Source organism: Anomalospiza imberbis, chromosome 7, assembly GCF_031753505.1.
Source record: "Anomalospiza imberbis isolate Cuckoo-Finch-1a 21T00152 chromosome 7, ASM3175350v1, whole genome shotgun sequence".
In the NCBI taxonomy this organism is placed as follows: Eukaryota; Metazoa; Chordata; class Aves; order Passeriformes; family Viduidae; genus Anomalospiza; species Anomalospiza imberbis.
This window is the reverse complement of record NC_089687.1, coordinates 27,950,405-28,022,493: the sequence shown is the minus strand read 5'-3', so window position 1 is coordinate 28,022,493 and position 72,089 is coordinate 27,950,405. Positions and strand designations below refer to the sequence as shown.

Sequence of the window (72,089 nt, the reverse complement as noted above, 5' to 3'; positions counted from 1 at the left end):
TTTCTAAATAAACAGAAATAAACTACTCTGGCTGTTGTGCAAAATCACATAACACACACACTTCCTAGCAGACAAGTCAAGTGATGTCTTCTTTGTTGTGCATATACAGGTACACATATACCTCTCTCCACACCCATTTCATTATTTTATTGGCAAGTACCTGGAGATGGGTGTGTGGGGAGTACATGTGTGTTTTGTTTGCTTGCGTGATCACTGCAGAGAAATCCACATTAAACAGGGAATTGGAAACTGTGTTTCTCTAGCTGAAATCCAGTTTAATTTTAGAGCAAATACTGCTACCAGAAGCGCTGCCAGAGTCTGCATTGCACAACTCCAGACAGCATCTTTCACAAAACAATTATATTTTTTCTAGATGTAGTGAAAGCCTTGAAAAAAGTTTACTTGATGTCTAACCAAGCAATGCTGCATCTTCAGATTTGAAGGAGAGCTCAGAAAGTTAGTTTTTTATTATTCTTCATTTAAGTATTATTTTTTAATTGCAGCGTATTAAACATAAAATCTGGTACAATCTTTAAAAATAAATAGGACCTAACTATAAATGGGCCCTGTTGTGTTTTTATCTTTGACAAGCAAGTAATTGCTTCTCAAATTTATCAGTTTGTTTATGCAAAAACCATTTACCAAGCCTAGCTCAAAAGCATCAATTTCATCATTATCATCTTATTAATTTAGCCAAGCTATAACACAGCTGATTATTCCTGAGTAATATCCTCTGCAGCACATCATGTGTGGCAAAACCATCTGTACAGTACCTATTTAATAAATAAACCCTCGGCTAAATGTCTCTGTTTATTGAGAACTAATGTTTATAGAAAATATAATGGAACTCAATAAATAACTCAGCTTCATCAACCTGCATATGAATCAGTATGAAGAACGCTGACATCATCACCTTTCAAGTACCAGAGAAAGCAAAATTACCCAAAAGAGCTATAGAGTCAATATTAAGGCATTAAAACTGCAATGAAGGCATATTAATGCTTAAAACTTCATTGTTGGCAGTAGAATTGCCACCACGGACATATTTTATAACTCTAAGAATACTTAGGCTTTATGACTGTTTCTTTGTTGAGTGCCTTGCACTTAATGTAGTTTTCCACTTTAAATAAAAAAAAAAACCCTCAAGATCTTAAAAAAAAAAAAAAGGGAAAAAGAAAATTGCTGATTCCAAGCATTCATTTTTAAAATAATGCAAACTGCTGATTCCAATTGTTTGGATGGAGGAAAAGGCAAACTTATTTAACTCTATGCTTCCTGAGCTCCTGGCAGCAGACATGGGGTGTGCCAAGGTGAAAATTGCTCAGCAGCACGGCACAAAGATTACAGAGCAGTCCATGCACAGTCTAAGACATTATTAATAGAATTCCTGGGTTTAAGGGAAAGAAAAATGAATAGAGTTGCGGCAGACATTGGGATACTTATTGATTGCTGGTTGTTCCTACAACAGCAGCTCTCACACGTTTATTTGATTTGGTGCTTTACAACTGCTTCTCTGCCACAAATCAGGCATTTAAAACATATCTCTACACCATCAGCAAATAGTAACAGATTAATTTCTTACAGCTCCTTTCCTGGGGCCCTCTGAGAGCTATTTTTCTTTGTTTATATTTTGCTGTCTTTATTTCTGAGGAATATCACTCCGTGCATGCAATTTAAGCGAGGGCACTGCAAGGCTGCAGGCATGGGTGGACATCCAGTCAGCATCACCTTCTGCAGTCCCTCCAGGTGCCTCCAACAGGTCGCAATTCCACAGGACACAACTGTCTCCTTGATGAATGCAAAGTCCCACGACACCGTGTCAGTAACATGGCGGCTCCAGCTCTTGTGAGAGAGAGATCAAGGACATAGTGCACATTCTTCCGACTTCTCGCAGCATTTCCCTGCTGGCAGGCAGGGCCACCCTTCCCGGGATCCCTTCTGGTAGGAGAGAGTGGATCAGAGGGACCAAGCGTAAAGCACAGAAAACATATTTCATAATCCCCTCATTAGCGCACACGTGATGGGAAACGCTCAAGGGTGTGAATATTTTTAACACTGTATGTGTTTACATTAAAAATGTGATTTACACAAATCATCCTTTGCTACGCTGTATAAATGTGCTACATGGATTAGAACTGGTCCATCATGGCTTCCAGGGAGAGACAGAAAAGAGACACCGAGGTCTGAAAAACCTCCTGCTTTGCTTCCCATGTCCAAAATGGCGTGGGGGAAAAAAAAGAAAAGTGAATGTGCTTCTGAGTTATGAAAAAACTCACATTTTCAATTCTTGGAACATTTTGATCAGATAACTAGAGAAACAAAGCAATAAGAAAAAAATCCCTAATGACAACACATGAAAAAAAATTGAGAGATTTTTCTCCAAAAGAAGATAAACTGGGGGAACCCCCAGCCGTCTCTCTCAGCTTGCAGACTTGCTGTGGCACCCTGAGGTCCAGCTGTCCCCCAGCATGGGGGCTTGGACTTGGGATGAATTCGCCCCTCACACCCTGCAGGCATCAGGAATCAGTGGCACATCTCGCTGTAGCTGCCTTTGTTAACTGTCATTTGGAGAGGGTTTTTGGGGAGCAGTTGTTGGCCCCTCAGCCTGGGGGACTGTTGCTGGGCAGCAGAGACAAATCCCCACACACTGGCCACCTACAGCCCCTAGGTCCACTTTTCTGAAGGACTTCTAAGCTGGCAAAGTGCAGGAGCATCACTGGTCAGATCATCACCAGTCAGAGCATCACCGGTTGGATCACACTGATCTCTGCTAGTGACAAGGCTGACGGAAACAAGCTGGGCACAATCCCACATTAAATCATCACGTCCGAGCATCTCAGGCACTCTGCAAGTGCCTTGAGTTTTTCCCATTCTCCTCAACTTATGTTGCACATATGCAGCTCTTGTTTGCCTTCCTGAATAAAATAGCAGATCCACAGCGCTTCGCCGCCTAATGAAACTGAACATATTTAGAACATATGTGAGCCCGCTCGTCGCGAAAAGAACCATTTGTGGTTAACGAAGAAAGTATTCATGGTTTTGCTGCTAATTGCAGGGCGGTCTGCGTTTTCTTTCTGAGGAAAGAAAAAGGTAGTGCTGCAGTTGGAAGCACACAATAGAAGCATGGCGCCTTTTTATTGCTGAGTTTTGATACCTTTGGATAAGCGAATTGATCCATGGGGCAAGGACAAGGATGGGGGAAAAATATCATTGATAATCCTTATGTGGTTGTACATCAGCTGAAAACCCATATGTTTCTTTTAATTATTACTCACACTGCACATAAAAAAATGGGATATTTTCCTTGCTCAAAGTCGATGGAGGTTTGTCATCTATTATAATCTAGCAGGATCTGCCAGAGCTGGAGACTGGCAGTTCCCAGTGACTCCCAGATAGCAGCACTCCTACCACAGCCTCATGACCAGGGCTCTGCCATGGCTCAGGGGCCAAGAGAGTTCTCCTCTCCCAGCTTCCAAGATGCTATTTCTTGGCCTTTAAGGTTTGCTGGGAACTCAAACTGGTCTTGAGAAATGTCATGAATGCAATATATTAGACAATTTACTGAAAGTATAATGCATTATTATTAATCATCATGTTTCAACCTACTGCTCTGTGGCAGGCACCAAATGTCCACTAATTTTGGAGTATTGTATCAACACAAATTTTTGTAGCCATTATAATTTTTAAAAATTTTAATTAATTGAAGTGTTTTATCTTATCCTACCCTCAAAATTACCCCTGAAACCTCCCTTTGCTTCTAAATAGAATGTTCTTTTTTCTTTCAAAAAGAGAATTAAAATGGTGATTAATAGCTCCTTCAGAAGTATAAACTGCTACATCTTCATATTATGGAATGTGAAGAAAATATTTTGTTGCTATCTTTACCAGATTCAGAAATTCATCATAATCTGTAGCTTGAGAATACATTAGTAAGTGAACAAACTGATACAGAATGATCACAGAACTGGCAAATCCCAAATGAACCCTAAATTAGAAGCGCATAAACCATCAATGCACTTGAAGGGACCAATAAGAGTTTGAGCATGGAGAAATCAGGATCAAAATATGAGATAAATGCTGCAGGGCAGAATATACAATTTCAAAGGCTTATTCATGTGTTATACAGAGAGCTGAGCTGATGTTACACAGTCAGTGCTTATGTATCTGCCTGAGTGGGAGGCTGACAATTTAATTCAGAAAAAGAATTTAGGTTTTCAATGAGTTTGCACGCGTACAGAGAGTTGAAGCATGGAGGAGAAGGTCTTAGTTCCTAATGAACAAGTGTTTCAGAGGGCTAAAGTTTTAACACATGGTTTTGGCTGCTGGCAAGACAGGAGTTACTGTAGAGGGTCATGTGGCACACTGGGACCAAGACCAGCACGATAGCAGCCTTGGGATGCAGGTGATAGCATTTCAGCTGGTTGTGTGAGGCTTCTGCCAGAGCCATTGGATTTATGGTAATGAACGCTTTCCTGAAGGGTGCCTTAACTGACAAAATCCTGGTGGCTGCAGGTGAATAAGCTGCACAGTTCATGGACAGTGAAAGGAGAGGGAGCAACTGAGATACAAAATGCAGACAAGATACTAATTTTTACCTCTAATATTTTATGAAGAGTAAGTTTCCCTTTATAGCTGCCTGGCTGCTCTTAAAGAGTACCCAAAAGGGAAATATTCCTGATTATGTCCTTCTGCCCCACTGCTCTTACAGTCGCACATTGGTCTGCAGACCAAAACCAAACTAATGTGAATGTCTTAAAATAAAGTGCACTCTTCTGGGTGTTCATAAATAGTGATTTATGGTGCATTATCACTGAGACTATGATCACATCATGTAGCAACACCATGGCAAAGTACAGCTAGTGTAGAAAAAAGTTTAGGGCTTGGGCTGGAGTAAAAGCACCAGCAGGACACTGCTGGTGGGAAGACCAGCTGAGGGGAAAACTGGGCTCTCCTTCGGTTTTCAGAGGCACATGGAAAATCAATATGCTTGTGCTTGGTACAATAACCTTACTGCAGCTGAGAAAGAAGGTAAGGAGATCATTGGAGCAAGATAATTGTAACGAAGCAAGACTAACACAGCAGCCTTTGGGCAGCTGAAGGTCCCTGACCATCAGTGTGTCCTGCCAGGCTCTCATCCCCAGCTGTTCCTCACCCTGATCACTGACCAAGGCAGTAGGGAGCGCCGTGCCACCATCACAGCATGCATACCAAAATAGCCTCAGCAAGGCTGTTAAGAAACTAAATTACATCCTTGATGTCTGCTGACTTCCAGAGGGCTGGTTTTGTTTACAGGGTGGGTAAGAGCCAATGGACTCAGCTCAGCAAGAATAGAAACCCTTCCATTATTGTGAGGCCGGACAACAGATGGCAGGAAGGTCACGGGCTGGGTTTGTAACCACAGGGCAGCCAAATGCTGACCTGGTCTTTGGGGACATACAGGCTTGGCCAGCAATTCCCTAATCATCCTGTCACAAGGGGCATTTTGGGTGCACTGCTCTCCACCACCTCACTGATGACACAGTGGCTTGGGGCACCCAGGGTGCAGGTGGCCCACAAGGTTGTCGGCATCCACCCACGCTCCAGCAGGCAAGAGACACTCGCAGGGAGCCTGAGAGGTCAGGAACCGGTTCCTCTGGGCTATTTCAGGTTGGTGATTGCAGGTTGTGGCTTTTACTCCCCTCTGCCGTGTGACTCAAATGTGGTCTGATGGTGAGAGCAGCCAAGGGTGAGGAAGGGCTGTGAGGTTGCTCTGGGGTCAGGCTCATTTGCAGTGGTAAGAGCCACCAATGACGTCACTAGGAAGGTGAATGGTTATCTGCCATCTTGACATCAAACAGAATGGTGCTGCTCAGTGCTGCTTCTGCTGGGGCTGCCTGGACCAACACACCCCATTCACTGCTTTTTCCCTTTCCATAGCCACCTTGCACCTGAGGCTCCTGGTTCACCCAAAGCTTGATTAATTCAGCTGGGTCTTTCAGCCCTTATGTATCTCCTGACCAAGGTGCTTCTAGCTAAAAACAGCAGTAATGATGAGTTCCTGAGGGCAAGACTATCACAATTCCTTCTAGCCAGCCCCCTGACTTGGGCCATTCAGCTGTTCCAGTACCACATTCCACTCTGTCCACCCCAGCATATTTCATGGGGACATTACCACATTTGGGTCAAGGTAAATGGCTAAAATACAGAAAGAGTCTGGTGCCAAGAAGAATGCTTAAAACACCAAGCAAGTAACTATCCTCTCATTCCACACATCCCTTTGACGTGTATGAAGTCACTGTCTCTGCCAGCATGGATGTGGGGATTACTGCCTCTGTGTGATGCTGTCCATCAGCTCTCAGTCCCTGATTCCCCTCCTGCCTGCAGCACCACCATCACCAGGAAAAACAGGGACAATTATTTTGGGGCCACTCCAAAATTATCTTTAATTCTCAGTGCAATGTACCCTTGCTTTTCTCCCTCTCTTTGTTTTCTTTTTATTTATTCTGATAAAGAATTGTGGTTTATTTTCCTTTGCAAGGTCTATTGCAGCTTCAAAAGGAGAAGCTTCTCTTGCCTTTTGCATGATGCTTCATAAAAGACAATAGCTCTTGAACGTGGAGTGAGCCAGAGAGCATTATTTCTGAGGTAACTCAGTAATAATGTACACACCACCCTCCACAAATAAGAAAATAATGTCATTGCCAGGTTAACAGTTGCTTGAGAGATTCAGAAGCCCTGTTCCTGAAAGCAGCTGTTCTCTATTTGATGGAGGAGCACATAGGTCACTGTGGCAAACCAAACTGAATTGCCAGGCTGCAGCTTTGCTGAGGAGCTCCAACAGTGCAGAGGGCTGCCCTCCTGCCTGGCTCCTGCTGGAGCAGAGGGATCTGCCATCAGCTCCCTCTTCCTGGCAGGTATCTGTGACAGGGGTGCACTGCAGCCCAGCCCTGTGGGGTGCCTTACAGCCCAGTGCTGCTGAGCTACAGTAAGGGTGTTACATTCTGACCCACAATTACCCATTTAGATTCTGCCCCATTGGCAAAACCGATTTCCATGGAAAACAATAGGCTCCTCTACTTGCCAAAAGTAGAAATCACTCCTATTGAAAGGCACTTGACAGGAGTGTAAATAGAGATACCTTGAAACAGAAACATTGGAGGAAGGTTAATTTCTGAAATCTGTAACTCAGATGTCAGATCAGATTTGTGAATAGTGAAGAACATAAACAGGTAGATGTGAAGAACATGATTAATGAAAATCAATTAACTATGTAAGAGGGGTTTTTACTATCTGAAAGACAAAACCATGTGAGCAGACCGCTGCCAGGTGCTCTTGCAAGGGCAGCCAGGTAGGAATCAAGGGTGGCTGGGACCAGGTCCCTTTTCCCCTTCCCTTGGGACAGAGGAACTGTAGCAGGTACCACACCAGGGATGCACCAGGCTCATGCCCTGCCCTTGGATTCTGGGAGGGCTGCTGGCTCCCAGAGCATGTGGCTGACACCTGCCTGGGGGTTCTCCCTCCAGCCCCTCTTCTCTAGCACCAGCTACTCACCAACACAGCGAGCCCTTCTCTCCAGCCTCAGCCCCAGTTCACACCAGAGCAGCACAGCTGCAGCCAGAGAGAAAGGAAGTGTCCCTCAATGCAGGAAGGTGGTTAAAAACATAATGTAAGCCTCCAGCCCTGCACAGCCATCTCTTCTCTGCGGCCCCGGGTGCTCTGGAGCGCTGCGGGGCGGCCTCGGGGCTGCTCCCCGTGGCGGGTCCCTGCCGCAGCTCGGGGGCCCTGCGTGGCCAGCGCAGCACGGGCCGCGGGCTGACCCGGCTGGGATGCGGCGCAGCGGGCCACACCACACCCGGATGGGGCAAGAGCTGTGCTGTGCTGCAATTGGCTTTCCCTCATCCTGCAGCTAGAATTAGATTTCTCGGTGTTAATATGTTGAATTAAACACCTACTTCTGGGAGGGGAGGAAAACAGAGGGCTGTATTTTTTTTTTCCTCTGCAAGTAAGCAATTTACTGCATGCTGTAATTTGTCTGCATGCTGTCCCTTTTTTTGGGACACATGTAATTTTGCTTTGATGAATGACACACATTAGTGATAGCCCTCCTTGCCGGCCGGGCAAGTAGGCACTGACAGCCCGCGGGACGCTTACAAAGAAACTTTGTCAGCAACCGCAGGAGCCACGGCCTTTCCAAGGAAAACAAGCCGGGAGAACGGGGGTACTGAGGGACCGTGCTGATGGCAGGTCAACAGTGATGCCCTGCAGATAAGGAAACCCAAAGGGGATCAGCATCCCAGCAAGTCATGATTTTGATGGGATTTACCCCACAGCCCCTATTTTTAAGTCAAAGACGAGGAATGGCAGCAGGGAGATGCTGGGGGAGTGGAGTCTCAGCAGAGGCAGGCTTCTGAAGGGGAGGAGGCGTCAGGGGGCAGAGTGATGCCAGCCAGAGGGGGCCAACCCCCTGGCAGGTGTCACTTTCCCCTGACGTCTGCCCCATAAGGGCTGCCATACGGGCAGCAGATAAAGCACTTGCCATACCCTCCTAATAGGGGCCGGTGTACGCGTGGCAGGAGCCAGAAGCGGCGGTTTGCTCCACAGCCTGCCAGTGAATTCATGACTCCCGTCCAAGCACTGCAGAAGCGACTGGCAGTGGGGGAAAGACCTTATGGCATGCAACAATATTTGGAAAACATTTTTTTTTTAAACCTCAGGGAAGAGAAGACTAAACATCTGAGTTTTCTGTTAATAGGCTCTCTTAAACAATGAGCTTCAGGTCTTCTGACGCAGGTGTGCTGCATGGGATGGCCTTTCCTCACTGAAACTGAGACCAGGGGCTTAGACACTGGAGCAGGAGTCAAAGGCACATAGACCTCAGTGCTGTTGGTAGAGCGGTGCTGCCTCTCTAGTTGTTTAAAATGCTGAGAGGAAAGTGTGTATATACTCTTAAGGGAACTAAAGTATAAATGATGCAGAGGTGCTGCCTGAGCATGGGTTCAGTGCACACCAGGAACTGAGGAGGGATTCCTGCACTCATGGGATGCTTTGCTCCCAAGCTCCCTGCAACCAGAGCGCAATTTTGACCCCCTGACTGAAGGAAATAGGCTCTCCTTAAGTACAACAAGAGACACAAGTATGATCAATTCCTTGCCAAGTGGAGATGATTATCTCTCCATCACTTGTTTTAAGGATGGCTGGCTGTTCTTTCCTGTGCAAGGATGTCCCCTCCCTCCCATGCAGGCTGCTGCCTCCTGAGAGCCTCTCACATCATGGTTATCAGTGCTGCAGTGCACTTAACCTCTCCCAAACCAAGCCAGCCTGGATCAAGATGGGCTCTTCAGCAAGGGCCACTTGTCCCCCAGTTCATGCCACTGCTACCAAGCCACCAGGTAGCATGGGTTAGTGCATTGTGAACTCACCACAGCCTTATTTGGTAAAATGAAATATACTGAATCAAAGATCGCACAGTTCCTTGCTCTGTCACTTAATTTTGCAAAAAATGAGTCTTACAAAGATAGAGGAGAAGAAACATTTTGAAGTCAGAATACAAAGTTGGTTAACAGCTTGTGAGAAAGTTTTGACATCTTGAAAGCAGGACCTGACCCAGTTTGCTGAGAGGTTCCTGCTGCAGGGAGAATCTGCAGGATGGGAGAGTCCTGCTACCAGTACCTTTGTGAAAATCCATCCTCTCACCATGGTCTCCTTCTCTTTGATGTTGGGATAATAATTTTCCAAGCTGATAACTAGGCCTGTGCAATGCCCTGTATGGCATGTGGGCTGCTCCTACAGCCAGAAATGGCCAGCTCAGATCCTGCAAGACCACAGCTGGGCAGGAGGGTGGGCAGCTGCTGCCTCACCAGCAGCCAGGGTGTGAGCAGGACACATATCCCACCCCAAAAACATGCTCTGCCATGTGCAGAACTGTGATAATCTGTGCTGGGTAACGCAGCTGCTAGCGCAGCTGCAGTTAGGCTGCAGATAGAGCATTTTGGGTGCAGAGCAGAGGGGGACTGCAAGAAGCAGGGAGAGCTAGAGACAAAACTCCACTGGACCAGCTGGATGCAGCCACCTGTGTATCACCACACTGGGGATAAGAGGGCACTGCCAGCACTGTGGGATAACAGGGCCCAGGGTCTCCAGAATGATGGGTGGTTTGGGATGATTGAGTCTGCAGAGTTTCTAAAGGCCTCAGGGATCAGACATGTTGTCCCAGAGTGGGGGGCAGTGCAGACATTGCAGGGCTACAGTGCCAGGGCCCACGGGAACAGGAAACCTGGGCAGCGCATAAACAAATCCCATTCAGCTTGAGGGTAAATGCAAGCTGAAAAACATCTGGGGAAAATGAATCCAAAACACATATGTTTTTTCTTTGCCCAAGTGATCGAGAAGACATGTTCATTCCAAATAACGGTGTCCGTGTAGGGATTTGTGCCCTCGCCTGGCTGCTGCAGCCTGGGGATAGGGACCAGCCACCACTGCGGAGGTCACAGGAGAGCCCACGTGGCCTAAAATGACAGAAGTGTTGCTGGGGACACCACAGCAGCAGCTGTGGGGATCAGAGGAGCCCTTGCAGCTGTGAGCTCTTTGGGGCAGAATAGAAATACTGCTGTGATTTCTTAGCAGTGTCCTTGTGGAATCAAGAAACAAGGGGAAGGGGCTCCTCATGCAGGGCCCAGGCAAAAGCATCAGAAGAAGAGAGGGCTGATAATCCAAAGTGTTTACAATCCTAGCGACGACATATAAAACTGTTAGTATTCAACAAATCTGGTTGATATCATTCCTTCCCCCTCAGGCAAGAAGGAAACCAGCTCTTTAAGACAGGACGCCTCTATGCAGCCAAACATAACACCCGTTCCTGTGCAAAGCTTTGCAGGAAAAGATTAAAACATCCTGTTGTTTCCCAAGCCTGCTCCAAACCCCCTCCCTGAACACCCACACTGTGCCCCACCAGTACTGGGCAGTGTGCTCGGAGCTCCTGGTGGGGATCTGGGGATGAGTGGAAGGGAATGCAAGAGACCCCTCAGTCTTCCCATAACCTCAGCTCAGTGAGGGTGGGGTCTGAGTGATCTGTGGGATGCACAGAGCAGCCTGGCACTCCATGAGCTGTCTGGCCTCACAGCACAGAAGCGAAGGTCCATATTTGGTATCAGATACACAGAGTTTCTTCTCTAGTGGGAAGAGTAGATGACAGTAGTGTCAGCCAAAAGCTGTGCTTAGATGTTCCCCAGGTGGCATGGCAGTAGCATGAACATGTCAGTTACCCCAGCACTTTCCCAGGCTCATTATTTCCCAGCCAAGCTCAGCCCATGATTTTGTCCTTCTCTCTTGTTCACACATGGGTGCCTCATCACAGCACTTCTTAGATCCTTCTGCATAAAAATTCTAATTTAAAAATATTTCGAGCTCCACTCCGGAAAATCTGAAAATTTTGCACCATTAAAAATGTGCTGGAACTCAAGAAGTTTATGTTTTTCCCAGCCACTGTGCATAAGACCTGCAGTATGAGATGAGCTGAGGGCAAGAAATTTAATTGGCTGAAATAAAATCAAAGCTGTAGGATAAAATCTGACTAGAAATGTGACCATATCTGGTAAGCTACAAGTGCTTATTTGCTTCAATTTCTTCATATCACCAGTCTCTGAGTAAAACCTGGTGCTTGCTGCACCCAAGGACAGAAGTGCCAGAGGATCATCATGGTGTGGGGGTGGCACTGGGCCAGTGGCACAGAGCTGTGCTCAGGCAATGGGCTGCACTGATGGCATCAGACTGCAGGAAGGACCAATCACAAGGACAGCAGGCAAATCCCACATGTTTCTCTCTACTCTTTGGATTAAAGGGTTGGGATGGAAAGAGAAGACACCAGCTGGTGGGGGGGTGTCATGCTTTGCTGGGCTTATGCCCAGCACTTGGCTCCTCTGTTGGGGCAGCAATGCCCAGCGGGCAAGAGCAGAGGCTGCCTCCTTCTTCCTCACTTTCCCACAGTTTGGCAATGCAGGTTGCCAGAAACATGCCAAGGTGCTTTGTGCCCCCTACCTTCTGCAGCACAGGGGAAAGTAATTTATCTTAGCATTGCCAAGATTTAGATATTTACCGCCAGCTTGTCTGGCTGGTTGCCTCCAAACATGGAGCCAGAGGGATAGCAGCTTGCAGGGCATTGTGGTTGGCTTTTGTGAATGGCAAGAAATGCTTCAAGACAGTGGAAATAAAAGCATTGTGGAAGCACTGGATGAGAAAGCTGGAGAAGCCCCACATTGTTCCTGAGTCCCTAAAACGTCTCCTTGGATAACACAATCGTATTTAAGAACCAGAAATAGAGGGCAAAGATTATTTTGAAGTGTGAAATTAAGAGACTCTTCACCTCCTGTCTGGGGAAAACTTTCAAGGCTTCCAAGGAGAAAGAAAAGGACCCAAGGACCTGAGCCACCTGTGATCTGCAGACACCACCACTCTGCCGATGCTGAAGACCTTGAAGCGAGTAAGTAGGGACTCTCAACACCATCAAGGGACAGGGACGAAGAATCTTTTTACAAAACACTGAAGTGCCATTGATTGCCAAGACAATGCCTGAAAAAGCTTCATGGCAGGTGGGAAATGATCGAGAGGCGCTGAGAGGTCTGCCCCTCCCAGCTCCACGGGACTGGAGAGGGGCCAGGGGCTCCCCTACAGATTTAGCCCTTGGACACATCATCAGGGAGCTGGGGACAAGCAAGAAAATGGAGCACAAACACCAGCCATGCACAGTGTACAACGACAGCTCACTGTCCTTGCAGGAGAGAGGGAAGACAGTGGCTGAGGAATCAATGGGAGAAAGACAGCTTCAAGACTGAAAAAGAGCTCATCAGGTAGACTGGATAGATCACATATTGCTTGTGGACCTGCAGAGTTTAAATCTGTAGAAAAATATCTGGGAGAATCACAATTAATCCTTAGAGCATCTTGAAAGGAGAGAAAAGAGGTATCAGTATGGCAGCTTCAGAAATAAAGGTATGTTCCAAGAGAAAGGAGGAAGCAGGCATCAAAAAGGGATTGATACATTTTTTAAGTTTGAAGGAATTAGCATCCTGAAAGGCCAGCAGATATGTACAGAGGTAATGTTAAGATAATTCAGCTTTTAATGACTAATTTGTTGATGGTGTTTAAATATCCTCCTGGCACTGGTTCTCTATTGTAACTGGTTGTCTCAGAGATGCTTGTGAGTCCCCAGGTCTGCAGACACTGTCCTGATGCCCCCAGCTCATACATAGGCTGGTACACAGATACCCTAAACCAGTGTGCAGGGAGGAGATCCAAGTGTGTGACTGCAGCCAGCCCCTGCTCCCCTGCCTGGGAGCATAAGCTGGGTGAGATTGCATCTCCATGCACTAAAAACTTGCTGTATTTTTTTAAATGACATTCTTCTGAAGTGAATTTACAGAGCAGGATGCAACAGAGACATTCATCTAGACAGACAACCAAAGCTGCTCCTGCCTTTCCCGCCCCTGCAGCCTGACTTCATGTGTGTGGGGTGCCCACACTGAACTCTTCCAAGACTCTGAAGCCAAGAGCTTGCCATCTCTGACCATGATACCTATTATTCCTAGCACTCCCAGGCTTTGGGCTGTCAAAGATGCTCATTTGCCCCTAAATCCATTCCCACTGATCCCAACAGGATCACAGAGCCCCAACAGGCCTTCAGCTAGGCATTGTTCAACAGTGCCTTTGCAACAGCCTCATGAATCCAGCAGCTCATTGCCAAATGCTTTCAGATAGGACTCAGGTATTTAGGGAGATGCTCAAACCCAACCAGTGTTGGGTATCAGCAACTCAGCAGGTACCACTGGATTAACCTTCCCTTACATGAAATTTGGCTCTCATACCACACTCTGCAATGGAAAAACACTGAGGGACACATACATTACCACAAATCATGATGCTGAGCTTGCTGGTATGTGCAGTAAGGCTGAGAGGAAGATAAAGTGAAATAACAGTGATAGAATACAAAAATAAAATGAAAATTAAGATGCTTATTTCTATTGCCCAGTGCATTCTGGGATATTTCTTTTTCTTCATGAAATAAAAATGTCTTGAAATAAAATAAGTGAAACAGCAGATCAGTGCTGTTCTGGCTGTTATAAGACATGGCCTTGCAGCAGGAAGCTGAGCAGGGTTTGGAGCCTCGAGGTGCTGGCTGACAGCCCCTCCTGCTGTGCAGAGCAGTATGCCCCCTGTCTTGACTACTGTGGGCAATTTTGAGCCATCCCACTGCTTGTCCACTCCAGAAGTGTCCACAAGAATGGCCCTGAATCCTGCCTCTATCAGATCCTGGGTTTTCCATGTGCTCACTAAAAAAGATGTGCAGTCCTGGGTCACACAACATCCATATGGATATAGACATGAACTATCGGAGCTGCTACATTTGAACCCTTAGAATCATTGTAAAATTCTCTGAGTCCCCTGTGTGTGTGATTCCAGCTGGGGCGAAACAGCTGAAAAAACAGAAGTCCTGCAATGGAGTGAAAAACAACCCTGGGAAGGTCATCTAGGGTGAGTGCAGAAACCTTTTTATAGGGAGTGAAAAGCATGAGAGGTAAAGCTATGTCTGAGAGGACAATGCCATGAGGTATTAGCCAAAAGCTTGCACTTTTTAGGGCAAATAGAAATATAGCAGAATCTAAAGCCCTGAAGTCAGTGGAAAGAGTCCTCTAATTCCAGTGGTCTATGAACCAGGCACATGTGGATTTGGCTGAAAAAATGTTTCATTTCATAGTGCTGTATAATGGAGTCTCTCACAGTAAGCCCTTGATGGTTTGTGGGAGAATGGCATTTCAGCTTAAGAAAAGAAGCGCAAAGATCACCATCAAGAGTGGCTTTGACAGACACAATTTCTCTAAACTAATTAGACAAAGAAGAAATGTGGGAGAATGACAGCTGCCTCTTAAGATAGTAGGAAACCTGTCTCCTTAAATGTGCTGGGGTTTTTCAATGCAGACCAGGCAGGACTATAATCAGAGCAGCAGCAGCGGGTCAAATTTAGGTTCAGTACAGTATAATTCCATTGCAGGGACCATCCAAGAATACTTTGGCAAGCTCAAATACATTGAAATTGCCTTGGCTAGTGGCTTGCAAAATGGCTCTGGAAACTCAAGATAATTAGAGCATTATGGAGAGGAGAGACAGTAAAATAAAGGGTAGAAGTCAAAAAAAGACAAGCCATTAAAAAAAAAAGAGTTACAAGCATGAAGAAAGTTTCAGAATAGAATAATTGCAGAAGGGCATAGCCAGCAGATTGGAGTCATGTCATTTCTACAGCAGGAAAAGAACATGCACACCAAGGAAAAGGAAGACCAACCTCCCAACTATTTGAGATTAATAAATGAATTTTTAAATGCCAAGAAAGACACAGCTGGAAATTACATAGGATTTCTGAATGGACTTAAGTTAAAAATCACAGAGGAAGCCTGATAGAAGAGAGTAAGTACTTTTGGAAGTAACACTTTGAGTAGATCCTTGCCTGTTTTGGCCTGACAGGTAATAAAAGAATCAGTTATATAAACTGAGAAGCCTTTCATTGAAGCAGCAGCACTTTAGTCAAGTTAGCAACTCTGAGCCCTGTTCAGCAAGGTGCTTGAACTTGTGCCCAAACACATGCATGGCACAGACCATCAACCCCAACAATTACACACTTAGGAGCCCTGTTTAGTACCAAATCCCTTCTTACGTGAAACCTGAGATGACTATACAATGTAAAACAAACAAGCCAACAGGAATTTTGCCAGCAACTACAATGAGATGAGTTCAGCAGGCATCTATTTTACAGAAAGTAGGTGCTGCACTAAAACTGGTGAGTTAACGAGACTTTCCCAGTGCTCCCTATCTCCAGTGCTGTTCATCCTCCTGTAGGAAAGCAAACCACACACCAGCCCTGTACTTGTGCAGAGAGTGTGCTTTCAGCTCTGCCTTTTACATTCTGGTTTTCCAATCCTGATTTCTACTTGCTATTTGTTTTGTGTTTGAATGTCCAATAAAAAGTATTTGCATTAGAGTGTGGGTCTACACAAACACAGTAAGAGATGTTTCTCTCCCACACAAACAGAATTATGCTTCTACATATTACTTACACATGTATACATAATTTATATGTATACTTACTATAAACATGGAGATGTATATATAACCATCCTTGTGCAGTTCTGTTTTTCAGAGAGGAAACTTTTATACCTAATGAGTAATACTATCACCCGTGTTGTCGTGATCAGTTATGAAAGCAGGCAGGATAAAGAGTTCTTGAGCGCCTGAGTCCAGCCCAGCTCTGCAAGGTGACGGTGGCACCTGGGGCTGTGGGAGCAGGCAGTGCTGTCACCACACCCCGTGTGCCCCAGCCCTGAGCAGGGTGGGCTGTCCCTGGGGCCGGTTATCCCTTGATATGAAGCTTGTGCAGCTCCCTGCACAAGCCTGGCAGCCCCTGCTCCCCTCTCACCCGCTATCAGTGCGTTCCCCTCTCTCTGCCTGCACTGGGTAACCAGTTGGGTTTTTTAAGGCTTCTGGGCCTGGTTCTTGGCTGTGTAAACTCACACAGCTGCAGTGGGATGGAGCAGCATTCCCTATATCACAAACAGAAACCTTGGGTCTTGCAGGCTGGTCATGCTCACTGGCTGACACAGCTATTGCAGTGAGGGGTGTCAGCATGTTCCTCCTCATGTCAGCTTTCCCAGTAATTTGCACCACTACCACATTTATTTACTAGTACTAACCTTCACAGTAAAACACCAAAGAGGATTTCCAAAGAAACAGCAAGTCAGGAAAGACAGTGTTCACTCCCAATTGGGACAGGCAGAGCACATTGCTGCAGGTAGGGACCCCTCACAACTCAGGATACGAGAAAACTGCTTGTTTGCAGAAGTTCACTGACTTTTATTTCAAACTTGGCATTACAAAATTTCCTTCACTGTCCTCTAACTCAAGTGGCTTTTGCCACAGGTGGGAGTAGGCTGCAAAACCAGACAAACTGATGGTCCACCCAGCTTAGATTTCTCTTTTCCTCTGGCCTTACTCTGATTTTCTACTCAAAGAGGAGAGCACCAAAGCAAAGAACTTCCCAGAAGACCACAATCTGTGTTCAGTGGCATGACACAGCTAGCATGAACTGTGAAAATCATCACCAAAGAAAGCACTGACCACAGCCACTTTCATTAAATATCCTCTGGATGTAGATGGGAAACTCATGGGCCACAGCCCTGTGCTGGGACACAAATTTGTAAAGGAGCTAAGCCTTCCTGGAGAAGCATGTTTTGGACAGCAGAGGAGTAAAGCTCAAAGATGTTGAGGTGAGGGGTGCAGAGGTTCTGCACAGCCCCCATCAGCCACCCCTGCCCAGCCATTACAAAATGGACATCATGCCACAGCTGCAGTGGCCCCGGCTCAGGCTGTCCTGTGGCTGTTTCTTCTCACAGGCTGTGACAGACACAGGAACACAGGAAAATGTTTCTCGCTTCCAGCCACGACGTGGCTATAGCCCATCCCGAAAGCTTAACATGTTAGCAGGGAGCACGATGAAAATTTCATCAGGCAGCTGTTCCCTGTGGTCCTTGTAGGGATTTGTCCCACTCCTGCAGCCTCCCTCTGCTGTGCTGGCAGGCTTGAGGTCCTGCGACGAATCATTTTAATGTGCAACACGGAAAAAATATTACCTGGAAATGCCTGGACGTGCAACTCCTGATGCAATGAGCATCAGCCCCGCTCTCTTTTCATCCTCATAGATGCGCTTCATTATTAACTTTTCATGTGACAACTGTTTGTGCATTAAGAGTGTTTCACAAAACATAAATATTGGAAGTGAGGACTTCTAACAGCCCGTATTAGCAGGTCCAGCCTTTTAAATGATGGTGACTGAGAAAGTGGAACATAAGTCAGAGAGGTCTGCTCTGACCATCCTACCCTTGTTTTCTGTTCTTCAATTAAACCATTGCTTTTAGCTATTCGTTTTTATCAGTATTATATAAAACTAGGACAGAGTAAATGAAAATTTATAATTTATAAACAATCTGGGGCAAAAAAAAATCACTGAATTATTTATGGCACTTTTGAAATATGTGTTTGTTACTTGTACAAAAATTAGTTGTTAGGTCTTAATCATAGCAGTGCCACAAATATGTTGGAAATTAGGACTTATAAACCTGCTTATTTGGAAAGAAAAAAAAAATCCTGTAATTCTACCTACAATTGAAAAACCCAAACCAAACTGATTCTGAATGGTCTAGTCAAACAAGTGCCAATTATTGAATAATTCTCTGGCCTAAACAGAAAGTTATTGTATATGGAAAGATTTTTTTTTTCCCAGAGAGTGCTTTATACCAGATGCCCTTTTAAATTGTTTTGAATTCTCTGTAGGCAGTAGATAACTAAACCTACAGAATGTAGTAATGGCAAAAAGGAAGCAATCAAGTTGGCCACTTCTAGTTAAGAGTCATGGAAAAGGCATCTGTTCTATATGAATTGCAGACTATAGGAACTTTGACAGGTCATAGACCAGACTTAATTTATTAAACTAAGTTTCTAATATAAACAGTAATTCGTTTCAGGCACTGACACTGAAGGTCTGGATTATGTGAATAAAATATAGAGACCTCCACTGGCCTCCTGAAAAAAAGGTAGTTTTTCTGCACAGGAAGAAAATAACTGAGTGTGCTTTAGCAGCAGGCATCAACACTGAGGCCATGCCCTACATGTACCAAGGCACGGGGTGCAACTCTCTGTGCAACTCTGACCCAGCACAGGCAGTGCTGGCAGCATGTCCAGCTGGCATTCCTGCCTGCCTCCTGTCACAGGGGCACAGAGCATCCTTGAGATCAAGGATGGCAGTTGTCAGATGTCTTAGCAAAACTGCAGTCTGAAGTCTTCAGAGAGAAGTTAATTTGCAAACAAAACAATGGCTAATAGGATGAATGTTGAGAAAAAAAGATTGAATGCCTCGATGCTGCCTGCTGCTTATCCAGAAAGGCTGTTACCCCAGACTATGCCAGGGCATGGGCTTGTTGGGCACCCACACAGACCCAGCCAACCAACCCAGGCAGGACAGGGGACACAATGATGACTGGTGTCTGCAATGTGCATGCACATGTGCGTACCAAAATAACTTCTTGATGGTAGGTCTGCTGATGCAGAACAACAAATAGTGCTATGAAGTACCCAAGCGAAATTAAATAGTTAAACCATGACTTATTGGAGACCTTCACTTTGTTTGCCCCATCTTCATCCAGGTCTAAGAGTAGCATGGACCAGGGGGTCTCAGGCCATGATGTCAGCAAATGTTTATCTTCAAAGACTTCAGTAATTCAGGTGAATGCAGGAGGACAATTTCACTGCTTAAAATTAGGCAGGTACCGAAACAATTTCCTGCATTAAGTTTACATTAATCTCAAATTTCAAGCACTGGCTTTGCTGTAGCTTTGACCAGAAGTTTGGTCATAACTCAGAAATCACACACAACTATTTCCTTATGTCATCAGCCCTCAGCAAAGATCGAGTATGGAAAACCTCAGTTAGGGTTTTTCTGCTGCCAAAAAGGTTATGGATATGAGTAATGAGATGGAAGTGTTTTGCACTGGTGCTGACCAGTCCACTGCTGTTAGTGAGAATAACAGACCAAAGTTTCTGATAACCAGAGTGTGAAAGCAGCTGCCCAGCCTCCTCTCCAAAAGCCAAAGGCAAGCTCCCTGTTGCCCCACACTCCAGCAGGAAGCGAGAAGGGTGGCTTTTGTGTGACGCTTTGCTCAGGCTGAACCCGCTGTGTTGCCAACCCCAGCTAATTGTTTGATTCCCCATCTCATTTGCCTGAGAACGACTGAGAATGTGAGACAGCGCAGGGTCTATAAAATCATTAATTGAATTACTAGTGTGGAATAAGTAGTGCATCAATTTGAATTCACCACCATCCCCCTCCTCTCCTCCCCCGTGTTTTAGAGACCAATCCTACTGTTGATATGTGCACAGCTTCAGAAGGAGGCTCAATAAATAGATGTGCTATTCTAGCTAAACAAATTTATTTTTCCAGCTGTTCTACTGAATTAGTAAATTGTAATGTTGACTTCAGACTATCTTCCCCATAAAATATATGCTGGCCTGTATATTTTACTGACACTTCTTTTGTGACACCTCATTAAGGGCTGATCCAATCTGTATCCCATTCCTTTGGAATTATGCTTTGACCCAAATGAGCTTTGGACCAGAATGCAATACAGATTCAGTACCTATATTATATTTTATTGTTTAATCATTAGCAAGATTTTTGTGTGCTCTCTCCCCTTACATGGTTTTCTAAGAGATTTTAGGACAATAATTGCAGGTACAAGTGGGCTTGGAGTTTTGTGCCAAATGTGCTGTCTGAGCACATGTGGTTTCACTGGCACATATTGAGGACTGCTTGTCTGGGAAGCAATCAGGAATTTTTGTCCAGCCTTGATATAGACAATACTGTTTAGCCTGCCTCTGTGTTCAAATGGACTCAAAGGCTTTTATAAGGTTTGGTTTGCTATTGTTTGGCATCTTCCATTTCATTTACACTAAGGCATAGTAAGCAACAGTGTCACCAGGTCCCAACAGTAGCATAGCAGCATTTTGATTCCAATGTAAATGTAAATTAATTCTAGTCTACAGTTCAAATTTACCATTTTTTGAGCCAACACAGATTTCAGCTGGCAACAACCAGATGAAGCTGAGCCTGGTGGCCTTTGCCCCACAGCTCCACACAGGGCAGCACACAGTCAGGCACTACAGTTTTGGGGCTCTTAGGTGGCTTTGTGGAACAATTCCAGCAAAACCAAGTCCACAGATACCGTCTCCAGCATTTACCAACACTGAGCAGAGCCTGGCAGGTTTGCCATCACAGGTGCAGGACAACCCACCTGTTGTGGAGATCTATTGGCTTTGGCAAGCCATGAGCTTCCTATGAAAAGTGGGTTTGTGAGGTGCTGCTGGGCAGCTCTATTCCAGACAGCAGGAACCAGGACCACTTTTTACAGAATCACAGAATAAGCTGAGTTAGAAGCAACCCTCAAGGATCATCACTCCAACTCCTGGCCCTGCACGGCACCATCCCCAGAAGTCACACCATGTGCATGACAGCATTGTCCAAACTCTTCCTGAACTCTGTCAGACTTGGTGCTGGGACTACTTCCCTGAGGAGCCAGTTCCAGTGCCCAGCCACCCTCTGGCTTTAGAACCTTTATCTAATATCCAACCTAAACTTCCCCTGACAAAACTTCAGGATATTCCCTCGTGTCCTGTCACTGGTCACAAGAGAGAAGAGATCAGTGTCTGCTCCTAGACTGAAGCTGCTGCCATATATGATGCTTGAGAGAAGCAAATGAAGACAAAATTACATGTGGATATTGCTCCTCCCTACCCAAGAGGAAAAAATAATATTTGTTATATGTCAGCAAATACAGGCATTTGTTCCCATCTCTGCTTTTAACTTTGAAAGGTTTGGGCTCTCCCAGCACCACCAAAATAGCCTCTGATAACAGGGAAATCAAGCCCAAACACGATGGTCTAAGCCTCGGAAGAGCGCTGCCGGGCTGAGCGGAGGGCCAGAGGCAGCTGCCCGTGCCCCTCAGCACTGGCCCCGGGAGCAGCGGGCACACAGGGACACATGGCCCCTCAGCCAGCAGTGGAGCAGAGCGGGCACGGATGGCAGCGGGAAGGGGCTCCCGCTGGGCTCCACAGGGGTTGAAGGATGGCCACAGCGGCGAACAAACCCCAAACAAAACCAGCTCCAAACTTAAAAACAAACAAATAAAGAACCAATAACATGCTGTTAATGTCCTGATGTGAGAGGGATCTAATACCATTTCCACATCCATTAGGCAAAGGATTTTGCATGTTCCCTCACAAAGAGTGAGCATTCTCAGCGACTTTCCCTTAAATTAAGATGACAGGTTACGGCTCCAGTGTCGTTAATCTTTTTCTAAAAGCTTAATGTTACTACTTAGTAGTTTACTAATAAATCTGAGAAAATATGTAATGTCATTTTGGTTTAGATATAGATGGATGAGTTTTTAGTATTTGTGAAGTTGTAAAACAGGTACTGTCACGGCCCTTGGTGGAGGAAACAGTACTTGCTGTGGTGGCTGTATTCCTTTCTGCCCTGGGGCCACAGCACATTACACCATTCACATGTTCAAAACTAATTTAATACTCTGTCATATGTACACCACCAGTAACTGGCTTTCAGCTGTCTTTCATGCAAGTTGTATTTAGGATGGTTGTTAATTTTCTTATACTTTCCATTATTTGATCCTAATTTTTATTATTTTAACCTTTTCATATGAAAATATTCTGATCATAATCTTTAGGATTTTATCTTTTTAAGCATAGATCAATGCTACTGTGATACTGCACTTGATTTTGCTGCTGAATTCTCTCTACTTTGTGGATTTACTGGTTTTGATGCCATACAGGTGTATTCAAATCAGTAGCCGGGAAGTGACCTTGCCCCTACAGCGGGACAGGCAGCAGCTGGTGCATCTGCCGTGCATTCCCCATGCCCCAGTGAGAGGCTCACCCTGAGATTCCAGTAGCACTAATCTTCCCATCACTGATAGGTCTGTCTATGCCTACTTGGACAAGGCATCCCTAAGAACCAGGGTCACCAGTAACCCGCAGCACTGGAGGCCACATGCACAACGTCCCATCAGCAGAGCAAGGAGAGAGGGCGAGGGCTGCCTGCTGCATTCAGCCATGATGGGTCTCAGTCTTTGGCCACCAGGGCTGGGAGTAAAATCCTGAGGGAAACTCATATGGTCCTACTTTTGAAGCCAGATGACATTTTTGAAAACCCAGGCTCTCTGGGGTTGGCTTTAGCCATGAGTTTGCCCATCACATTGGGTAAGCCAGGAGTAAACCAGTGAGCAGTGTTAGTGTAAAATCAGTATGAGCAAGAGACAAAACACTTGTGATACACCTGAACCAATCCCACAAGGAAAACGACTTGGCCCATAGCACACACCTTTCCGAAGGCATTTTTGCCCAGTTACTACAGACAGCAAGAGTGTCTTTTAGCTCTCTGCATGGGTGGCACAACCCATTCTGCAGAAACGCAGTGACACTCTGGAGAGAGGAGGCAGCCCCTAAGAGGGAAGGAGCAGAGGAGAAAACCTCCATTTCCATTCTGGTCACCTCCTGCTGTTGCACAGGTACTGACAGCAGCAGTTGCCCTTTGGAGGGGCTGCAGCTGTGCATGGGATAGAGGGAGCAGAAACACAGACAAGGAGCCCCTGCCTGGCTCCCCTGGGGTGGGGACAAGCCCTGAACAGGAACCTGTGTCTACTCTGCCCAAGGCCATGCATGGGCTGGTCCCGTGCTGGAACGGAGTGCCAACTGTCCAGGGAGCCAGGGCCTGCTTCCCATTTATGGGGATTTTTTACAAGAAAAGACCCGGCAGCCCATTTTGTACTTTCTAACACCAGATCCTTAGGTGCTCCTAAGGCCTCCTAGTTATTGCTTCCTGGTCAGTTTTACTTCTCCTTATTAACTTAATAGTTTCTCTTATAAAGCAAAAGGAATTGCAAGCACCCAGAATCCACCACCAAACCTTCTCATTTAAACCAGAACTCACGATTTTATGCCACTGAACCATGCATTTTTTGCTGCACAATAGATGGCAGTAGAGAAAAAAGGCTGAGACTAGACAATTTATAATTTGGAATATGGAGATGATTTTTTTCCCCGTCAAATCATGGTACAGTATTTGTCGCTTTCTTCTCAACAGAGAGCTTTCCTAGAAAAGGCAGTCTGGGGCGGATGAGGCTAGATGAAATAAAAGATTCATGCATGAATAATTAACATATTGGAGGCCTCACTTGAACTTGTTGGCTTACCCAGATGAATGAGTTAACATGTTGGAGATTATTATAAAGAGGGACTATTCTGCTCCAGTAGATCAATTCAGCTGAAAATTACGAAGTATCGACGCACATATAAATATATGTTTAGTACTTAAAAATAATCCTTCCAATAAGTATAGTCATATTGGAGTTCTGCTACGCTGACAGTCGCAGAGACAAGATAAGAAGATTTGGCATGAGTCATTCAGTTTGACTTTTGCACTGAAATGAGATGCAAGCCTGGGAAGTCGCTCTATGTAGGGCAGCCGCCGCGCAGGCGGGCAGCTCCCACCTCCCTGGTTTCGTGGCGCGGGGGAAGAGTGGCAGCAAGTGGAGCAAGAGCACCTCCAACTTCAACACAAAGGCTGCTGGATGAACGCACAGGGCTCGCCTGCTGCTCCTTTCCATCTGCAGGGGCTCACTCGTGTGCTGAGGTGGATGCTCAGCGGGGCATCGCCAGCGGCCACAGGGTCCACACAGGCAGTGGCAGAGAGCAATGCAGTCTGACAGGAGCCCTGCACCGAGCAGAAAGTGCCCCTTAACTCTAAATAACCATGGTTTGACAGTCTTTTTAATTTAACCAGTGCTTTCCATTACTGCCTACTTCTTTGAAGGCTAATTGCTGCAAAAGGAGTCTTCCTTGTAAATTGACATCAAATTTAGGCTTACCATGGGAGGGAGAGAAAATTTAATTACAAACATTAATTCTTACCTCAGCTTTACTCATTTTTAATTGTGTGAAATAATAGTGAAAATCAAACTGGAAAAAAATATAGGGGATTAAATCCGCTGCAAAGAAATTGCTAAATTTCCTGTCCAAAAGTATGCCAAAGATTTTCTTCCTCTCTGTACTTCTCTGTATCTCAGAGCACTGATTAAAATAGTAAAATAAGAAAATAAGATTGGGAAATCAAACCAAATCATCATTTTTCCATGCCTCTGTTAGGTAAAATCTTTCTAATGCAGGCGCACAGAGCTGTGGTGAGGCAGGGAGCTTGTGTCAGGCATGTTGCATGTGGGGTGCCTGGACTGCAAAGGGATGGTAGCCACGGGCTACCAGTGCTGAGCAAGTAGGGGGACTTGGCAAAGCAAACTGAGAGCACAGCACATCCTGTCCTGGTTATGGCTCTCATTGCATTAGCTGTTAGAAATTATTTCAGAGTCAAATTATTTTTCTTTCAGCCAAAGCTCCTCTAACACCACTGCAGCCACCTCTCTGCCACATGGCAGGTCACAGTGGCTGTAACACTCGTGCTGAGCAGAGACAGCACAAGGTCACTCTGGCACTTGGCACTGGGCAGCTGATGGGTCCTTCCTGTGTGGGTTTTTAGTTTTTCAGAGTTAAAGGTGTACCATTCCATGACACTATCCAGAACTGCTGGAAAAATAAAAATAGATTGGAATTATTTTGGAGATGTTTCTGTATATTATCTCTCAGCTGCACAGTGCTGTCAAGTAAAATGTCTTCTTTCTTCAATCAATGCACAAACATAAACCAGATATTACAGGGCACGGAATTTGTGTGTGTGCAAAAACGCCTGACTTCTATGAAGAACTCAGTTTTTTGACAAACTTAAAGTTACCACTAGCAGCAGCTCTGGGCAGAGCAGAGCTTTTCTTCCAGCTCTGACAGTGAACTAGGGCTTACCAGATGCCTGTGGCCAAGCTTGGGCTGCCAAGGGTTGGCAGACCCACAGTGAGAATTGAACGGCACTTTTCCATACAGGGGTCCCCCAGCTGCTCACACGGCATAAGCTGATGCACTTATTTACATGCACCTTCAGGAAATTGATACTTCCCAAACTCTGGGCAGCAGTAGCGGCACAGGGATGTGCTCTTTGTTCCTCTGTGGATGTATTTAGCTAGCTATCCCTGAGGCTGCTCCTCAGGGAGGCATGGGAGGGAGGTGATCCTCCCTAACACCCAAGCACTGTGCTTCAAAGCGTGCTTGCTGATGAAACCTTCCTGCTCTGCAGACAGTTCAGGGATCTGGTAAGAAAACCTTCACCTGCTAGCAATATTTTTCCACTTAGATCTGTTCCTAAAGCTTATTGTCACATCAAATCCCATTATAGAAAATAAGGAAATGTTAAAATTAAGAACTAATGTTCACATGAAAGATTTTTTTTTACTATTTCCTTCAGCAAACCAATGAATGTTTAACAGTTGAAATTGCTTTGAAACAGCAATAAATTATTTCATGCATACATGCCAAATATTAAAACCAGAAGTTTTCTTAATATGAAGTCACTGGTACCAAGATTCATGTTTGTCTTTGTTAATTATCTACTTGTTTATTAGCTTAGTTTTACTGAGGAGCTGCTGATATCCCCAAGTTAAGGATTTTGGAGCTGTTCACAGGATGTAATAATACAACTTTATTGGGTGCTTGTTGAGAAAGCATTTTTAGTTGTTTGCACTTAAGCCATAAAACTGCCATTTTGCTGCCTGAAGCCCCCTGCATGGGTTCCTGCTGGCTTGTGTCTCCCCAGGGCAGCCACGGTGTCCCAGTACTGCAGGCATGGATGCTGAGGGAAGGTGGGATGCTGCCCTGGCACTGCAGCTCAAGCAGATCTCTTCCTTGAGCTAAAAACCAGCCTCAGCCAGGACAAGCCTGCCCCAGGCTCATGCTCCCTGTGACCCAGGAGGGGCTGCTTCAAGTCAGGTTCTGAGTAGGCCAAACCAAAGACACAAACTTTGCTCTTGATTCAATATTTGAAATTTGGGAAGATTTTTAACTATTCATTTTTAATCAGCAGATTGTACATTCTCTACACAGCAAACTGCTCTAGGCTGCAAGGATTTCCTTCGGGAGGGAAAATCAGTGGCACAGACTCTGGGAGTATGTTATTATTGGCTAAAGCATTTTTATCACTATCAGTAAAGAGTTATTCCCCCAAGTATCACCTCCCAGAGCTGGGGCAGTAGAGTTATGTTTAAAGAACAGTTTACAGTTGTACTGACTGCAAGGAAAGTCTTCAGGTACATTTGGGGTAAGAAAACAAATGCCTCCAAATCTTACCAGTTAGCAAGAATTTGTGGTGTCCAACCCAGTGTAATCACTCCGGAGTACTTGATGTGCTCAGTACTTGCAACATCAAACCAAACTGTGTCTCCCCAGCCATTGACCTGCCTGAAGCACCACTGCCTCCAAACAGTCCTGCCCGTGCTGCCCGCTGTGAGTGCCCCACATGGCACCAGCAGAGGCGGCAGCAAGGAGCTGCAGGGCAAAGCCCACCTGGCCCCTATCAAATGTGGGGTGCCTCTGTTTGTGCCTCAGGGGGGCCTGTCCCTATGCCACCTGGCAGCTCCAGCAAGAAGAGGGTACTCATGGCAGAGCAGGCTAATGCTACAGCAAAGGCTGCGGCAGCATTTCCACAGCAAACCCCTGCTTGGGGCAGATTTCAAACATGACCATTAAGCCTTGCTCTGAACCTTACATGTGGCTTTGCACTCAGCCTTTTTCTGTGCAAAAGCTCATTTACTTCAAACTGAAGCCCTCAAAGAAGAATATAATAGCCTTTCCTAAAGGAATGCCAGCATGATGGGTAAGATGGGACAGGTCTCAGCTGTGGTTTGACTCATCCTTAGTCCATGGAGGACAAGAGTACAGCATCAACACTACAGGACCACACCTCCCCAATTTCCAGTGGATGCTGGGAGGGCTCTGGAGACACATCCAACTACACCTTGCTGAGATGCAGTGCCTCAAGGCATTGATGCAATGAGGACACCAGGAGAGAGGCTGGGGAATGCATCCTGGCTGCAGGCAGGCACCTCTAACCTCCTGAACAAAAATGTGCTTTCTACTGACTGTGAATATATTACACTGAACTTAGGGCAAAATAATTACCTTTTGTTGTCCTCTCTCAAATGCAGCAGATTACCCTTCTAGAAATGTTTGTAACAATTTTCCAGTGCATCTTCAGAAAATATCAGCTTTCTTTTTTGAAGTCTGAAATATTTTGAAACTCAACTTTTCCTACTGCTGCTTAAAATCCACATAAGTTTAACACACTGAGAATAGAACAAGTAAAAACATTCTTATAAATAATAGCAAACACATTAAACACACTTGACCTGCTCTGGTGCTTCTCAGAGGCAACACAGGTCATGCACTGCAGCCCCTGTGGGGTGCACACTCCTTCAGCTTGTGACAGTAACCAGCTGCAGGTTACCAGCAGACTTAGAGATGTGCTTTTCCAGAAAGATAATAATTTTTTGGACATGTGTGGCAGATGGGAGTGTTAACTCATAGTGCTAGGAGTTAACCTGATTGTATTATAATGTGATAGCTCCACAGCTAATGCCCATCAGCACTGTGGGCCATTTACTTTATCATAAAATAAAACTAATTGAGTGAAAATAAATTGCTGAGAGATACAGAAGAATTTGAGACCATATACATGAAATACATGCTAGCGCGAGTCTCCTGTGACAGTTATCTTCATTAGGGAGGAAACAATTATTATTAATTCTCTCTTTAAAAATAAATATCCTGAAACTCACAACAAGATCTACTGCACAGACTGCAGATGCTGATATGGCTACACAAGCACTAACATTTCCTTTGAAGGACTTTCAGACTCAGCAAAATGTTACAACAAGGTGGCTGTTGGTGCCCACATCCTGCTGAAGCCTGCCCAGAGCCCTCGGGGTGTGGGGAAGGGTGTGTGGAGGGCCCTGGTGCTGCTGTGGAAGCAGCACAGCGTATCCTCTGATGAGGTGAGCAGCATGCTGCTGGTCTGCAGGCACTTGAGTAGGCTAATGGGCTGCAATATTTCTAATGGAGAATGTTTATTTGAGTGCATGCCTGCATTTGGCAAGTATAACGAATAATGACATGGAGGCTTATTGATAATAGTTATAATTCCATGTAATGACCAACTGAGCAAAATGATACAGTCATCTCTTCTTCATCCTTTATATTCCTGCCCACAAAGATTTCTCAGTTAAGGGCTGTTTATTTCTGCAGCAAGACATAAACCAGATATGAAGAATATAAACCTTCCTATTAGGACTCACTGGTGTTTTTTTCCTTCCAAGTCATTCAATGGCACACAATTTTGGGGATCAGCTTTCTGGCTGTGTGTGAGCTAGGAGTCAAAAATGCAGCTGTGATCATCGTGCCAAGTGAGACGTAACTAGCCTGTCTGGTCCTGGCTGCAGACACCCCCTACACTTCCACTTAAGAGAAGCTTTTATTTATCTTCTTACAAGTCAGTCACAAATTCCCACAAGAGCATTTCTACATGTGTTAGCAATGGCATTTTACAGGTCACCATTACTTAGTTTCCCTGAATAAAAGTAGGGCAAAATGTTTTTTCTTTTCCTTTCTTTTTGAAATCAGTATAGTGGCAGTCCCCCAAGCTGTCCAGTGTCAGCTCCACGCTGAGGAGCAGCTTGTGGGCAACCCTTCCTAGTGCCAGCAGACAGAGGCATCAATGGACACACCAAGAATGCTGCTTCTGACACGGCCACCCCAGCTCCCTGTCAGGTCCTGCCCCGGACCCATTCTACTGCCCCGTCGAGGCTGAGGAAAGCCCACAGGGCTGCTTCAGCAATCCCAGACACCCTCTGGTTCTGGCTTTGACAGAACTGCAATAAAATTCACATCTACTCACAGCAAACCACACTGGCAGCTTCTGCACTTACTGAGCAGTGGCCCACAGGTGCAGATGTAAGGCTTCACTTGCAAAAACACCCTGCCGAGTTCCCCCTAACACTACCTCCCCTGTTTAACTGGCACCAGACACAAATTTGTCACCTCCAGGTGACATCTCCCTCCTGGCCACTGAGAGGCTAGGTAGTAATAAAACTCCTGAAGTGCTGGGTGAGCACGAGAGACCCTTTAAACTCACAGGCATTTTGCTTCATTACTGAAGACTTCATGTGCCTTTTACATGATGAGTTTTGTTCCCAGGTCTCAGACCTCTGTACTACTCAAGGTTAATTGGATAAACTTAATAGAAATAGCCATGTTTGAAAGAATTCCATGCATCTGCCTCCCTTTTTATAGGAAGAGGTAACCCTTGAGCACTTGACCAGTGTGCAATGACTCCAGGTAGCAAGAACCTGAAATCAGATTATATCCCCTGCAATTCCATTAGCGCTGCCCAGTGACTGGGTGCAGGTAGTGTTTACGGGGCTGCAGCACGAGGAGAAAGCTTGGCCGCAACACAGTCTTTGGGCACTGCTCTGAACATGCAGGAAGACAGATAAGATGCAAGGGATGTGGTTTAATTAGACCGCAACTTTATTAAGTTAACTCATCTGGGATCTATCCAGCACGATTCTTTCTTTAATCAGTCCCACATGGTGGAGAGTTGCCATTAGCCCTCCTGCTCCCCACAGCTGGTAACCAGTCCTGTGCTGGACTCTGCCACCCAGGGCATGTACAAGGGTTTGGTCTTCCTTTTACAAGCCACCATTGCTACCTTGGATGCCATACCCAGTCCCAGCTCAGCCTGGCAGCAAAGCATCCCACTTGGCTCCCACAAGGACAGCCTATGGCACAGCTCCTGTCCTACCACCAACCCCAGGGTCACAACAGCCCAAAGATGCTCCTAGCACAGAGCAGCGATGTGTAGGGATAAATGACCCCTAAGATGCAAAGGTGAATTAGCATCATGTCCTGGATTTTTTTTCTAAAAATTGTCTCTTTAACCCTGTAGAAAGAGTGCAACAGCCAAGGTCTATTTTAGCAAGGGAGATCTGTTTCCAAGGGAGAAAAGAGCTAGGCTTCTTTCAGCTATTGTCCGTAGCATTGCATAGCAGCCAGTGCTGGCTTTTTTTTTTTTTTCTCCTGATGAAATGCAGACTACCCTCCTGCATTAGAAGATTTTGGTGACTTAATTACTCAGTTGTGTGTGTTTGGGGCAAAGAGAGAGAGAGAGAATCCTGAATACATTACAGACATTACTCTGCACTGTCAAGTCCAGCACTGATCACCAACTGCAGTGAGGGGCTCTTCCCCTGTTCATGAGTGCACCTTGCCACCAACGTGTCTGAGCCCAGCAGTGTCATTCATGCTTTAATGCAGAAATATTGGCTGTGTGTGGGTCACCAGCAGCCAGTTTTTCACCTCTCTAGGTGCTGAGCTTGCCTTTTTCCTGCCCAAAAGTCAGCGCAAAAAATATCCTCTGAGGGCTGTCTCCACATACTGGAAGGACTTCAGTCCCCATCTAGGGTGCCACAACATGGCTAGCAGGCAACAGCACCTGCCTTGAGGTTGCTCACTAGTGTGGTGCTGTGTTTCCACAGTGTAACTTGAACTAATTTAATGTTTGTAGAGTCATGGGTGCTCCTTTTTTCTAGAAAACATCAGGGGTCAGAGGAAAAGGGCATAAACTGTTGCATGACTTTGTTGTTGTATGCTGGTTGCACTGGAAGCAGCAGCAGCAGCACCGTGCCCAGGATCCACCGCAGCACCACATGTGAGGCTGCACTGCTACACAACAGTGGCTGTTCCTCCTGCCACGCGACACTTGGGCTTTGCTTTTCTCCTACACAGCATTATGACTTGTTTTATCTTCCTGATTATTATAAGCCTTTATTTGGCTGCTGCAAACCAAGGTCTTAAACAAGCTCAAGGCTAAATTATGCTGGAAATCCTCTGAGGGAACAGAGGTGATGCCAAGCTGTGGGCTCCTGGGCAGGGCCAAGTCTCTGACTCAGCAGCTGTGTGGCATTGTTTGTTTTAAGCTAAATATGTATGTGTACATGCAGAGGCAGAGCACGTGCATGACAGAGACCCGCAAGAGTCAGTGGCCCTGTACTGAGCACTGATGCTGTGGCTGCTCTTGCTGGAGCAGCCACGATGTGCTGTGCTTTTGGCATTTCGGTGTTTCAAAAAAGCGGAAACTTATTTTTTCTAACATGCCAGAATCTTGCTTTACCCTCTCTCCATCCTATCCTGGGGAGTTGATTCTAAGTCCCTGACAAAGCAGTGGCAGTCATGAGCCTCCAAGAAAGGCTGACCCCAAATCCAGCCTTTGGGAAAGGAGCCATCTGCTAGTGCCCCCATCAGACCTTGCATTTTGAAGGACACTGAACAGATTTGTGTCTGGCAGTGAGCCCCACAGTGACATGCTGTGCTCTTACTCCCCAAATCCTGTGCAGAGTTGGTTTCTCCCAGCTGTTTGTGCTTCTCCCACTGCTGCTAAACCAAGGTATCCAGCTCTGGAGGTCACTTAGCTCTAACCTGTATTTGCTCCATACAAACAACACACCTGTCACATCTCTTAGGTGATACAAGGCTTTCTCCAACAGAAGAATTGCATCAGGCTCTTTTTGCCAATGAGCAAGAGTAACCTCTGGAGAGCCCAGAAATCTTCAAATCTCTGACATACCCAGAACTGAACCTGGCAGAGGAGACCATACCTGTGTTTAACTGTCTATGCTTTCCCACCAAGCCACCAAGAACAATCCCACTGGCACACCCCAGGCATCATACAGCCTCATATTGTAGGTTAATCTCTGAACTCTTAAACCAGATCTAACAAGTTTTTGTTCTTCAGTGGAAAGCAAGTGAGGTGAAGGAGAGCAGGGAGGCAATGGTTGCGCTGCCTGCCTGTGCTAATATTTAAGGTGCTCGAGGAACATCACAGTTCCTTGACTTCAAGCATGTTTCCACTGAAATCTTTCTGGGGGTTTATTTCTTTTCTGCTGCCCTACTGCTAACTCCTTTTTCTTCTCCCAGATGAACTTCCCTGAGCTTTTGCCTTCTATTCTCTTTGGATTCACTGCCCTGTAGAAATCAATACAGCTGATATTCCAGGGATATGAGCTTGCTTTGTATCTACTGCTGTCTCTAAAGAAAACACCACATGGTATCCGCAAAAGCACGCCGTCTCCTTTAATAAATCAGTCCATTCCACATACAGTTAATACTTCCTTGTATTTATATTGCTTGTATATTTTCCTTCTGTGTCTCTCACATACAAGCCTTTCCCTCTTGCTGTAATAGAACGTTTGCCAAGAAGAAAATTAACCTTTCTCACTGAGCAGTTGAAGTTGAACAGCTCTTCCAGACCACACATTCAGCTCAATGCCTGTATGGGTCATTCATTTAAGAGCTGCACTCAATGATCCACATGGGTCCCTTCCAATCAGAATATTCTGTGACTTCTGTGACTTGCACTGAAAGAGGACAGCATGCTGGGGCTGACACAGTGACACACTTCAGCTACAAGGACACTTGGAAGATCAAGCTCTCAATGCATTTGTTTATGACTATTTTCTTTATAATGCACAAATCCATGAGGCAGCTTTCAACTTGAGATGTATGGCTTCCAAAATACAGGGAGAGATGGACAAACACTACATTGGCTTTGGTCAGCATTGATATACACACAACCCAGAGCCAAGACACGCCACATTTCCTTGTCCTTCCTTCTACTTTCCTCTTGCAGCTACTGATGGCATATCAGCATCTTGTCATTATGTAGGGATTTAATCTCAGCTGGCTATTTTATAACCCTTGCTTTGTCCCATCTCTAAAATTAACATCTAGCATTAACATTTTTGAATGTGACTTTAAAGCCTTCAAGTAAATATAAGCAGAGATAGGCCTATGTAAAATAGGTTTCCTTGGCATGATGACAAGCCGCCTGAAATGGCAGGCATGAAGGCTGTCTCTCTTCATGGGGTACGGTGCATGCTTTGGAACTGTTTGATAGTTTTAAAATATTTCTGATGCAATGGGTCATAATGCTTTCCAGATGAGTACATGGAGTGCAAAAGGTAATGGCACAGAAACTTCACTATTTTACCTCTTGTCCCCTTTCTGGCAATATAAGAAGAATCAGCCTCATCTTATCTCTTGTTTACTGGTAATCATGAGTTACTTGCTTCACACCCCCCCCCCCCATTTCACTAAACTGAAAATGTTAAATGTACCACAAACAAAACTTATGAACTTTTTTTATGTGATTAAAATGGTCATAACTATCTGATGTTTCTTGCTGATTGGATCTGCCACTTCCATTTACTAGGAAAATAAATAACACATGTTTGCTGTCTTTCTAAAAGGTTCTATTTATTCTGTGGTCATTTCCCACTTATGATATTTCCAGCTTAATTTCATAAAACAGCTTTTACATGGCTAAAAAAAAGGATCTTATTGTACATTGTCTTCAAAATATTTTGCCTTTAAGCTGTGGGCTTTTATTTGTAGGAACAACCAACCACCCTGTTTGTGAGGTCTGTATTCCTCCAAATTAAAAAGAGAAACAGCTGTATGTCTTATAAATGTCTGCAGAGTTCCAGTGAGATACTGCTGAACTGTTTGCTTCCCTATCTTCCCACAGGACATGCCTCCTAAATCCACTGCATGGGAGAAAAGCATAGGTAAAAGCCAAACAAATGTTCTCCTCTGGGCACATACTTGTAGGCACAAGTCATCCATCCATCTCCAGCAGAGGGTTTACAGCTACTTTTTGGAATTCACAGATATAAATATGAACACAAATAGTTTGATAAAAAGTGATGGACCAACACACAAGTTGATTCCATTTTCTGAGCAAGGGCTGCCTTACCTAATTTGTCAGTCATCAACACAATGCTAATTAGAGCCATCTCTTGGCATTCTATTGAAAGGCATTTTTCTTCAAGCCCCAGCCTGCTGAGTTCAGGGGATTGCTTAATTTCCATCTCTCATTCATTGACTTCTCCAGTTATACAGGTGGCAGAAAGGTTTTTAATTACTAAGTATCAGAGATAAAAGGGGAAAATTTGAGAACAGGAGGGACTTTAAACTTGAGACTCTGGACAAAAAATAAAAGGCAAATTAAGATAGGTTCATGGCTGGTTTTGTTGACAGCAATAACTAATACTTCTGTGCTGATTTTTAGCCTGCCTCACAATCCATGAGTGCTTCAGGTGGGTCACCATTTGCTAGCTGCTTACAAGCACCCACAGGCTTGTCTGGGTCCCAGAGGGCACTCCTGGGGGCTGAGGGCTGGTCCAAGCTCCTGGTGTGGGATGTGAGCTGCATCGCAGCACATCAGCTCTCACACATGCCTACCTTGTGCAGAGTTGACAGTTTTACAAGACGGGCTGTGTTGTGTTCACACATAATGATGAGCAGATTTGAGCCCTAAATCTGGAGAGCTCAACAGCTACCCCCAAGTCAAACAGGAACAGAGACAATGCATAACTGAAATGGCAAGTCATGGGATAATTAAATTATTTGTGACAGTAAACCAAAATAGAAAGAAACAAAAAAATCCTAAAACAAACAAACAAACCAGACAGAGCCATATGCTCCCATGCGCTGCACACCACAAAGAGAGTTATTGCAACACAGCACAGAGACCCCACAGCCCCGGCCAATGGCTGTGCCAAGCGAGAGCCTCCGCAAAGCTCCAGGACAAAGGTGAGGCACAGTTTGGGCACACGCAGCCTGGAGCCACTGGTGAGCCCCTCCATCCCACACATGTGCAGAGATGTGTGAAGGCTTGGGGCTGCAGCCTTGCTGGGGAGGATGCTGGCGCTTGCCTCCTTTAACCAACTCAGAAGATGAAAGGCAAGAAAAAGGCTTGTCTCTGATAGCAGCACAGGGGCCCCGGGTGATACAGGTGAATACTTTCATAACAATCCACCTGCTGGTTGTGCTGGGATGGCTCAACCACCAGTGCTGTGCTATTAATTTGCTCCCCTGGCCCAGAAGAGTGTTGCACTGAGATGTGTGGAGCACAAGGCTCTGCTCTCAGGACCACTGATTCCCATCTCCCCTCCGGCTACCAGCTGTACAGCCATGTCAGCAGGCAGCTGCTGTGTGACTGCCCTGCCCAGCAGCACCACACACCCCAGCTCTGGTCCCCCTCCAGAGAAGGCTGAGGCCTCTGCAGCGTGCTTGTTCCTGAATGATAGGCACCGTTTGGCTTCGAGTGATTAATGCTAGCAGATGGTAAAAGCCCAAAAAGCCAGGAAAAAAGTTCCTAGGATCTGTTCAGTGAAGTAGATTAAAGAGAGCTAAACTGACAAACAAACTCCAAATAAATCAAGTTTCTGCAGATGATCCAAAACCCATCCATGGTTTCTGTGGACGGATCCTTGAGAAGTTTTCAGCAGGCAGCAATCAGCCCCCATTCACAGGCAGGAAGGGACCAGCAGCTGCTTTCGTGTCAGTCCCACTGTGGCCACCTACGACTTGGTATAAGCCTTTAAAAAAGCCTTCAGGGAAGGCATGCACAGGCTATGATGGCGGGTTTTGGGGGTAAAGGGCAGGATGAGGAACGCCAAGGGACATGGGGTGAGGGGCTCTGGTGACCACACTCTCACCAGTGGCACTCGCTGCTGCCAGGTCACAGGGCCAGCTTCGCTCCTGTGTGCATCCATGTGCAGTTTCCTTTTTGAAACTGATAACTTGCAGAGTAGGAATATAGAAATATGGTAATGTTTATAGGCGACAGCAGCCTCCACCTTCGGATGTTAATTATACATTAGAACTGGACAAATTATTCATTGGGAACAGTTTGGGCTCAGGGGAAAGAAAACAGTTTTCTCCTCTAAATACTGCAACTAAAGTCTTTGTCAGAGCACTTAAAATATATAGAGAGGATTTGTGTGCACACACTTTACAGCACAGCTATATTTATGACCAATGTGATCTGCCTGCTAACTCAAGTTCATGTGAGGGTCCAACTTTACTCATATATAAATTGCTTAGAATTATTCAGGTATGTTATTCTTCCAGCGTGCTCCCTGCCATGCTGGATTTGCAGCCCTTGGCTCTAACTTGTGTGCCTGAACCTATCCTCCCAGAAGTAAAATTGTTTGGGAGCTGGGTTCCTATGTGTCAGGAAAGGGTTGCTGAGCTTTCCCACCCAAGACAAGCATTTGTCATAGAATGTCTTCAGACATGTACAAAAACCTCATCAAAAACATTCTGATAATGAGTCAGCAGAGTGTGTCCACATTTAATGTTGGCTCAAGTATCTCAATCACTTTCAGAGGTATTTGTCCCATCACCAGTGGCTAAACCTCAAGCTGCCCAGGAAAGTTGCAGCTACATCAGCCTTTCTGAAGCCACCTCACTCCCTGCTTTGCCCACACAACAGAAAATCTCAGACATTGTGTTCCTATTCTTTGACTGGATTTCCATGAGTGGTGAAATCCCATTTTAACTATCCAGCAGCCCCAGAATTACTTTAGCACATGAAAAATTACTGCTTCCACTAAATTTTGTAGATTTTAGGAAGACAAGGTCCTTATATGTAAATTGCTTGATGTTTTGAGGAAAGAAGAAGGGGAAGAAAACTAACACCAGGAAGGAAATTTGGGAGGAAATTTTGTCATTAATTAAGTTTAAAGGAAAGAAACCCCAATACTAAAATAGAACAGAGTAAGATATTTACAGCTTAATGCTCTTTTAAGTCAGCAGAACAAAGCTCTGGTTTTCCTTATTGACTGTTAACCACAATAACATCAGACTTGCTCAATTTCATCTTTGTTCCTTTAATATTGGGAATTTCTTTTTTATTTTATTGATGAGGAAACATCCAGTTTTCTGGCTGAAGCCTATTATGTAAAGAAAGCATAAAAGGATTCATTACTTTTTAACTACTAGCAGGGAAGCAAACAGAAGAACTGTATTCTTTTCGGTGAGTTCAGCAGCTGGTAGCATTAGCGTTTCAAGAGCCACATTTGTAATATCCCATCTCTGAAACTCTTTGAAAGCACATCTGTGCAGGGTCTGATGCCTACGTCATGCACACATGTACGTGTGGGGGCTGACGTACGTTACAAATGATGCATTTGCCAACACACAAGGGATTGCACCGCATCCTCCTTCCATTAACTGGCAATGTGTCTTAGAGCACAAGTGCTGGGATTCAGTCACCTCATTGGGAATTCAGACTGGTTCTCCATGCACTCTCCTGGCTGCAGTGGGACATGCTTTGGTCACTGTGCTTGTGCCATGATGGCAATCCACTGGGCCCAGCCATGAGAGCCATGCCTGACCTCCCCCTTGGGAAAAGGAAACCAGAAAAAATAGCAGGGATGTTCAAGGAGACCTGCCCTTCCCTTTCTCCGCAAACAGAAATCCTACTCCTAATGCATCTCTCCACAGCATCTCTTTTTTCAGAGGCTAAATATCACAAAGGTTTGACATATAGGGCATTTTAGGGTAGGTTTTGGGGTTTTTTTTTTGAACCCACACAGTAATTAAACCAGTGGGTTAAGCAGCAGATGAGAGAATCTGCCTCGGGGCTGAGGGTTGTGGAGTACCGTTCCCACCAGAGACTAAACACTGCAAACCACTCTACTGGTAATGGATGGGCATTTTAAAGGAGGCAAATGATAAACAGCGAAGCAGCGTAATTGGCGCTGTTTGTTGTGCACTGGCTGATGAAATGCCAGCGAAATGGAGTCGCTTCAAAATGACATGTTTATGTGACATCAAAGAGGCTGAGCTGACTTCATGTTATATCTGTGACAAATGTATATATTGCATTGCTGTTTGCCATTTAGACCTCCTCTGATTACTTCTCATTGTAAAGAGAAACATTTGCGATTCTGCTCACTTGGTAAATCTGTAGAGTGACTTGTTAGCAACACATGCAGGGAAAGTTGTTGAAAAGCCCTTCTGGGCCTACCGTAGTAAATATGTATTCACACACCCGATAACGTGCTGCCGCTTGTTGCCTGAAAGACGAATGCAGACAGAGAGTGCTGCACACAGCAGTGCTTCCACAAGTGCTCCCAACCAACTATTTGCACTTCAGGCACTAAACCCAAGCCACCACCACCTCCTCCTCCCCAGACCTTCTTGCAACCCCACTTCATGTGCTTCTGCCCCTCAGACATGAGGAAAGTTTGCTTTGCTGCCTGGCTGAAATGCTAGGATTAAATTGTCCTGGGGAATGGAAAATAAGCAATTGTACTGGGAAGAGTTCGAAGCAAAAACTGCTTGCCTTTCCCAAACACGTGTCTTGTGCCTTTAGGGAGAAAACAGAAGTCTAAGGAAGTATTCAGCACTGGTATATCCTGGAAGGGCTGGGATTTTTCCCAATCCCAGAAGCCCTCCCTCTGGCAGTGGGGTGGGATGCAGCACATGTCAGCAGAGAAGAGGTTGCAAGCATTGGAGCTGACACAGCTTGGTGGCAAGCTGGGAGGTGGCACAGATGGGGATTCCCAGCCACCCTGATCCTCCAGGTACCACTTGCCACCACATCCCCTGGATACCTGTGGCTGCTGCTTGGATCCCTGGGTATCCCATGGCCTCACAGCTCAGTTGGTCACAGTTGCAGAGTGAAGTGTCCCTGTGCAGGGAGGCCATGGGAAACACAGGGCAGCTGGAAGGAAGCTGGGCAACCTGGGAATCCACGCAAGCCTTTGTGGTAAAGGCCAGCTTTGATGCATTCCACCATTTCTTGTGCTTACTAACAAGCAGGTAACATGTTCAGGCTGAAAGGAGCATGCTGTCATTGAGATGCTTGAGCATGTGCTTCACCAAGAAAGCTAACAGCTCCCACAGAGCAAGGCAGCAGGATGCAGGGGGGAGAAATACATCTCCAACTGCTAATTCCTACCCAGCCAGGTTAATGGCTCCTGCCAGGCTCACGATCCTGGGCAGACACAGACAACTCCTCTTCATCTTTCTCTCCCTCAAAAGACACTGCCCATCAGTCCTGGATAAGGAAAGCCTTGGAAGATGCTGCCCAAAGCACTCCTAGCAGTACTGCAGGCCAGAGTATCACAGGAATGACCAGAAAAAATATCTGGGGGCAAACACGGCGTCATCTGATGATAGCAAGGGAAGAGAGAGAGCACAAGACAGTCACCTGCAATCTTGCTGGCTCAAGAGCAGTTACTGGCCACAGGGTGCTTGTGCCCAAGTGAGTGGAATGAAAGGAAAGGAACAGCAATTGCTTTGTGCTGGGGCCAGCTTGAGAAGCAGCTTTCTTCTGAGGACAAGTGAAAGAGAAGAGACTGGCCACAGAAAATCTGAGATCATTTCATTATTAGCTGAACATCAGCAGATATGGAGCCTTCAAATCAATTTTAAAAAACAAACAAAACCCAGTGACACAGCTAGCAGCCTTGCACCATGTACTGCTTCACGTGCAAACTGTGGGAAAGCAGGTTTTGAGCCCAAGAACAAAGCATCAGCTTGGGAAAGAACAGCACACCCCTCTCTCGAGGGACTCAGAGCAGGCCCACGGGTCCAGCTGTGGTGTCATGGCAGTTCCCTCACCCTCGGCACAGGGAAGGCAGCTAACAGCAGCTGAATGCACCACACGGCTTCCCCCTGCCTCTGTGAGTCCATACATAATTAGAGAAAAGATTTTCAAGCTGCTTTCTATTACTTCTGTTATGTTTTAGCCTTCCTTTCCCCTCTGCCCCTGCCAGCCCCTCTGTTTGCCCGGCAGGCAGCGAGTGGGGCTGGCTGCTGTCACCCTCCTCACCACAGCACCGCTGCTCTCGCAACAGGCGGCGGCTCCGCTGTCCTCCGAGAGGGCACAGGCTGCCAGGACAATGAAGTCCCAGGGCCTGCAGCACTCTCTTCCCACTATCTGGCCAGGTTTCTATGTTTTGTTTTGATCTTGTTGGCTTTTTTTTTTTTTTAAGGCATGTTGATGATTATCATACTAGAGGAATGCACTAAATACGTAGCATAACTGGAGGAAGGAATTATTGCTGGGAGAATATATAACATGTGTGTGCACAGCTCTGTAATGTTATTCCTGTCTCATTGATAAACCTGGGCAGATTTCAGAGGCAGATATATTTGTAAATATTGCAGGGAGCGGATGGTCTTTGAGCTGATATCCAGACAGGGGCTCAGGAAAGCAGCCCACACCCGAGCTTTGGTGTTCCCCACACAGGGCAGCCACAACGTCTTTGGGCCCCAGGAGGGGAGAGGTAGCATCTCCCCCACCAACCCACCACCCAAATAGTCTGTGCAGCCTTGTCTGCACACATTCGTATTTGATAGCACGTTTTCCTGGGGGGCAGTGGGGGGGCTTTTGCCACTAGAGAAAAACTTATATTCCTCAAATTAAAGCAGAGATCTTAATTTACCTCTCTTTATGGACACACCTCCATTGCAGCCAGTAGGACTCAGGAAACCTAATTTGTTCCAGGGAAGAAATGAGAAGCCTGAGACTGGATACTTTCTGCATTCACATGGATAAAGACTGAGGCTTGGTTTATTCTTAAACCAGTGCCATTACAATAGCAGCACACTGCCACTCCCACCTCCTGCACAGATGAAAGAGAACTTGAAGCCCCAGCTATGCTCTGGCTCACCCATCATCATCAGCCTTCCTGCAGGTCATCCCTGGACCACTCCAGGAGTGCTGCTTCCCTTGTCCCCACCAGTGCATGGCAGGCTGTGAACCACTGACTGACACCATCCCTGTTGCAAGTTGCCCTGTCACTGCCAGAGCCTGCAGAGTCCAAACACCAAGGCCCCCATCACTCTGCTGTAGGCCAGACCTTGGTCTTCTTCTTATTAGATACCACTTTTTCTTCTAGCCCATAGCACACACAGCACAAATCTGCAATATTTCCAGTCACAGGCAGCCACCAGAGATGAAGCTCTAGGCCTCTGTACAAAGCTTGCGCAGGGGTAGACACATGTGGGGCCCAGAGCGGATGTGATGGTTGCTGCAGGCCCCCTCTGGCAGAGGAGATGGCTTTGCCCTCGTGTAACATGTGACACCAATGGAGCTGTGATGCTCAGGAGTGCCAGCACTCCCCTCCACAGCTTTGTTCCTGCAGCAGCCTGCACCCAGCCTGTCGGCAGCTCCCAAGGAAACAGCGCACTCCCAAACACACCCCTGCCTCCTTACCTCTGCAGGGCACCTCCAGATTTGGCCTAGCGAGCATGTTTACTGGTGGGTTATAAATAATTGCGCATGTTGACACGCGATTGTTAACATGTCTGTTGCTATTGATTCAATAAGGAGTAAGATGTTTCCCTTCTCCTTGGCGCGGCACTTTGCCTGTTTGTTTCTGGCTGGCGCCGAGTGCCGAGCAGGGGAGTGACTGCCAGCAGCGCTTGGCCATGCCCGCGCCGATATCGGCAATGGGCTTCTCGTTGGATCCTGCAGATTGAGCGGGGACACACTAAAAGCATGTCAGACTACTTGGATCCTCCTGTGAGTTGAGAAGCAAAGCATTTCTCTGAGATTAGGAATATTTTGCTAAACTTTGAGTTCCTTCCTCCCCAAAGCTAGGGCTCAGTGCTTCCCATGGGCACTTCATTTTCTATGTCAGTTCACACCAAAGGCCATAGGTCCTGAAAAAAACCTTTTCCTGCCTGGCATGAAAACAGCTGCCATGTGCTTGTGCCAAAACTGGGACACCACTACCAGCATTATGCCCAGCACCCTCTAGCATGGGACTTGGCCCTTGTCACCCATGAGGGACAGTGACATGGTGTCACCTCACAGCAGGGCACCCTGTGTTGCACTCTTCACCTGAGCTGGGCCAGCACATCCCTCTGCCCATGGCAATGGTGTTGAAACACTTTCAGCCACCAGCAGTAGCACTTTGGGAAGCCTCATCCAGATTCAGGAACGCAGGCTGTTCTCCTCCACCAGGACCCAGTCTAATACCCTTGCTGCCCAGCGGCCGGCGTGCCTCATTTCAGTCCTGCAAGAGCTCTGCAGCTTCCAGGGCACTTGTTGAAGCAAAAAAACACTAACTGTTTGCAATATCAGAGCCTAATAAGAGAACAGGCGTGCTGAAAGCACCATGTGAACCTTCAGCTGGGATGTGGGAGAAGAAATAACCCTGGCATTCAACATGTTAAAATATTTAGATTTTTTCATGGTATGATTTGTTAAGGAGGCAAGATTTATGCAACTATACTATTTACTTTCCAGTCCTTTCTGGTACTGCTATGCTCTGATGGCTGATTTCAGTCAAAATTAATGCCACTGAGGAATCTCAGATGTACCAAATTCCTAGGAGTCTCAAGAAAATATGTAGAGAGACTTGAACTGCTGTCCCCTCTGAAAAATAAGACTGCCATGTAACATTACCCATGCTATTAGATACCCCAAATCCTGCATGGGAAAGCAATGCTATACTCCAGCTACCAAAAAAAGTATCAGGATGAGCACAAGCTAATCAAGCCATGGGAGAGAGCATCAGTGAGAAAACAGGATTCCTAAGTTCTGTTGCTCTTGCAGCATTTTCCCCTCTTAAAAATGGAATAATCAAGAGGCTCTTTCTCCAGCCTTCTGTTCATGCTCTTTTTGGATTGCCTTTCTCTAGCTGCTTACACACAGCACAGGGGTTACTGTCTTTAATACTGCACAGCATCCCTGAGAGCCCAGGGATAAGAAGGCTTTGGCTGCGACTTGGCAACTGCACAGCTGCATGCTCCAAGAGGGGAGAGGAAAGGAGGAAAAATCTGCTGTCCATGTTAGCCTCTAGCCTCAAATTTCTGTTTATGCTGCTTATGAACAGTCAGGTGTGAGCTGAGAGCTCAGCAACGGGCCCTGACACTCTCCCTACGTGTGACAGGCACTCCCAGCACTGAGGGGCAGCTTGGCACAACTCCACACAGGTATTAGCAGTAAGCAAATGGCTTTTGATTAGAGATGAGGAGCAGTCGCTACCCAACAGCAACCGAAGGCCAATGTCAGCAGTGCTTCCAGAAGGCAGGAAAGGAGGCTACACCAGCAGCTCACTGCCTCCCCTTCCCACACAGGCTAAGGGCTCCACAAAGCCATGGCAGAGTTGAGCATCCCACACTTTTAATTTACTGCCCAGATGTGCAGAGAGCTGGATCAGGCTGCTGGAGCTGCACCTCAGCAGCTTCAGGGTTTACTGGGCCAGCTTTTGAATAAACCCATATGCTGGCCCTGCTGGACCCAGACACATCACCCAAGCTCCATTTAGAGCAGGAAGGAGGCGAAGAGCCAGAGGAGCTCCCTGTCTTCCCCAGCAGCAGGTCTCGCTCCATCCTGAAGCTGTGCCATGCTCGGAGCAGGGCAGCAATGGCAATGAGCAGAGGCTGCGGGCACACAGGGCTGTCTGCCAAGTCTAGTAACTACTGTGCCCTCCCTGTTGCTTTCCTTCAGAGAGGGACAAGAAGGGAGTATTATTATTTTGTCTTTGCCCTACACAGGCAGTACAAGGTACAATGAGATACCCTTAAGCTGAGCTTCCACTTTCCTGCCCCAAGGCTGTTTCCTTTAATGCTGTAGATGAGTGGGGTTATCCAGTCACTTTGGCACCTCCCTTAGAGCCATCTGTGTCCTTTCTGTTGTGCCACTCTGAACAATACAAGCACTGCCATTCCTCCTGCGTAGCCTTTCCTCTTCCCCACCAACACAGACTGGCCAGCCAACCGTTCCAGTCAACCACATCAATCCTCCTGCCACTCACAGTCATCTCAAAGGCATTTACTATAGATATAATGCACAAAACACTCTTACATATTCTGATAACATCCCACGCACATTCCCCTGTGAGTTGTAAGCTCTTTGAAAGAGACACACAGATGCTCCCATTGCACAACACACTTGTACCACAGGGCAGGAGTAGCCCTGCATGCTCAAACAGGGCTGGAAGGCCGTGTGCTGCCCTTCTGGGCAAGTTGGGCTGCCAGACTTTCAGGGTACAGCCCAGAGGGGACCAATGCTGGTCAAAGGGGTTGAAACTCCCAACTTCCCTCCAAAGCCTGTCTGAGGCTTTGGAAGGACATAACTGCAGAAGGGTGTAAGACACAGCTAGATCATGCATTTGAGCCAGGGTCAGCAACTACATGTTGCTCCATTTTTAGGGCGTCCTCAGCAAAAGCATGCTTCAGAAAAAGAAAGCAGCCTCAACAATTAATTTTAATTTAGTGGTAACAGCTCCACAGGTGTGGAATAGGGTTTTAAAGAAAAATAAGGTCTGCACCTCTTAACGAAACTTAATGTGTTCAATCCACAGCTCCCCATAGCTATTGAATTCATTGTACACCTATGTTTTATGCATAATGACTTTTCTATCTGGTATCAGACAGTAATCATTCCAGAAGGCAAAAATCTCAAAATAACCACAATATATGCATACAGAATACATTTAAAAGAAAATCTAAATTGACTGTTCAGACCTTCCCTCACTTGCCAGTGGATCTTCTCCAAACAGAAGGCATTCCAAGTCGGCGTAGGAAATGCTAAGATAGCATGCTTTCCATATTGTGTTATCGGAGCGTCTTCCAAAAACTCAAGCTTTCCCATACAACAAAATGTCATGAAGAAGGTTTTACTCCAGTCTGCGTATCACAGGCTGTACATACTGCTTTAGCTACTGTAAGGTTGGCAAGCAAAGCTTGTAATGACTTGAAGTACAGTTTAGGAGCAGAAAAACTTTGCTTCAGAGCCACTTGCTCACACTGTCTGATTTTCATTAGGAGGGGTTTGTATGCCTGTGTTTTTTCCCCCAGGAATAAAGACAGAGATAAATGTCAGAGGGGACTTTTTGGTTTTCAATTCACTGCATGGAGTCTGATTAATTGAGCTGATGTTGTATTCACAATGAAAGGAGGAGGAGTTTCCCAGAACCAGCTAGCCTGGCTGAACTGAGAACTGGGTCAAACCCTGGCAGCAACAACGCACTTCAGAACACAGTGAGCATCTTGGTTTTAAAAACAGATTTTACACCCAAGCACACAGCTTCCCCCTCTCCCTCTTATTAACATCATTTTCTCTCATCTCTGTTTTCACAAGGCCATCAAGAAGCAGTCTCTGCAATGCTTCACTCAGGCACTATCACAGCAAAACCACCACAGCTGGGTTCAAACAGTACAAAAAGCAATAAGTAGTATCAGTACAAGGAAGCTAAGCATAACAACCCACCAGAGCACCACAAAACAACCCACCTGGCCACGAATACATGCTCACACTGTCTTACCTGGCAGAGTCCAAACCACTCAGTGGTCTTCATGGAGCATTTCTACTCCTGCTGCAGCAGTGGCAGGTGGGCAACAGGGAACCTGGGATAGAACCAGGAAGCCTTTGCTGCACATCTCCCTTGCTGGGGCCAGTTGATGCAGCTCAACCCTTCTCACTGCTGCATGTCCTCTGCCAGTCACCCTCAGCTTCCTTCCTCTGAGCTTCAGCTGAAATCAATGCAAAAAAAATAGCTCACTCAGAGGTTAACTTGGAGCACCTGGTGCCCAGGCCCTGTTAGGCACCTCCAAAGTCTAAGTTCAGACATCACAGCTGCCTCTGCTCCCGCCAGCCCAGTGCTGCCCTGCGGTGTTCTGGCAGGAACCAGGCCCCTGCAGTGGCAGGGACTCCCAGTCTGCTCTGTGTGTGTCTGTGCAGATGAAGATCCTTGGGGGCTTGGCTCCTCTGCCACACTGATAACTCTGTGCACATCCGTCAGGGCAGTGAGGGTGCTGATCCTACAATCAGGCCCAGGCGAAAGGAAGAGGAAAGAGTTTCACTAGAAACTCAGTCTTTGGCACACTGATTCAAGTTAAGTTCTGAGTGAAACAAAATATGCTATAAAGACTTTAATAAAAATCCATTTACCCAAATAGAGTCCTCATTTTCCTTTTTTTTTTTTTTTAACTGTCAAAGAATTTGACAAATTTGATCAGATCATATCACTGAGCCGAAAGTGTGAGTTCTGGGAATGAGCTATTTGCATCACTGTAGCTCCCCACTTACAGTTTTGGGCTTGCTACATGCCCCCCTCTCTGCCTACTCTGCTATTACAACCCATCTGATCTCACTTTGGGTGGAAAAACACACTTCTGCAGGCACAGAAATCTTCACAGCAAAAAGGCTGAGTTCTTGTCCACAGCCCAAATGGGACAGGCTGGGGGTCCTGTCTTGCCCCTTCTGGTGCTTCCAGGGCCCCAGCTCAGCCCACACTGCTCAGTGGCAGAGCCCCGGTGTGCCAAGCTCCACACAACACAGATGCCAGCTGCAAGTTGTGCGCCTAAGTGTAAACATGTGTGCAGATACATTTGCTTGCAAAGGTGTGGGCACAAAATTTGGCTGAGCAGCTGTTTGACCCAAGCTCCAATTAGACAGGATGGCATAAGGTAGCTCTTTCTCCTGGAGGCACATGGCAGTGAGTAAATATACGTTTCTCTCTCTCAAAAGTGATGGTCATGTGCAAGGTCCAGCTTGGCTGAGTCACCATGACTACATGTCTGCCACAGGAACAGCAACAGTGGCCCTCTCCACTGCCCTGGCACAGAGAGGTGCTGCCAGCTTCTCATGATTGTCTTTCGTCAGAAGATATCACGTGGAGCTCACACACACATGCTGCTCTCAGGCTCCAGCGCCCACCTCTGCTGGAAAGCAGCCACTCCTCAGAAGAAGCCCCACTCAGCAGTGAATAACAGCTGCTTTTGTGAAGACCAAAGTACTGCTCTCCTTTATTTATTTTCCCTGTGCTCAACAAATGCTGTAATGACAGGAGCAGGACAACCAAAAACTCCCCTTTCCCTCCAAAATGCCACCTTTCCTCAGGACACCACTACAGCCCATGTGTTTTCCCTTCCAAGCAGCAAATCCTGGCAACTTTTCTGAGAGGTTTGAACACCCCAAGTGGTGATGCACAAGCAACCTCCAATACTGAACAGTCCCTAGATAAGCTTTTTTCTAGGAAAAAATGAGGATTTAAAAGGAAGCACTGCAGCAAAACTCCCCAGGCACAGCTGTCACCCACCGTGGCAGCTGCAGCCACGGCTGCTCACATCCCGCTGAAGCAGGAGCCCACAGCTCGAACGTGGCAGCGCTCTGTGTCATCCACCAGTGCCATGGTGTGAAAATGCCCACAGCTTTGTTGATCTGCCTGCCTGCCTTGCCTGTTAGTCAGAGAAGAAGAGTAGAAATAGCCATGGTGTGGCTCTTAACAGTGTCAGTCTGGGGACAACTGGAATGTTCTGAGGCATAAAACTGTGGGTGAGTTTTTCAGGTCATCTTCTACATGTGCTCACCTGTGGACTATCAGCTGTTCAGTGCAAGCCAGTTTCTAGAATAATTCTGATGTAAAACTGAGTATTCTGGAAAAAAGCTTGTGGTTTCAGAAGTGGTGGTAGCACTTGGTTATCAGTTCATTCTTGCTTTGAGCCCTGTTGCCCATGAAGTCAGTGTGCCAGAAAGAGAGTCCTCAGGCCTGGGATGAAAAATGAATGTGTGTCCTTTCAAACCCCTCAGGATGCCCTGAGACATCCATCTCCTCTTACCAGGATTGCTGTGCTCCTGCAGACAGCGTGCTGTTTGTCAGATGTGAGATCTGAGAAGACATCCAAGCAGGAGAGAAAAGCTGCAGCTTCATCTTGAGTCACTTCTGGTGGGAAGAGGGAAGAAGGTGATGGGGAAACAGTTTCAACAGCTGCTCTGAGGTGAAAAGCAGCAGAGTGGAGGAGGAAGAGAATACATAGAAGGAAATACCTTGGTGTCCTTCAGAAGCATGTTTTTCCTTAAGGGACCCAAACCAGAAGGTATTTCCACCAACCAAGTCAGGAGTCTTGCAATACTGCACAGCCTGAAATTAACGCTGCCCTGTGGAGGGTTTGCTTGCTCAGCTCCTCAAAATGACCTTAAAATAATTGTACAAGCCATTAAAATACAGTCACCAAGTTATGGATTTCCATTTTTCCCTTTCACAACTGGCAGGTAGTCTCTATTAGAACAGCTTTTATATTAAAACAGATCAGAAAATCAAAGACAAAAGTAAACTTCTCCAGATGCAGCTCCATTTCCAAACATCATCAACCAAAAAAGCTTTGAAAGGCTCCATAAATTAGGATTGAAATAGATACTGCATTGTGGTAAACCTGAAAGGTGTCATGACAATTTTGATTTTTTTTCCTTTCATCTCTAGTTTTCAAGAAACTGTTTATAACATTACAAATAAAAATGTTTTTTATAAAATCAGTTTCAATGTGAAAAATTGGAATATTCCCATCTACAAGTATGAATGCAGCTGTTTTAGCCTGCTTAGAATACTCTATTTTTATTAAATATTTTCTTTTGATAAAACAGCATTTTTATGATAGAAATTTCCCAACTAGCTTAAAGTGTAAGTCAATACACTGCAGCAAAAAACTCCAAGCTTAAGATTCAAGTTCTCATATTCTGTGCTGGCCGTTGGGAAATAAAGGTTTTGCTCATAGACTGAATTTGTTTGGTATGCACTTGCTGAAATGTAATAAAGAGGAGACCCTGGAAAGTAACCATAGATATTGGCATTCAAGTGAAGCAGATTGAACCTAAGCTTATTTATTTCACAGTGTTTTCTTTACAGAGATTTTTTTAGCTGAGTGGAAACACACAGCCATGGGTTTGTCCAGTTCCCTACTCCTTCCCTGAAAGCATCCTGGGAGCATGCTGGGTTTACCACATTTGATGGGAAGATTTCTCTGGCATGACTGTGGTTACTATATTAGCAGCAAGTTTCTGACATTGCAGCCTCATAATAATCACCTAATCTTTTTATGTCTAAAGACAAAACACTTCCATTGGCTTTCCAAGAGGTAAGTTTTCATAAGAAGAAAGATTTTTTTTTTTCCAGCAATGTGGAAGAGAGCAGGGAGAGTTTCAAAAATGCCAGCATCTGCTGTAGGTCAACTCTGGGGACCTGCACAGGGCAGGGCTGTCCAGAACAGTACAAGTGGGCAGAAGGGCAGGTCTGTGCCTGAACATGGAGTGACTCCTGTCTCCCGGGAGAACACACTGCCCCTCTGCAGCTCAGAATTAACATGCAGCATCTGAAGGCTTTGTACAGTGAAAACGGTACAATTACAATTACACAGGGTGAGAACTGTCATTACTTAACTGTGGGCCTGTGTTGGCTATGGGTATGTGCACAGGACAGTTTATCAGGGCACTGTTCCACAGCAACCTGCATCTCACTGGCACTGTAATGGTTAATGCCTAAAACTTGCCTTGGCTGAGATCCTTCTGCTGTTTGATGGCTCAACTGAAGCTTGATGTTTATGGTGGAAATTGTCTTGATTTCTTTAGATGAGATGAGCATCCATGGAGTTTGAAAATGTGTTTTAATTAAGATTCTGCTAAATTCTACCAGACACCTACTTGGAAAACAAAGCAACTGAATAATTAACTCTGATGAGAGCAGATGCTGCTCTAATGACAACCTGTTACTGCTCAAGTGCATCATCAGTTGTTTTACTGTGTTCTTTTAATATGTCCAGAGATCCTCAGCTAATGAATATATTGGTAGCAATGCATCTAAAATAATTCTTCAATGTGGACTGTAGTAAGAAAAAAAAAATAGCCAACAACCAAAAATCTGAACATGCCGAGTTAAACTGAAATAGTGTTTCTGCTGGTCTGCGTTCTGTGTGCTTGAAAGCAAACACTTCTTTAGTTATCCTTGTGGGATTATTTTAGCCATACATCAAGTGAAGCTTACAAATTGATGAGAATCTAATGATGCATTTATTTACAGATGTGCAGTTCTGTTCCCTGTTATGTTGCTGAGGGGTGAGAAGAGGGAAGGCTTTTTCTCTCCCCTATATAATGTGCGCAGTCGTGCATTTGACAAAGTGACTAGAAAAATACTACCAGCAAGATTTTACCCTGTTATTTCTCGCCCTCAAAGAATAAATCTATATCATCTCCTAAAATATAGACAGAACTCTAAAAAAACCAGAAAATAGAATATTTATACTTAAATAACGCACTTTAATGACACACTGCACTGCCTGTTTTCACAATATCTTGTGGTTTCATCTAAAAGCATGTATTAAAAATGGTGGGTTTCTATTTTGGACCTGTCAACATCAGGAAGTTTTGGTCTCACCGTAAAAGTAATGAGATGAAATGCAATAAAGTGAGCAAAGACATAAAATGGGAGTATCTAGGTCATACTTTTATGTTTCCTTCTCTATTTTTTATAGTATCAGAATTACCTCTTCTACCTTCAAAGGAGCATTGAAGAATAATTGAGGTACTCTGAGATGTTTTTCGGGGCCTATTGGCCCAATACCCACCAGTCTAGCAGAGCTAATGGCATCAGAAAAGTCTCTAATCCCTGGAAAGAAGCTGGGCATTGCTGGGAAATGTGTGCAGGGACATCTCCATAAGCCCCTGGGGAGCAGCACTACTCACCTCAAGCCCAGCTGGATACCCACAGTGCAGCTTTTAATGCCCCAAATTCTGTAAACCCAGCAAGAGTCCAACAAATACTGCCAAGCCCTTGCCCCACTCCCCTCAATCCTCCTCCCTGGGTGACAGGCCTTGCACAACCCCAAAGCCAAGATGCCACAGCCACTGGCAAAGCCTGTCACAAAGGCAGCAGCACTCTGAAGAAGGGAAGAAGCACCTGAAGCACCTGTGAAGAGTCACACTTTTGAGAAAGCTGGTCAACTCATTTCATCCCAGCATCTCACACTGCCTTTTTAACAGTGCTTTACTGCAGTCAAGCTGGTTGCATTCTTACTAGGGAGGGAGAGAAAAAACCCAACAAAACCAATTTAAAAGTTTGGTTTCTTCTGTGACCAACACCTAACTGCAGGATGCAAAGCTTCACAGGTCACCTTTCCTGCATAAAGGATAGTGAAGCCCTCTGAATGTATAGGGCTCACAGCTATGCCTTTTACAGAGACCTCTTTGGGTCTGATTAATTAGTAATTGGGGCAGGAGCTATGCACTTCAGTGACTCTTGGTGCCTTGATTGTAAATTGCAATCTGGTACTAAATCTCAGCAGGTCACATTGCCGTTTTGCTGTGCCCCAGTGACACAACTGATTAAATCTGTGTAAACAGTATCTTAACAGAAATTTTTTGGGCGGGGGCTGTGGATGGCTGCCTTAATTTTGGAGGAGGTACATATTTCCATAGGTTCTGTCTATTCTGAAATATTTTCATCGTCAGTTGTCCCAACACAGCACATTAACGGTTTTGAAAGACGGCCTTTGAAAGACTGCCCACTGTGGGGGCTTTTAAATAGCAAGTCAGCACTCAATTCACAGATGCAAGCCTAGGAGGATAAGCAAACACTATCCTGGGTAGCTTTATAACTAAAGAAAGAACAAAGACAGTACTAGAACACATTTTTTTCTGCATGTTCTCCTGCCTCCTGCCAGGAGGCCCCGCAGGGCGTGGGGCACTACCTCCTCAGCAGGTGTGTGCAGTGCAGGTTGCCTTGTCTGAGTGCTTTTGACCATGAGATGGGAGAAATGCAGAGCTGTCTGCTTTACAGGTTACTGCAGAGCAAGTGAAGGACCTACATGTCCCAGTCCACCTCTGGTCCTCCAGTCAGGGCCCTGGCTGACCCCACCTCTTTACCTGCCCAGCCAGGTTCTCAGGCCTATCCTGTTCCCTTTCCACATGCTAGCAGGTCTGGCTTTCCATGGTGTTGCAGCCCCTGTGTCACTTGTCCCTCCTGAGATGCTCCTCATCTCTGCCCCTGTTGTTGGTGTGCTCCCCACAGACCCTTCCTGCACTGCAGCCTCTGGCTGTGCCTCCCTGAGAAGGTTCACATTGCACTGAACCTCATGAAGTTCATGCCTACCAATATTTTGATGCAAGGAAAGTGAAACAAGTTACTGTAAGACCATTGGAGAAATATTTGACAAGTTGCCTGACTCAGAAGTTTGGTCATTAAACATCTTACATATTCCCCTCCACTTAATTCACAAAACCATCTTAATAAATGTCAGATGCAAACCAATTAAACTGGCAAATCACTGCCTTTCCTCGGCTCCAGCTTCTTCTCCAAGCATCGTAGCTGAGTGCAGGTACCAGGTGCTTCTCAGACCACTACCTTTGCATTGTCCAAGAACAACTGCCTCTGATGAGACAAGAAATCATTTACAATATACTGTAATGCCGAACAGCTGTTTTCATGCTCTCTTTGGGAAGGAAGTATGTTTATCTGCAGCATTGATGAGCTGGAATGCTGTCCATGACCCTTCAGGAATCTCTCTCTGCTGTGTGGAGAAGGAGCCAGCCACTGTTCCCCATAACTTTCCTTGGAGTGGGTATGTGTGTGGTGTGTTTATATTCACTTTCATCACACACAAAAATCCATGGCCTAGACTGAGGATTCACACTTGAATTACCTGCTGGCTATTGTGGTTGTATAGAATCTGACCTGCTTTTAAACAATGTTAACTTTGAACTTAAAATTCAGATGTTCAAATTAGTTCTGCAGAATCCAGCTCTGGCTCCAGGACAGGCAGTTTGGTCCTGGGGTTAAAGGTGGAGTTAAAGAGCTGCTGCACAAACCCACTTTCTTGGATGGCATTCACGGAAGAAAAGGAAAGAAATGTGAAGCCGGGGGGGGGGCAGCACTCTCTGAGGTTCACAGAGATGCTGGCCACAGCAGGTGGCTTTTCTGAATATAGTGTCCAGCTGGTGTCCAGCCTATGCCCCAACCTTGGCCACAGCCCATCCGATTTTGCTAAAAGCAGTAGACCTCGAGTTTAAAGTGAGAAGGAAAATGTTCTAACCACTGGACTTGGAAAAAGGAAACTAGACAGGAGAGAGCATCAAAACCCAATTCAAGTTTGGCATCAGATTTGAGCAGACCTATCCACAACTTATTGCATTATAGACCTCTGGGATCTGGAACTGAGATTAAAAAACCCTGGAAGATCAGAGGAATGTTTTTGGGTGGATTTCCAGCAGTTCATTACTTTTTTCCCCACCAGGACGTTGCTGCAAGAATGCTTTCCCTTGTGCTAATTTGTTACTTCCTCTCCTGATTCCAGAAAACAGCAGTGAAGCACACAGCAATGGAGTTAAAACTACTGAACTTTTATAAGCCTCACATAAATAAATTCTGGTTGGGTAAAAACCTAGTCTGTTCTTATCTTGCCTGAAATTGTTTGCCATGTCTAAAGCTTCAGCACAGTCATGCTGTCTGCAGAGCCGGAGAGCTAGTGACAAACTGGAGGACCAGGTGAACCTGTGCATCACCTGCTGGGCTTGTCATGATGAGAGATGGGCTCACATCAGCCAGTTCAAGTGGGGAACCACACACAGTTCCAGTGAGGGTTGTTTGGAGACAGCATTCAGGGTAGGTCACTGGGGAAATACATGTGATTTGCTTTGCAGAGTTCAGTGCTGGATTTTGGCACAATAAACTGAAGAAGGCTTCAGATCCACAACTGGTGTTAGGACTAAGACTGCTTCTCTTCAGATCACTGCCTCTCTGGGATCCTCTTATGGTCCTACGTCACACAGGCTACCAAGTGAGCTTCAGTCCTTGAGACCAAGATGTTGTGACAGCAGTCCAGTGCAGTGATCCAGCCTTTTTCCTTCCAGAGAGTATAGTACATATGGCCCTGGGATTTAGATGTTAAGCACATTACTTCAATGCTTGTGGAGACTGAGGAGAAATGTCCTGATGCCTTTAAGTAGGGCTCAGGCTGAGGATTTCTTATTGAGATGCATCAGGCAAAGTGCAAGAAATACAAAAGCATCTGCCAGAAGGCAAACAACAGGTCACAGACTGGTCAGCAATATCATTCTATCTCCTGAATGCTACAAGCCAGTGCTTGTCGTCTCTCCAGCCTTTCAGTCAGTTCCTCAGTATGGATTCCTCTTCTCTTTCTCACATTTTTTCAGTGAAGAGAAAGATCCCCAGCTGCTTTCACACGTAGCAGTTTTTATCTGACTAAAATTGAGGCCTTGTTGAAGACATCAGGATTTTGCTACCAACTTCAGTAGTCACGTCTGGAAGTACTGGAGCATATGTTACACTAACTACATGGCAACTATTCACTGTGCATCTCTTAATTGCATACATACAGACAAGATGTTCTACTGCACATGGTCAATTCCAAATGAGCATGAACCCCGCTGATGAAACAACATTTTATCCAGAGCAACTGTAAGTGCTGCTCCTTATCGAGGACTTTATTCTTGCCAAATTTCAAGGTTTTAGCTCTATCAATTCCTGCAGGAGCCCTGTCTGAATAATCGTGGTTGATTGCTCCTGGAGTTGTGTGAACATTCACAACAGCATTTGTCATCTTCTCGTTTAGTGTTTTTCTAAGAAAATAATCTTGCTGTCAACAAAACCCTTTCTTGAATGAAAAGCTGAGTAGCTAAAGTAGCATTCGAAAAAGAATGGGTTTTTGTCATCAATTTGCCAAACTCAGTACTGCTTCAGAACTTAACATCGGAAGGATCAAAATTCATCAGGGGCTCTGAAATGTCTGAATTCTTTTTTAGTCAATGGCAACTATCAGTATTCCATTACAATGATTAACCATGAGGTTCCTTGGTTTTTACTCTTTCTGTTCAAGTTGAGTCCTGTGAAAGACTTTTCATATATTGGTACCTATTACCCAGCTTCTCTTACCTTTAGGTATATGACCATATATTTTCTTTACCCTCTTTTTCCTTATCACCATACCAGGACAAAGCTGGTCTCAAATCCAAGTGTGCATTTTACAGTCAAGAGCTAATGTTGAGCTCTTGAGATTGTGGCGTTGAGATAGGTTTAATTGTGTTTCATGTTCTTTCTGAATAGAGAAAAAGACAAAGAGCTATACTTGGGTTACAGAACAACAGGACAAATACTCAGATTCAGTATGCAATTTTCCTAGTGTGATCTGCTGGACAATTTAGCAGCTGCAGGCTGAGGCAAAGTGTCCCCATGTTCTGAGGAGCAGTTTATTTCAGATGAGCTGAGGTCTGCTAATTCAGATCACTTCTATAGACATTAGTCTTTGTAAGCTGTCTTTAAGAATATTTGTCTATTTCATACAAGATTTCCCTTTTTTGCTTCTATTTCATCTCTAGTGGCTGAGTCCTGAAACACCAGTCTTGCATGTGATATTTCATTGTACATCAATGCAAACAATGCATTTCATTCTTTAGAGAATGGAGGTGTTTTTTCTGGACTTGTGGCATGTTCTGTGGAACATGATTCTTGACAAGGCAGAGCAAGCATTTTTAACTGCAGAACTAATGGTGGGCCACTTCTGTGAGTTAGAATTTACATTAGCAGTCACAAAGATGTGCTGCTAGTTTGTTCCTGGATCACACCTGGCTGGGATAATTCAGCTGTATATTTATTCACTTGGAGCAGAGAGTCACCAGGAGATACTGAGCAGAGCATATTTTTCTTCTTTGGGAAAAGAACTTTTACTATCACATTGTATCAGGTCATTCCAGATTAATAACTCAAGCAAATAGCTTTATACATTTTGTACCATGCAGTTAAAAACACAAGCTATTTAACCTCACTTCTGGAGCAATAAATGGCTACCTGCATTGGTTCCCATTTGCTGTAATACTTTCAGAAGAAACTGTAAATTAATTTCTCTAATTATGAATGCTGAAGAAGAGTTAGATGTCAAGATTTAAATTAAGCATTAATAAGAATAGAGAAGATGACACTGGAATTTATGGAGGGAAGTCTTTTTTATATTCTGGATATTATTTTTTATATTAAGTGAATCTGCAGAGCAAGAATTGGATTGCAGATGTATGTCTCTGCTCACAAAAATCACATTACAGGACCACAGCCATCATCTGGAGCTGGTAAAAGCAGCAGTCCATCATCTGTTTGCCTAACTGATGGGTAACACATATTTACATAGGCTCTCATCTTAGGAAGTTTCATCATCTCTTGCGTAGGAGAATGCTGAAATGATGTTTGCACCATAAATGTTCCAGATTCCACACATGCTTTCAGTCACCCAGCATGGTCTTGCAGGCAAAAATAAATGAATACCACTGTCCTGTAGGGTAAAAGTAAAAGCAAAATCAGTACATATCTCATTGGACATTTCCAGCAAATTCTTGGACCTAAAAAGTCTTGGCCTTCAAATGTTGGTGTAGGATTATTCGTGTGCTCCAAGTGAAATATCTGCTTTAGCATTTTCCTTAGTAGATCTGACTCACCAGGATGCCTAAAAATAGGATTAAGGGTGTGAAATACAGAAGGTAATAGGAGTATTTGCCCACTTCATTTTCTTGAGTCAGAGTTTAACCCCAAAACAGAGTTTAAGCACTAATCACCAACTCAAAATCTACAATCTGAATTTTACGAAGTGGGTATTGTTAGGCTCAGTTAAACTGGAACTACATACTTGTAAGCAATCATAATAAAAAGAGCAAATGCAGCCACGCTTGGAACAGAGGGGTTGTCCGGCCTGATTATGTGCTCTTCTTGTCACGTGAACTGGCAGCACCAACTGACCATGGCATGGGGTTAGCAGGTTTCCAGCCCCAGGAGCCCTCGCTTTGATGGCTTTGAAATTAGCCATCACCAGACCAATTCAACAAATTTTCAAGCCCCTAAACTTTATTTATTATGTATTTTGGTTGAATTCAGTGTGAGTTAGATATACAGATTACAATTTCTCATCTCATTGAGGAGTTAATACAAATTACTGTATTAATGCTTTTTTACTCTTTTATTACATGTTGATATTTTGTAATCATGTGGCTAAGTAAATTATGAAAATTAATATCCTATGCACAAGATCTGTTTGGGTGACAATAACCTAAAATAACCTGTCAGCCAAGAAAGATGGCTGGAGCTAAGTATGGAGTTCTCTGGGTGGACACACACACCACTGTGGGAAGCTTGCATTTATACAGGATCTGTTGGTGATATAGAAAGAGTATTGTGACCTTTGAAAGCTCTCTGCCCAAACTGAGGCCTCCCAGTCACACTCAAGGTCCATGAAAACATGGACCATCTCACTCAGTATCTCAGCAAAAAGAATAACAGGAAGTCTGTCAGTATGAAAGCTCTGGGAATGCTGACTTCAAAGCACAAAGCTTAGCAGGCTGGGGAGCCAAGAGAGTAAAAGCCTGCTTCAAAAACAGCAAACATCAAATAGATTTGGTAAAACCATAGGACAACTTTTCCCTCCTAAACCTCCTAAATTTATTGATTTCAACAAATCAATAAATTCCAGTGTACTCATTTTAGGAAGACAAAAATAGCAGGAAGCGCATTGCTGGCAAGACACTGACAGTAGGTGTTATGAGAAGTTTTCCGGTGGGCTCCACAAGAAATTGTTCGACCTTCAACATTTTATGAAATGGGCAAGTTTCATAATCACACTTTAAATCCTTTAACTGATGTACAATGGAATTGATATATAAAGAGAAACCCCAGAAGGTTGACAGGGAAGGATTATAATTGTGGATTTTGTATCACTCTGACAGTTTGGTTGCCCAAGGACATGAACTTTGTCAATACAGAAAAGTGGAATGACAAATTAACGCTCAGGGAGGGTAATGTCTGCAGTTTTATCCAGGTTCGCTTATACACTCAAATCTCCCTGCAATTTCAGGCCCAGACGCTGAAAGTGATGTGGACAAAGGCTGGGTTTGCAACAAAGACAAGGTTGGACACTAGAAGAGGATAAGCACAGCTTGCACAAGGAAAACTTTCTGAATGAAGTCATTCACTTCTCATTTGTGAATAAAAAACTCTCATACTCCCGGGTCCCCATAAGATTTCTGCAGACACACTTTATTTTATTGCACTTTGAAATCTAAAGGACTCCTCAGGAATGGAAGGTTAAACATGCACGTCTGTATTCACAAAGTTGGAGCCTTATTTGACTAATTTCTCCTAGGCTGATAATCAAATACTTAATAGCTCTGGCCCTTGGAGCAAACATTTTCCCCTACGGACAAACCTTTTTACTGAGCAATAGATCAGAAGTGAACTGGCACTCTGGAGTTCAAGGCAGACCCACTGTAATTAATTCAGTTAAAGCACAGCAATTTGGAGGTAGCAGAAGGATGGCAAATCCCACCCTGTTTCCTAATCTTCCCCAAAGGAACATATTTATTACAAACTCTTAAAATCACCTTTTGATAATGTTGAACAGTCTGTGAGGGGCCCATTAAGGCATACAAGGCAGACCCATTTTAGTCCTTAATACCACTTGAAGATTATCCATTTTAATTGGCCTTACAGAGCTTATCATAATTTTGTAAACTATTAAAAAGGCACTGCACATCTATCTGATGAGAAAACTGGGCTCCTCCAGCCTGCCTTACAGAATTGTTACTCTGTGACTGCCTGATGGTGCATCCAGCTGTGGCAATCCAGATTCTCACCAGGACATAAACTTCCCCATTTCACCAAGAGTAAATTTTGTACTATAGGTATCTGGGTTAGTCTGCTCCACAGGATGAATGCAGAGATCTCATTTTCTACATGGAACACCATCGACCAAAACCAAGGCAGCTAACTCACAACTGCCCATTCTTTTCAGGATACACATTAAGGCATATTAGCTTTCAAGAGCGTGGCTGAAACAGAGCCACATTTCATTTGGTACTTTATAAAAGCTCTCCAATCTAAATTGCTAGAAGAGGAGAAAAGCAAGCCATTCAGTGGCTCTAGGACCAGACAGTGGCTAACACTGGGTAGAGCTCTTCACACCCACTGGTGAAGGCAATGTGAGAATAATATTTTCCACAGGGACTCAAGAGTACAGAGTTTTCCAGTCTCCCCACTCAAGAGTGGGTGAATCAACCTCTGTTTCTGAAAACCCACGAGATGCATCACAGAAGTTGCAGTTACTGTCTGCAGGTCCATGGCAGTGTCTCTTGGTGCATTTCTTTAGGTGCAGCAGCTGCACATATCTCCTAAACACACGCTGCTGCATCAGTAACCCATTCAGATGGGAAAAGGAGAGAAAAAAAATTAGAGCAAAGTGCAGGCCCACCAAGAGTGCAGTGAAAGAAAGGTGGGTGTGCCAGATTGCCTGAGACACCTTGGAATGAGGAGAGCCCCAGATGGCTAATCTCCACTAACTGCTGTCTGAGGGGCATGGGGGACCACAGAGGGAGAGGAAAGAGCTGGGCAGGTTGTTCAGCTTGTCTGACTTCCTGCTGTGATACTGAGCTTATTGAAGAGAAGTCAGCATGGATGGGACCTGTTGACTTGTAAAACTGCAAGTGGATGATCTGTCCCCTCCTCTTTCCCTTTTCTGTTTTCACTAAGTGAGTGGTTATCACATTAGTAGGGCTGAATGCTAAAAGAAAATAAATGTGAGCTGAAGAGAGAAGTGCATGACTGCATGTTTGTCTTTCAAAGTAAGGAAACCCAGGAGAGCAGGCACAACAAACCAGAAAGTGTATAAAGCTTGGAATGAGTGGGATGGCTTGAACAAAATGGGGCACTAATTATCCTGGTTTGAGCCAGATAAGCAGGGCTTCTCACACAGCAGCACCCACACCACATCTAAAGCCTGAACTGCAACAGCAACCTGGGCTTGAGAGCAGAGAGGCATTCAGGCTGAAATCAAGCAGATTAGAATGTGAGGGGAGATTGCCAAGCTAATTTTCATTGGGGATCTGAACCACAATTCAGTCCAGGTGACATTTTACATATTTTCACCATTGTTTTTGTTTAATTTGTGAAAGTAATTACACAGCCAATTGAACAGTGTAAAGCAACTGCTGCAATAGTCACTATTTCAGTGAGGTACAGTGCAGCTCAGCTTTCCCAGTTAGGATATCCAGGCACAGCCCCACAGTATCTGTGCCATTCATCACTAACACTGCCATCTGGCTTACCTGAATCCTCCCCAGCTACAGCTTGTGCTGAACAAACCTCACTTTTCTTTGGGCTCCTTTTTGAAGAAAACAAGGCAATGAAACACCCTGTGCTGCTGGTGATATGGACAATGTTAACTGGCTTTCTCAGCTCTTAACTGAAGCATGATAGGGGACAGCAAAGTGGCAGACGAGGCCAAGTACACTGGGCATCTGGGTGGTCACTTTGATGCAGATAATTGATGGCTAACCCTGCTGAATTATACAGAGTAAACATGTAATATTAGACTCTTACAGGAGTGCTTTGCCCTCATGACACTTCAACTGAACCTCCCTGACTTTTATGGCTGTGGCTGAAATCAAACCTGTTTCTCTTTGGCGTGGTGTGGCACAGGAACCACTCCTACCCCATAAACTGGGGCTGAGCCATCAGGGCCCAGTGTGGCCCAGTGTGCTGCCAGGACTGTGTTGGGACAAACTGGTGATGCAGGTGAGTTGCTGAGGTGGTGTATCAGTGTCAGAAGAGTAGGGGATAACTGTGCACACAAGCACACGGGGACCTGGCGGCAGTGCCGCTCTGTTACCTATGATAAATAGCCTGTGTCACCACCGTAGCTGGTCTCCAGATTGGAGCAGACTTTTGCGAATCAGCAGGGTCAGCATTTGAAAAGCATGTGAATATTGTGCACTTGTAAATATTTGAGCACATCTGTTTAGCTCCCTCTCAAAAACCACTGGGAAAAACTACTTCACATTGTGCCATGCAATGCTGTTACCCTGCTCTAATTGTCAAATCTGTTGAGTGTTTTTCTCATGCACACAAAAATTAAAAATTACTATCCTCATTCATGATTAATTCAGCTGCAGTGCTGCAATGTGTCACACTGCATTTTTTAAAGTATTAAATTCCACCTCATAATCAGAAGAGTTTTAATTAACTTTTTGCTAGTTCATCCTTTTTTCCCCTCCTTCACATAGCCCCAGACAATCTCCAGAGCTGCCTTCCCTACAAACATCTCCTTGGATGATACCAAGAGAGTGACAGAGTACCGAGCTGGCACTGTGAAAATTGTCTGCACTGACCCAAAACTATTTTCCTCTTCCATTCCTCCCTGCTTACAGACCTAAGGCCTGCTGGCTCCCTGTGCACAGCCAGGGCACATGACAGAGATCTAACCCATGGCATTTCTTAGTTTCTTGGAAAGAACATCTGGCTATTACTTCCCTTCAGCCTAATTCTTCAAACAGATATAGGACTGGTCTTTTACATTAGATCTCTAGGGAAGTGAAAGAGAGCACTCCAGAAGAGACATATTCCTGCCTGTATGTAATTTTTCTATAAAAGCATCTGCTGTTTCCTCTGCACCTGGTACAACCCAGGATTGCCCCAAAAGGCTCACACCCCTCTTACATGTTTACAGACAGACTTTCCAGGCAGGGACACGTTCACAGGCAGGAAGAGCCATGTTCCCTCTCTTCCCCAAGCTGGCCTGGATGAGAAAGAAGGAAACAGGTTATTAAACCTCATTAGTTTCAGAATAGAGCAAAAGAAAAAGAAAAGAGTGGAAAGAGAACCATAGGAGACTCCACTCCCTCCCACTTCATTAATCTCTCTGTATCAATATGGATTTTTAGATTCAAGTGAAAGTGATTAAAGAGTCAACAGCCAAGTGGGCTTGAACAGATTTGGACCTTGATACAGGATTTTTCATCATGAACACAAAGAACAGAGAAAAGCAGCAGGAGCTCCTCTCTCTGCCCCTATGGGACCCTGATGGAAAATTGCCTCGGCAACATGGACCACACTGCCTCTAGATGGTTTTTCCTTGCAGGACTGGTGGATTTCCTTAGGTTTTTCTGACCTTGGTAATATTACAAGGGATGCATTTTCACATGGCTGAATTGTTTCTGAACAATTTCTCCAATGTATCAGGCACAAACATGCTATCTGTCAGCACCAGGCATGTCTAATCTCTCCACCTGCTTTCTCTCCCAGCAGTTACATTTGGTATCTGTTGCATGGAAAATCCATTTTTTTTTCTTTTTTTTGTGTTTAGAAGAAAATTCCCACTGCAGGATGAGGGAGCAATCACTCTTCGGAGGAATAGGGGCTAGCTGGGTTAAATTGACTTTGCTTTCCCAAGAAAATTTCTTCCCACCTCCCTGATCTGTATTAACTAGAACCATTATTCCCCTGAAGGGACATCAGATGACCTCTTTTGGGTTCAAGGGCACTCATAGCACACCCCTTCCATCACCCCAGTTGTGGGTAATATCTCTCCTAAGAGCTCGTCTATGTGGTAAACAACCAGCTGTGGTCCCAAGCCTTGGACACACCTGTAAGGCCAAATGCCTCCTCTTTTACAAGGGGTAAGGTCTCACCTTACAAGCAGATGGAGCAAGCAGGCACCTCCAGGCTGACAGGGACTGCCTGGGAGCATGAGCACTTCCCCCAGGGTTTGTGCAGGTGGCTGTGCTGAAGGGAAGAGCTGTGAGCTCAGGGCAGGGCAGGAGTGCCCTCTGGACTTCTCCTGGGCTGGCTGAGCAGAGGAAGGTTTCTATGGAGCACACAGCATGAAGGACTGCTCTGCCTCTCCTCCCTGCCCACACCGAGGCCTCACTCCCTCATTAATCAGCACTGGCAGCTTTCAGGGTGCAACTGGCACCAGTGAGGGCTTGAATCCCTCCTGAGGGGCAATGGGTTGAAGTGAGCTCCGAGAGGGTCCCTCCACCTGCATCAGGATGGCCACACCACAAAATGCTATGCAACAACACTTGTCACAGTGTGCAGGAAATGAGAGACAGAAGGTATGGAGCTTGGCAGAGCTAATTCTGCTTAATAAGGCATGGGACATTCTGGACAAGAAACAAGCAATAGGAAAATGGAAAGCAAACAAAAGATTCAAAAAGACATTTCATTATGGGACTATCTAACAGTGGTTTGCTACATATTTGAAAGCAGGAAGAGGACAGTAGCCATTCACCAGCTTTGATCCAAAGGGACACAATACTCTGCAAGGGCAGAGGTGACATTGATTTGCTGCTCACACACTGACATCTTACAATGTCCACAGCTTTTTTTTTTTTTTTGTCTTTTTAAGGATCACATTGCTGTGGAAGTTTTCTGAGCCTCTGTAAAAAGCTGAAAATCCTGTCAGTACTTGAGAGGATAAAATGTGGTCATGTTTGATATATGAGGCCAGAAGAAACATCTTCTAAGACATTTGCTTTTCAGTAAGAAAACAAGCAAAGGCATTCCTGGCCTGGGACATTTTTGGTGGGATTTCCTTAAAGCTTTTCTCCTAGCCCCTCCTGTCCGCTTCCTTCCAGCTCTGAACACACTTGTGCATCACACAGGTGGCAAACAATCGTTCCCATGCCAGAGCAACATGAACCTCGTCTAGACAGGAGCTGCTCCAAAGATTATGACTTCTTGCAAGCTGCTCTTTGCCTGGCATAGAATCATAGGATCATTAAGGTTGGAAAAGACCTCCAAAATCATCAAGTCCAATCTTTGGCAAAACACCAGCATGCCAGCTAGACCAAGGCACTAAGTGTCCTGGAGTGAAACAAGCTGTACTCGCCAAGACACTTTTATGTCATTATTTTCTATTTGCTGTCTCAACAGTTGTGTGCACACAATAGCTTTACCCCAGCTCTGCAGTGGTCAAACATTACCAGCCATTTGAGAAATAAACTCATGTAATGACTAGGCTGTGGGCTATTAGGGCAATCTTACAGTACCAATCCTTTCTGCCCTAGGGTTTAAGCAGTACAGAGTTCCAAGGGCTAAGACTGTGTTTATCTGCAGATAAAAATACGAAGAGCCAACAATATTGAGTAGGGCTGATACTTAGAGGTGAGCACTGCAAGGGTGAGTAAGGGATTTGGACATTTTACCACTAAAATTAACCAAAGACACATATTTCAGCCCCTTAGGCTGATTTGCAAGAACACCTGTGGGTCTCAAGTGTACAGTGCATGTGTGTGTAATTGTCAGTTCTAGTTTATTTGGAATTGATTCAATCTAAGGTAAACCAGACAGAAACGCAGGCACTCAGGTATATTCTGAATTTGGCAGGATGAAGAACAACACCTACCTATCTGCCTGCAATCATTTGAAAATGCTCATCAAACCTGCATGTTCATGTTTGCAGGTTATTCTCAAACAGAAAATTGTGTTAGCCTTTTTTGCTTGGAACTTAGAAGAAACATGTAAAAGCAGGGACAAATCCAGAGTTTTAAAGGGACATCTCTCTCCAAACAGGGTAATTGTTATTAATTCATCTTCAGCCACCCCTCTTCTGCTAGAAGCTGCCTGCCTCCAGCTCAGCAACCTCGTCTCCCGCCATACACAGCTTTTTTGCCTTCCCACTGCCAAATGCTCATTAGCACTGCCCCAGGGGCACAACAGGACTGTTACCAGCCTCTCCGCTGGTGATTCTCAGTTCTACCAAAAGCGTCAAAGGGGTTCTGTCTCTGGGCCACACACCGTAGCTTTTAAAGAGGTTTGTTTTGTTTACTCAGTACAATTTCTAGGTATCAGGAAGTTCTGTGTATCCCTTGCTTCAGGAGAAAGAGTTGCTTTGGCTACTATTTGACCTCTAATGCATCTCTTTCCATACAAGTGCTTTTTCTTGTAACCAGGACTGTGGAATATACAGAATCAGCGAGGAAATGAAATTCATGCCTGAAACTCCATTACACCTTAACAAACATCCTCAAGGACAAGGAGAGGACATAGAAAGAGACTGTGCTCTGGATAAGCTTATGCAATATGGCCAACCACACAACAGAAAAAGGTTCTTCAAGAGTTTCCTATCATTCAGTATGGTGGGTTATAATGGATATCTCTGGGGAGAAATCCCCAGGCAAAATGAATTTGGTAGACCCTTTGGCTATGTAAAAGGATACAATGGAATCCCCAGAAGTAGCTAGGTAACCCAATGTAAGTTAAATCATAGTTCCTTAGAATATTTTTCAGCTGATTTTTGGTAAGAGAATGTCATCATTAAGATCTGAAAGTTAATAAAACTTGTTTTCTCTGGATCTGGAAAAGGAAATTTGAAATGGTTTTTAGTTTTTTTTTTTTATTATATTTGCTCTTTCTCTTCTGCTGTCTCTGCACCTTTCTGTGGTGGGGTATGGGATAAAGGGTAACAAAGGAGAGGGTGAAGATGAAAAGGAGGAAGTGCATTCAATAGGAAGCGTGTGAAAACAAATAGAAAAGAAAGAAAAGAACAGCAAAAACTGAGATCTTTCAACTGCAATTATTTCCCCTAAATTTCAGTGAAACCATTCAGGAAAACAAAATATTACTCATTTTCTCTCCAGAGGTTTTTGAAATGGTTTCAACATTCTTCCCCAGCCTGATTTTCTCCCGTCTCCAAACCATTGTGATGAGTGGTGCCGGAGGAGCTGCTCTTCCCGAGCAGGAGCTGGGGAACATGCCATCGCACTGTCAGAGCACACATTGCCCAGATTAAGAAATCACCAAGGGTAATCTGAATCCAGCAGGTCTTAGCAGGAATGCACTGGTCACCCAGTCACCTCATCTTTCTGCATCTCACTATCACTTTTGCTAGTATGCGAAGCATTATGTCATTTAGACAACTGGTGACATAAATGTCTGCAGACTGAATGTTCAGAAAGAAAAACTCAAATCCTGAGGAACTCCTTTGTCCAGGTCAGCCCACTGTAATGCATTCACAATACAAGCTTCCCTGTTCACCTTGGCTGGTAGAGATGAGTCTTCTAGTTTAGCCCAGGGGACAGATTCAGGGAGCTGTAAGACCTCCCCAGTACTTTGCCTGTGTCCAGGGCTTGGGCAGGTTCCCTTGCTGTTGGCCAGCGGGCACACACCAGCAAAGAAGGTGCTGGACTTCTAAAACCACAAGGAAGTGCTGGCTGATGGAGCCCTGCAAGCACCAATCTGAACAGCTTGTGAACCATTACTATCTAGAAGTGTCAAGAAAGATTAGAACAAACATGAAGCAAAGATAAAATAAACAGCTATTGTATGGGCAGAAATGGATTTTCAGTTTCCACAGTAAATAAAATAATGTGCTGTCTTAGTCAGTGCCCCTGTGATGATACAGTTTGCAGGATTTTTACTGGCAAGCTGCCATACTTACTTTCATTTATCTGCCTCAAAGCACCATTTCAAAAAGTGCAAAAGCATGTTGTTGATAGAGTAGATTGTTTATAGCTGAATTGAGTATTTCAGAACAACATGCATTGTAATAAAGTGGGGGAGGGTACAAGAAAGCCAGAACAGCTGCAGTTTCTTGAATCCTTTGTCAAAAATCAATGCCAGAAAGCCAAGACGTATTTGTTCTGTCTCAGGAAAGGAAATGCACAGACCCCTCACAGTTCTGCCATGACAAGTGCTAACAAAGTCCCACGGCACCATCAAGGCTTTCCCAGCACCTTGCACCAACAGTGCTGGCACCCCTGGATGGCTGAGAGAGGGACAGGACTGCTTTCCCAGCTCCTGAGTGACCAGTGGAGCCTGAGGAGCCACCACCTCCGAGTACGACCGCACCTCTGCTGCTGCACGTAGACAATGGGGAGCACATGGCACAGTAACTCCTCCAGCAATAGAAAGACCGTGTAGGCATGGGGGGAGAGAGAGTGAGAGAAGGGTATGAAGAATAGTAATGCAAATAAAATCAAGATGTTTCAAGAACAGAGTGCAGTCCTCACCCAGTGGTGAGCAACCTGCTGCTGCAGCAAGGTGGAAAGCTATGGCAGCCCACTGCAAGTAGGAAGTGGTGTCTGAGGCAGAAAGTGGCTTGTCCCAGTTCACCATCTCCTTCACACTGACAGAATCTTCAAAAGGACAGTAAGTCACACAGACTGGCTCTCTGTGTTGAAAAACAGCACGAAAAGCACACGCCTCTGGAGGTTTGCACTGCTAACAAGGGCTGGTTTCCTCAGTACAAACAATAAAAGGCTGATGAGTGAGGACTTCAGCTCTCCCGAGACCAATGCATCTAAACAAACAACAGACTGAAAAATAAAACTAAAATTAAGGTGAAAAGAGAAGATGACTTTATAGAAGGGTAACTGCAGCTGCTACCCAGAGTAGGAAGAAATGGGAAAAATGTGAGGATCTTTTTCTCTAGCCCTGCTGGCCCCAGAAGACATCTCCCATTCCCACCACACTGGGGCACAGCAACATTTCTAGCCAGTATTCCTGCAGCTTATCACAGATAACTGGCAAGGAACTGCCTTCAGCCTGGCAGCCAAAGGGTACTGGACTACAGGTACTGGGAGATGCACAGCCTTTGTTTCCTGCCTCACTCCCAGCTTCCCATGTCCCACAGCTCCATGCCAGTCAGTGCTGTGTGGGGTGGCTCTGCTGCTTGCTCCTGGCACCCTGGTGCCCAGGCTGGCCTGGGAAAATGCTGTGCTGGAGCATGTCCACTGCATGGGTGACTCTCGCTTTGCTATGCCCCCCTTGGCTGGTCTAGCTGGCACCAAAAGCTCTGGGCATGATCCATATAAGCACAGCTCTCTGAGGCACCACAGGCTTTTAGGAGATTTTGAGGTCCTTCATCTCCCTTTGTCAGCAGGAGCTCCTGGAGGCACTCAGCACCCCAAAGGAATGCTTAATCCTTCACTGAATCAAGCCCTATTAGCATATTTCCAGGCATTTACAGATGCCATATTTTCTACATTAATATTTAACCCACCAAGTCTTTCAAAGCCCATCTTTCCAAACCTCAAGTTCCCAGATGCTTTTTAATGCCCTTCTCAATAGTGCAATAAAAGTCTGATATTTTATTACTCCCATGAATTATTATTCTAATTTGGAATTTGCCAGACTTTTTTAAACTTCAAAATCTGTATTGTATTTTCCCACACACACACAAAAATGCTTTGTGTGACATATTTTTGACTAACAAGCTAAAGCCTAATATCTAAATAGACACAATGACTTTTTCAGAAAGGGCACACTATCTCTGTCCCAGTCAGCTAGGTTATTTTATGACACCCCAAATCATATTTAAAGATTTTCCTAAAACAGAAAGGATAACCTAGAACTGTGCATGAAAGATTGGAAGCAGAAAGAGTTATGTGTTCGCCTGAACTTTGATGTAATGTAAACTTCCAGGATGGTTTATAGGCAACATTTTTTTTTTTTTTTTTTTTAAGAAGTACGCAATTGGTTATCTGGAATGCAGATGCTGGGAAAATTCAGAAGCTCTGGAATGCTTGCAAGCTGTGCACCCTATGTAGCAGACGCCAAAGATAGTGGAGCAAAAGACGCTCAAGATCTCATCCAGCATCTGCTGGAGTCAACAAGGGCCCTTTTACTGACTGAACTGAACTGCAGATGAAGCTTTGAAGGAGTACCTTCTTGTCAATAAAACTGAATCTGGAACACCAGAAATGAGGTGGGTCAAATCAAAGAAAGCAGAGACACTGAAAGGGCAAATGCAAAGCAAAGCATAGCACACTGAGAATTTCTAAACAGGGCAAGACTTGTAATGACATGAGCTGATTGTGTCCTGCTTCTTTTGGAGCAGGTTGCCAAGAAAATCAGGGCTCTGTTTGTATTGAGAATGATCTGTCAATGTGAAGATGGAAACCTCCACTTGTCACTCAGTGAGAAGTGAATGTCTAATACTTATTACTCATAAAAATACCTTCCATTGGAATTTCAGTGGTAAGTTCTGGAAAAGCAAAAGTGAAAATTAGTTGAAACTATTTTCTTTCTTCTTCCAAGAAACCTCTTAAAAATGAAGGGAAAAGTCTTTAGTGGAGTCCATCTATGATGGCTCAGAAGTGGCCACAGCTTAGTGCAGGATACTACATCAGCAACTTGATTGGCAGGGCGGTGAAAAAGATTTATTTTCCTGGGTGGAAGCATGACATCACACTTCCCATAGGTATAGGCTATTTCATCTTGGAATGAATAACATGATTACAGAGAATTTGCAATACTTGAAGACTGTCTAAACACTCAAATCCTGGAGCTTATAAAATAATCTGTTGTTGGACAAATCTAAGCCAGAGATGTGAGAGTGCCTTGGCTGGGCAACCTGGGCATGGGGACTGTCTGAAAGAGTGCTGCACTTTCATATTGTTTTCCAAGGATCCTTTTTCACCATGGGAGAGACCTACCTTGCATTGGACCTTTCAAGGTCTATTTTCAGGTGCACTGAATATTAAACTGCTCTCAGAGAGGACTGATTCCTATAAATGGAATTCCACAAAGTATCTGTGCAGGTGGATGAGAAAGTTCTTCAAAGTAACAGAGGTCCTTTGTTAGTATTAGTATTAGTTCCACTAATACTGCTTACCCTGCTTTTGGCCCTTTCAACAACTCCCTGTGCAAGGCCACTTAAAATTCAGAGTAGAGCTGAGCTTCATAAAATGCAAGAAATGCTCCCTTTCCCATCATACTTCTCTTCTGTTCTCTCATCCCCTTGGTTTCCCCTTGGGCTTTCAGTTGTTATGGAGGATCCTCTTGCAAAATTATTTGTCTGCAAAACTTTAGAAAAGACATAAAAGAAGATTCCAGAGTTAACAGGAGGAATCTGCTTCTTCCTAGAAAGGCTTTGTGGAGTTCAAGTTCCTTTAGGAAGAATACATGACTTTTACATGTTTCTGGTCAGCTTCATACTCCACATAGGACCAGCACTAGTGTTCTGCCTTAAAAGGGAGCAATTTTGCCCCTCTCTGAGCAGTCAGGGATTAGTCCTGGCACAAACGTAAGCCTGGAAGCTAGAGCCAGGTCACTGAAATGACTTTGCTCTGTTGAAGTCAGGATTTGTTTTGGGTACAACACTGAGTAATGAACTAATAGTAAAATACAATACGTACACATACAACTATTATGCTACAGGAACTGGAAAAATTTTACCCAGTTACAATTTATTTTCTGTTTGTCTTTTTTTTTTTTTTTGTTTTCTTTTAAACATCTTTCCTGCAATCACTTGTTGATTTGTTGAAGGCAACCCTAGATACAAAGACAACCCTATTGTTCAAGACAACTCTGTTTTTGCTGAGTATGCACTTCGTGCCTTTAACTCCTCTGACAGCTGGTAAAGTAGACATTTTTTACATCTCATCCAGCTAAGAAGCAGCCACCTCAGACGAGGGAGTTCCAGCTGCCTTTTACATTATTCCTATGGGAGGTTTTTGGAGAACTTCACCTCAAACCCATGATTTTACTTGAGGCTGAGGTAGCTGAGAAGTGCAAATTCCCTTCAGCATTCAGGGCCCCACAGTCAAGCTCTTAATACAATACAGAAAAGACACACGGCTACACTACAGGGTGAAATATAAGCATGCTCAGGGACAGCACTGCCTCAAATTGTCATGTATCTTACAAAGTCTTTCAAAGGTGTCAAGGCAGAATTGTGAAAACCTTGGGGAAAAGTCAAATAGGTTCTCCTAAAGGCCACTGAGAAGGAATGCAGACCTGCTCATGTATTTTTCAGCTCAGGTAACTACGGTGTTCACCCCAGAAGTCCTATCACCAGCGGACTCCTACTGGGACCCTGTCAGCTCTGCTTTCCTGTTTCCCTGTGTGTCTCTTCCACCACCTCCCTGAGCTAATCCAAAAACAGAAACCTGCCTATCTGCAGAGCAGACAAAGCCTTTGTGAGCAAGCTCAGGGGTGATATCCAAGAGTCCACCTTAGCACTCAACAGCATGTGTGTGATCGATGGCCTCTGTGTGGCAATTACCCTTCTGCTCATTTCTCAGGGCTGCAACTTATTAACAGTATTATCTTTTTTTATGAAATATCATCATCACATGCAAACATCAGTGACAGGCATTAATCACAGACAATGCTTTTAATCAACAATTGAACATTAATAACCACAGACCCTGTGAATTAACACACAGTTAGTGAGAGACTTGATCATAATCACTAAAGAGTACTTCTCATAAAGAAAACCCTCTCCTTTTGTTCCTAAAAAGGTCAAAGTCTTCTTTTCTCTATTTCAGAAGGACAAAACCCACACATAGTAGAGCATATCTAGACTGCTTTAAGTGACTTAAATTATTTCCATCCATGTGTAAAAACCATTCCTTTTCAAAGATGTTCACCAAGTTTTTGTATGTGATCTACAGCTCACAGACTCTCTGTTCCTGAAATTATTAGGTTAGCTGCTGAAAGCAGCAATCAAGTTTTACTGTTAATCTTAAAAGCTAATCTTTTTTATTGACTTCCCAGTCAATAAACTTGTAGCTCTGAAACTACTTTCAGGTTTCCTTGAGTAATAAGAGGGCCAGTGTATACCTGTGCATGTATTTGAAGCTGCTAATTTCCTTGCTGAGTAACTTGCACTTAAGGTTGAAACTATAAAACAATTTGCTTTATCAGCTGACAGGGGGTCTTCTGTGAAAATCAGAATGAGGCTTGAGGTGAGACAACTTGGACAGTAAGGTCAGGATGCTCATGTGGTCACAATTTATGGGGGGCTGTTACAGGGAGTGAATCTTCCTCATGAACTGAAAGGATTAGGAGAGAAGGAGAAATTTTGATCCTTTTTTTAAGGAACTCAATAGATTTAGTCCTGTCCCTATTCTTGAATTAAAATCTGAGAGAGTTAAAGAATAGTTACGCATCACACAGATTTATCCTTCCTCAGCTCTAGCCAAAGAAAAGGGAACGAAGGACATGCCAGATGTCTCAGACTACTTCAAGTTGCTGTGAACCATTTTGGCTGTATTCGGCTGTGCACAAGCTCTGTTCCTCTTACGCCAGGAACCAGCAGCGTGGGACTCCCCAGAAGTCCCAGCATCACCTCAGTAAGAAGAGGACACGGTATGGGAGAAGAAAATCAGG

The 72,089-nt window shown here is 45.0% G+C and overlaps 2 long non-coding RNA genes across 2 annotated transcripts; one reads left to right on the top strand and one right to left on the bottom strand.

Moving 5' to 3' along the window:
• The first annotated feature begins 40,909 nt into the window (after positions 1-40,909).
• LOC137477337 (uncharacterized) lies at positions 40,910-46,335 on the top strand. The gene is made up of 3 exons (XR_011000940.1): positions 40,910-41,686; positions 45,238-45,420; positions 45,521-46,335. It is a non-coding gene; the product is annotated as an uncharacterized lncRNA (long non-coding RNA).
• LOC137477338 (uncharacterized) lies at positions 45,243-50,737 on the bottom strand. The gene is made up of 2 exons (XR_011000941.1): positions 47,752-50,737; positions 45,243-46,200 (listed from the first exon to the last, which is right to left on the bottom strand). It is a non-coding gene; the product is annotated as an uncharacterized lncRNA (long non-coding RNA).
• Positions 50,738-72,089: the final 21,352 nt, after the last annotated feature.